The following is a 70,191-nucleotide window of genomic DNA, read 5'->3' on the forward strand; positions in this document are numbered from 1 at the left end:
CAAGGCGAATGCCTCCCCCTCCCAGACACAGAAGAAGCAGATCCCCTGTGAGGCGGTAAGATCCCATTTTTTGAGACCACCGAAAATGTCAAACTTTCAAAGTTGGAGGGACCATGAGTTGGGGAGGAATGAGTGTTATCCAAATTACCTTGTTCAGCTTACCTCAGCGCTGTTGGGTGTATGATCTGCATGATATAAAAACTGCAGCGTCATATTTCATACGTGTGTCGTGGGGGAACATAGTGGTAGCTGTGAAATGATTTCTTTTGAGTTGAGATAGTGATGAGAATTCCACCTTTTTGAAAAATGGCAATTTCAGAACTAACTTCTTCAAATAGCTTTGGATGGCTCCCAGCATAGAGTGTCCTGACATCTTTTATGATTTTTTTTGCTGAAGTCTTAATACTTTTTTGTCCTGCCTGGGTAATAAATTAGAACAAGTAACTGGATTTTACTGGTTGGCAGTTTTTTAATGGTGACTTACATTTCCCTCACATAAAATTAAAATAAAAATTAAATTTTGACTTGAAGTGTTCCTTCTTCACGTTCTTTTAGTAAAAAAAAATAATCTTCAAAGTTTGCTCTCCGATGTTGGAGGTTAACAGTTTTGACAGCATAAGCAATTGTTCTAGTAGCAAAGCTCTGAGTTGCCTTGCAAAGAAAATATTTATTTCTGGCAATGCCAAAATAGTAATTTGTCTTCATAGGAAGAGAATAGATTCTTATCCTTTTCATAGGAAGAGAGTTAAAGTGATGTTTCCTGTGTACTTCCCATGTACAGTAGTTATTCTTTTTTAGGAAGGAACGGTTCTTCCTTTTTATGACTAGGTGATGTCTTTTTTTTTTTTCCTGAGTTTGTAAAGTTGTTCATTTCACACAGTTACTGGGAAAACTGTGAAAAGTACCAAATGTGTGTTACGAGATGTACAAGAGCTCCCTTTCAGCAAATGTTTATCTCACTCAAGGTAGGGTTTCTTTTTTCCAGGTTCTCAGGAATTCTGCAGCCAAAGGTGGATTCTGCAGGTACACAATTGCAACAGAAATTGCCACAAATTTTGCCGCAGAATTCTAGAGGCCCTACCATTTTAAAATTACAAAGTAAAGATGAAAGACTAAAACATAAGAATGGTTAGATTGACTCTGAATTGTTAAGTTGTTGTCTGAAATTTTTACCTCCTGGTATAAAAACTTTTTAGCATACTTGCACACTAAACTCAAAGAGATCTGTTCTGAAGATCATTCAATCACATGTGCTAACATGGAGAATTCTCTTAACCAACCAAAAGTTAAAGTGCCCAGACAGAACTAATTGCTCCCAGGAGAAAAGCTTAGTTGTAGCCTGTAGATGGACAGAAAGAAAGCAAGGGTAACACTAACAACTTTTTGCTCACTATGTAGTTTAAAAGTAACTGTGAAAGATGGGTTGTTGTTCTCCTTTTCTACAAACCAAGTGTTGAAGGCTGTCCACCATGTTTTGGAAGTGCAGTTGTATGTGGCTCTGTATTTGTGCTTGCAAATAAATGCAATTCGGTGTTCACGCTCAAAAATTTCTTAAGCTCGCTAGTCAGAACCTGATGTTATATTTGATTTCCAGGAGAAGACGGTCATCAGCATCCTTATCCGGCAGTAGCTCTTCCTCCTCTTCCTCACGTTCCCGGTCACCACCAAAGAAAGTACCTAAAAGAACTGTATCCAGTCCTCCTCGAAAAACGCGCAGGCTCTCTCCTTCAGCCAGCCCACCTCGGCGGAGGCACAGACCATCCCCACCAGCAAGTCCACCTCCAAAACCACGCAGGTCTCCAACGCCCCAGCAGTCGAATCGTGCAAGAAAAAGCCGTGGCTCTGTTTCACCTAGCAGAGCATCAGGTAATCGAATAAAAATTTGTATTGCGGCAGCTTTATCATATTGTGCTTTTGTTTTCTCAGAGATGGCGTGTACAGCTTGTGTGAGCAGAAAACACGCAAGGATGTAACAAATTGTAACTGAGTTATTTGACTTTGTCTTTTAGCACCCAAACATAAGAGTACTGAAAAAAGAGAATCTCCTTCTCCAGCACCAAAACCCAGGAAAGCAGAACTGTCTGAATCAGGTATGGCTCTCAGTTTTCGACACTGGTTTTGGGTGCGGTTTTTAGTCAAATATGCGTGATAATAAAAGGCAGTGGTAAAATGCTGAGCCCTCTAGATAGGCTGGCATTGAAAGCAAGAGTTTTCGGAAGTATAAAGATGATCACTCATACTGCCTCAAATACTTCATCCAGGCTTTCTTGGGAAAAGCTCAGCCAGAGTGTATTCCAGCCTCAATGTTTTCTTAAAATTTGGGGGGGAAAAAAGGCACGCTTGATGTTCTACGGTAATACTATTTGCTTCTGCCTGAATAAGGCAAATGTGTATCTTCAGTTGAAATATTCTGTCCATGTATGTACCTTTTCAGAAGAAGATAAAGGAGGTAAAATGGCTGCAGCAGACTCTGTTCAACAGAGGCGTCAGTACCGAAGGCAAAATCAACAGTCTTCATCTGGTACGGATGACATAAATTTCCTGAAACTGGATTGCAGTTTGCTTTTGCACAAAGTAGTTAAGTGCAAATTCTGATGAAAATTATTTGTTATGTGCACCGCAGTGCTATTGTAAATTTGGTTCTAGATTTACCACTGGTAATGAAATCACTTTAATTTTTACTCATGAAGAAGAAAGTATAATTTTAAAGGTTACGATATATCTCTTGTTAATCGGTTTACATCTTTAAAATTTGCACTTTTAAACACTTATCATCACACACAAATATTGTTTGCTATGGATTACTTAATCCGTTGTTGCAATAGGTTATTTCCTAATATTTTGGACTCTTGTATGCTTGAGATCAGTAAATTAATCTGAACCTGATGTAGGTTTTTGTCCACTTAATGTTTGTGTGAGTAACTGCAGTTCACTTTTTAAATTACCGGGCTGGTCAAATTTTATGTGGACAGTGAGGTTGCTGCCAATATTCTTATCCAGCTCCAATGGATTTATTTATTGCTTCACTTCGACTGTCATTTTTAATTGAATTGCTCTTAAATCGAGGTTTCTTGTTTTGCGGGAGATGAGGTTAGTACTGCAGTTAAAACTGTCAGTAACTGCGTTAACGGTGTCAGGAGAATCATTTCCCAGAGAGTGATTCTTCTACGTTTGTAGATTCTGGTTCTTCTTCATCATCTGAAGAGGAAAGACCTAAAAGATCCAACGTGAAGAACGGGGAAGTTGGGAGACGCCGGCGCCATTCACATTCACGCAGCCCATCACCGTCGCCACGAAAACGACAGAAGGAATCCTCCCCTCGGTAATTTCTTCTTAAACTCAACATAACTGATGTCTTTTTTTCTAACTATTTAGTTAATGTTGTTTATCTGCCATGCAACTGTCAATAAATACACAACAGAATTATTTTTTGCTTCAGATAAATGGCAGATAGATTTGTCTTGTTTTGTTTTTCTTCCACTGCTATCAGGATGCAGATGGAAAAGAGGTGGCAATCACCAGTGATGAAAAGGTTGGTTAGAAATTGATCTGTTAAATAGGATTTACATATAGAAAATCATTTAGACAGGTTCTCATTTATTTTGTCATGGACAAGTACTTCCATTCTTGGGACTTTGCAGACTTGAAGTAGTAAATTGAGAGAGATTCAGGCTGATGTGTTCCTTAATGTGTTGGATCTGGGACCATTTCACTGGAGAGAAAAAAAAAGAGCAAACTCTTCTCTGTAAAAAGTATAACTCATTGTCTTGGAGAACAACAGCCCAGGGTATTTGAAATCAAATCTCAGTTTATGTAGATGAGCTTCTTTACTTTTTCATTACTCTCATTTTTTGCTTTATCTGGTTATTTTCTTTGAATTGCCTTTTTTTTTCTTTTTTTTTAAAAAAAAAAGGAAAGACAATAGTCCTCTCCTTTAAAACTCTAGGAAAGTATGTTTTTGATTAAAATTTCCCCTCCCAGAAGTCTGCTGTAAACCTTGCAGAGCAGAAAATAGCTCATCTGCTGAGTAACTTTAATCCAGGTAGCTGCAGTTTAGTGCCAGCTCTGATTTTTCTCTGCATTTCAAGAAATAAGTGACTTTGGATTTTAGATCCATAGATAAAAGTTTCACAAGAGTACAGTTTCACACTTTAATCCCATTGGAGTTCCGACCGCTGCTGAACGCGGTTCTGCTCCGCCTGGCACAGCTGGGCATTCCCCGTTCCTCCTTTGTGCTGCCTCTGGCAAGTCTGCCTGACGACAAAGAGCTGGTTTGGGTGGATTAGTCTCCAGTGGATCAGTGAGCTGGGCTGACTCGTATACATTATCACTCGATTCAGTTCAAGGGAAGTGGCAGAAATGAGCTTTCAGGAGAAGGAAACGGGAGAGAATTGGGCGTCCTGTTTGGCTACAAGATTCAAATAGATCAGGTTAAGCAGAATGTGAAATTGCTGCATGACTGCTGCAGTGGGCTTTGAAAATGACAGTAAAATTAAGTGTTGTCTCACACTCTTTAGAAAGATAAGCATATTTTTTTCCATCTTGTGACAGAATTTCATTTTGAAGTGCATGAACGTTATTGTATAGCAAAAGCAGAACACAAAAAGAATTTTGTGGCTCAGTTGCAACTTTTCTGAGCAATCCCTTTCTGTCTTTAGCCGGAGGAGGAGAAGTCCATCACCCCCCCCAGCCAGGCGGCGCCGCTCTCCTTCACCTGCCCCTCCTCCCAGGCGGCGTCGCTCGCCTTCCTTACCCCGTCGAAGGTCAGTATTTGCGGGTTTTTTTGTCGTTAAGTTGTTGCTTTTGGTTTGTTGACTCCCGACTGACGTGTAAAAAGAAATGCCGTGATTGAGGAAACCAGTTCCTTGATTCACAGTTACCGAGGGGGATGTAGTTTTGCAGTGAGATTGTGTGGCCTGGATATCATTTGATTGCTGTATCAAATACTGAGTAACACTCATTAAGGTGATTTTTGAAACATCTTGGTTATTAAGTTTTAAAGAATTTCTGGAGGAATCCTTTTTCCCCTCTTTGGGCAAATTGCAAGACGCTTGTAACTAATTCACATGCCGATGTGACACCTGAACATGTGTTTTCTCTGCAGGTCTCCATCACCACCCCCCCGCAGACGCTCGCCTTCTCCGCGGAGATACTCCCCACCGATCCAGCGACGATATTCTCCTTCTCCACCGCCTAAGAGACGAACGGCTTCTCCTCCTCCCCCGCCTAAACGAAGAGCATCGCCTTCTCCACAGTCAAAACGCAGAGTCTCCCATTCCCCGCCGCCGAAACAAAGGAGCTCGCCAGCTGCTAAGAAGCGTTCGCCCTCCGTATCTTCCAAGCACAGGAAGGGATCTCCTCCCAGCAGGTCCAATCGGGAAACGCGTTCTCCACCACAAAACAAACGGCATTCACCTTCACCACGGCCTAGAGCTTCTCATACCTCCGCGAGCCCAGCGCCGCCACCGCCACGAAGGGGAGCGTCAGCTTCGCCCCAGAGAAGACAGTCTCCATCTCCAAGCACTAGACCCATCAGGAGAGTGTCGAGAACGCCAGAACCTAAGAAGACTAAGTAAAAAAATCCATCTTTGGTGGTTTTGTGAGGGGTTTTGTTTGTCTGGTTTGTTTTAATGCAGTGGGAATAGCTGGGGAATCACATTAAAATGGCTCTTGTATATCTTGAGGCTGCTCAAGTGTTGGTGGTTCCATTGTAACGCTGATTTTTGGAAGTTTATTAGATTGGAAGCCTGTTTAAAGAGGCTTTATATGGAGTTTGAGGGGTCTTTGAATAGCACAACAAAGCACTGGGACTGAGCAGGTAAAAAGCAGTTTGAGAGGAGTTTTTTTGCTAGATTTGTTTAAAGAAAAAAGAACTTTCTGTTATTTTAGAGCTAACTGCAGAAGGGAACCAACACTCCATTAGCTCATGAGTCATTTCATAAGTGGTCACCCAAGAGGAAACAAAAGCATTTAGAGTTTTAGCAGTTCAACATGATGCTACTCTTATGAGCAGATAGTCAAAAGGTGCTGGCTTACTAATTCTTTCATAAACAAAATGTAGCTGAATGTAATGTCTTATTCATTGGATGATAAAATAGTATTGCTGTAATGTGGTTATAATGTGGTCATACCAGAAGAAAGGGACAATCATTCCTGAACAACAATAGTAGTATTGTTGAACAAGCTATTAAGTTGCAATATCCTTTTGCATTTCAGATCCACAGTGGTTTTAGATTGTTTTGCCTTTTGCAACATATGCCAGCAAAGTAACTATTTTTAAGCGGTAGCTTAGCCAAGTTATAAGGATGTATGTTCATCTGGCTTTTTTGTTAATTTTTGCATTCTTGTTTTGGCTCTTTTATCTCTAATTGTGGGCCTTCTGTTTCACAGGGCTTCCACACCAAGTCCACGATCTGCAAGACGAGTATCTTCATCACGCTCTGCATCAGGATCACCTGAGCCGGCACCGAAAAAACATCCGGGCCCCCCATCTCCTGCTCGGTCCCGTTCCCCTTCTGCAAACTGGTCACCTGCAAAAAAGGCTAAAAGCCCAACCCAGAGCCCATCACCTGCAAGGGTACTTGTTTGCTAATAAAAGCAATATTTTGCAGGGTTATATGGCGAGTTATTCTCGTGAAGTTTTAGCTGCTGAAAAGCTCTAAGCTTATTCACATGGAAAAAAAAAATCCTTACTCAGTCCATTCAGATTTCCCAGAATGGTTGTGGGCTGCTTGTAACATTTTATCAAAGCCTTAGGACTGAGTTGTAATTATCTGTTGAATTGTTTGTTACAGAATTCCGATCAAGAAGGGGGTGGAAAGAAGAAGAAGAAAAAGAAGGATAAGAAGCATAAAAAGGATAAAAAGCACAAGAAACACAAAAAACATAAGAAGGAGAAGGCGGTAGCAGCTGCTGCTGTGGCTGCAGCAGATACCACCTCGGCACAGGAAGAGCAGGAAGCAGAGACAGAACCCAAAAAGGTAGGAATTTGATAACTGTGCTTTACTTTTGAATTTTTCCATGAAGGAAAATAGATGGTGATGCATGTACACAGTACTTCTGTTCTAAACGGCAGTCTTGCTTCAGAAATGCAACTCATGAGCGCTTCACTCGATGGTTTGCGACATTGGGAGGGCTGCAGCCTGGCTTAGCTTCAGTGTCTGAAGAAATGCTTGATCTTTGTTTGCAGGAGACAGAAAGTGAACCAGAAGACAACCTTGATGACCTAGAAAAACACCTGCGAGAGAAGGCCCTGAGGTCGATGCGGAAGGCGCAAGTGTCCCCACCATCCTAGGCTAAATCCTTTGATATAATGTACATTTTATTTGGTTTGTACTCAGAATTCAATTTCAAATTGCTAAATGTGTTTGAGCTTTAGAATATAACATTTGTTGTAATAATTGCTAGGTTGAGGTTCACCATGTACAAAGGGCATGGATTTACATTACAAAAGGTGTCCACAGTGTACTAGTGACATTCTTTCATTGGCAGTCAACAGAATTTCATTTAGAGTGAGACTTTTTAGAAGCAGTAGGGGTTTGTTTGGAAGGTTTTGAACATGACTGTCAGTTCCCTGGTTTCCTTGAAATCCAACCAGACCTTTAGCAGAACCCGCAAGGGGTCTCATTTGACTTCTTTTGTATCCACTTACATTATGCTACTAACCTTTGTGGTTTGTAGGCTTGCCCAGAAGTAAAACCACTGCAGAATTACTGAGGAAGGACATATATTTTATTGCTTTCTCCTGTTGCCTGTATAGTCTCCATTAAAGCGAATCAAAAATAGCAACTTAGGATGGTACATAAATGAAAGCATGTTGTTTACCAGGACACTGTGGGTTTATATAGATGTAACATGTTGATTTGGAACACTGGAATTTCATTTGTATTTTTATGTTCTTTTTTTTAAAGGGCAGTTTCCATGATCAGCAGTCCCAGAAAAAAAATTCCTTCAGTTGCATAAATTTTGTTTGTGAGATGTCGTTGGCCCTTTCATAGATCTTGTCTCTTTATGGTTCTTCTGAATGGTATGAGCAACTTTCAGAGATGTGGTCTTTGAAAGTTTGAGGAACCTGAACTTTGGATATTGTCATGTTTTCACTGGTTTTTGTTTTTTTAACTAAAGCTATATAAAGCTTGTGGATTAAACAAAATAAATTTCTAAATTTAAACAGATGTTGGCTATTTTTATATGAACGTTTACATTTGCTAATCGGCTTTCTTTTGGTACAGGGTTAATGAATACACAGATATGAAAAAGTATTTGATCCAATATGCTGGCTTTGGAAGAATTGGGGCTTTTACCTGTCCTGAGGGGCGGCAGAAATAGCCCCTCGTTAGCTCACTGATGCTCCTGGGTGTCTGGATCGGTGTTCTTGCAAAGCAAGAGTAAGAGAGTCTGCCCGCTCAGCCCTCTGTCAGGATGGATAAAGCTTAAACAAAATATTTACTGGTGAAAATTGCTCCTCATGGCAAGTAAAATGTTTTGAGGTCCTGCAGAGAAATTGGTGGCAGGTTTGTGGTGACTTAGTTCCAAGCTTTAGTCCTGTGAACCCTGGGTTGAAGATCATCTGAAGAATCCCGGTGGCTCGCTGCCTTTTGCATAATCAGATTAGAAACTTGCTGGATTTTTTTTTTTAATTCAAGCTCTGGTTCTGAAATCAAGTCAATTCTGAAGTCTGAGGGTCCTCTGGAAGGAGGGATAGAACGTGGTTTTGAAATTTTTTTTTTTTTTTGTCCTGCATCTGAGGTAGATGTGATGTGCACAATTAAGTGTAGATATTTGATTAGTCTTTTTACTTGACATGGTGTAAGGTTTTAAAATCAAGCCGGTATTCTGTAGATACTGGATGGAAGGGGATATCTTCTAAGTAGCTTCCTTCTGCACTTCCTTATATGCTGAACCTTTTGTTTCTTGGCATAAGTCGACATTGTATGCTCAAGCGCTTGTAAAATTAGTTCAACAACACTTGAATGTCAAGTATCATCTGTTATTAAACGTGTATAATAAATTCCAAGAATTTTCTGGACTAACACATTTTTAAAAGTACATCTGAGTGAATTTGATACTTAGGAGACCACAGAACCCGACACTGTATTGTGCTAATGTCATTGCCTTGTTCTTTGTTTTTTTTCCTGGGGTGTCCCTTGGCAGCACAAATGGTTCTGAAATTCAGTCTTTTGAGCCCATATGTGTACAGTCTTCACAAGGGGTTAACACCTCGTTCTTTATCATCTGAACCTTTCATCTGGGTTTGTGACCTCATTGTGCCTTTTAATCTCCTAGAAGTTCTTTAAATATATTCAGTACCTGAGTCACTGGCTGCTTATCTTCCCTCGGAGCGATTTTTCGCCTCCTGCCTCCAGGATCGCTCTTTAAAGGACGTTCCTTCCCAGCTGATCCTGGACAGGTCCTGAAAGACGGACGGACAAACCTTCCCCAGACTCACACGTGTTCCCCCACCTTTTCCTCTCCTTTGGAGTTTGTTAGGGGCTCCCTGCTCATTGACATCTATCCATAAAGAATGGTTTAAGTTGGAAAAAACAAGTAAATGTGCTTTTTAAGAAAACAACTTCTTAAGTTGTGTTTAGTTTAGTATTTTAATTCCTTCCCACTTGGCCATTCGTTCAAATACCAACATCGCGTTTAAACCCCAGTTTAGTGGTTGCAAACCTCTTGTCTTTCGTGAGCAATTCCGCTGTTCTTCCTGCTCTAAGGCCTGTTGCAGAGTTGCTTTTTAGCAGAAATCGGCCCCACTGGGACCGTGGCCCTTGGCGTTTGTGTCTGCACTCTGGTGAGCCGGTGTCTCATCGCTGAATTCCTCTCCTGATCCTCTGGGACTGAGACCCCGTCATCCAAAACCAAACGTGTCTGATCTGTTCACCTCTCCATCTTCTTGCTTAACCTCTTCCCTCTGTTTCTCCTTTTTTTTGTAGTTGTGACAGTAACTGTAGGACGCCTCGTGCAGCACAGCAGAACCTCAGGTACACGATCCCCACTTGTTCTTTTTATTCTGAATCTGCTAATGCCCTGTGTTTGCTCGTTAAGCACGGCTGCCTCCCTGAAATAAGATACGTGGCTTTCGATAAAGGACTTACTGGAATAACTATATCTAACTACAGAAAAAAAAGAATAAATTCAAGTTTAATTGGACTGTATAGTTAGATGAAAACGAGCTCACAGGAGTGAGCGTAAGGATGTGGTGAGTCACTGGCAGGTCAATATCTGTAGTTTGTGACAAAGAAAGATGTATTTGTTATGTCAACAGATGGGACAATAGCAGGTGTGTGTGCAATAGTTCGGAGTTTATAGAAACTCAGTGTTGGATTACTAAAGTTTTCCACTTGTGTGATTGGAAATTTCCCGAGGGAGCTTCCTGAGCTTCACCACCGCAGTTTTACACTCGGAAACTAATTTGTGAATTGCCTTAATGTTCAGGACTGCTGCTGATTTGGAAAATGCCCAGTACTCCTGGTGAGCTGCTGTAACCCGAGTGAGAAATCGCAGCAGGGAGGCAGAGCTCTGCGCTCAGATCTGCTGCTGTGAAGCTTCGCACAGTAAAGCCCACGGTTGCTCAGCCCCGCGTTGTCTGACACGTGAATGTGAGCAGAGCTGGAGCCGGGCTCGGGGAGGCGCAGCCTAAACCTCACGGGCGGTTTTGTGCTCTGCTGGCTTCTTCAAACACCAAACCTACTAACGGGTGTGTGTGGGTACGAAAACCAGAGCTATCTGAGTTTCATTTCAGCTGTTGTGTGTGACAACTTAAGTTTTAGTACAGGATCATCTGCTCATAAAATCGTCTGTTTCAAGTCCGTTGTGCCACATCAGGCATTTGCAGCTCTGACAACACTCGAGTCGCTTCTCAGCTGGGACCCAAAACCGCAGCGGAGGTTTGGCTGGCGAGGCAGAGCTGCTGCTCCTCGCTTCACTGTCCCACGGGCCTTTCCACCTTCCTTGGTTTCCCTCTTGGACATTTTTTTTATTTCCCCTTTGTCATACTCACAGAACTTTCCAGCAAAATTGTTTGTTTCTCAGGTCTCGGTCATTGTAGTAAATTACCGTGAAAGCAGTACGGATTAAGGATAATAAAATATTAAATCTGAGAACAATGACATAGGCGGGTTGTGTATTTCTAAACTTTAGTCAACAGTTTGACCCCCAAGCTGTGCTCCGTCTCTCCCAGAATGAATTCCAAGAGACCGTAACTGCTCGAATCCATTCAGCAAGAAGAGCGAGATGTTTCCACACGCGGGTGGCTGGTGATGTCCTGTAACCGTGACTCTCACCTGAGCTCTTTCTGTCTCCGAAATCAGAGTCAGCTGCTTACAGTGCAGCAAGAACACGGCCTTTTTCCTGCTATATTGCATTTTTGAATGCACAGAAACTGCTGATGCTATCACCCTGTCTTTGTTTCAAGCCAGGTTCTGGTTGAAAGCAGCAGTTTGACTTGTGTTTTCTGTCGTTGGGGTTTAGTCCTGACTTGACTCGGTAGCATTTCCTTCTGAGAGCGAAGCCGAGCTGCCATCCATCATGCCTGAAAATCTTATGATAGTTGGTGTTTGGTTCCTGGGTTGCCTGGAGGCAATCGGTGCAAACACGTGGCCAAGTTCGTTATCCGCCCTGCTCTACGTGTGGATTAAGCCTTGGGAAGATGGCTGGGAGGAGTGAGATTTAATTAAATTGACCTCGAACCAGCAGAACAGCCGACACACAGCTGGAGGTGACCTGTGTTCAGAGGGGCCCTCAATTAGTCACTGTACATTTATTTATTATTAACACATTTGGCTGTTTTGCAGGGCTGGGTGAAGGCAGATGACACAGCCCAAGTTCTGTCGGTAACTCGGGCGCTCTGGGTGCCGGGTGGATTTAGCAGCTGTGGATGCTCGTGAGAAGAGGGATCCAGCTTCGGGGTCCATGTGTTTTTACCTTGAGAGGGAAAGTATTTTGGTTTTTGCCTTAAACACGAGCTGTGGTTATCGCAGGGCTGGGCCTGCGGGGAGTCGCTGAAGATCAGAGACGGGAGCTGCTCCCCCGGCCACGGGAAGAATCGCTGTTTAAAAATACATCTGTTAAAGTCTAATTTATGGTCACCTGTTGAAAAGTTATTTGGTGTAAAAATTTTCAGAAAAGGACACTCAAAGACGGGCGCGAAGCCTCATTTTTAAGAAAATTGGTGCAGAACTTGAGTCCATGACCCGCGCATCCAAAGACTTGGGTGTTTCAATGGGAGAAAAGTCTTAAAATCGGAAAATAATCTTTAAGTAGGGGTGGTTCTTCACCAAGATAAAGTTTAATTTCTTCGCAATGTGAAAAGGAAGCAGCACTGGACCCCCTTGTCCTGTTCACTAAAGCATCAGCTGTTGACGACCCTTAAGGAAGAACAGATGCGCAGCGGGCAAAGCAGAAAACATTTTTTCAAAGAAAAACATAGAAAATATACCAAACTTTACCAAAACTGCTCTAAGTTCCGCGCACATTGAAAGAAGAGCTGTGCTTTGTGCTGTCTTGAGCTTGGAAAGAAGGAAATACAAACAGCAAAATTCCTCTAATGGATTTGATTCCAGACAGCGAAGCAGCAGCCGGGCAGAGCTTGGCCACAACCCTCCCAAAGGAACATGGGATTGTTCAATTGTTCACCTTTCGGAGAGGAAAGTGGCTGTTAAAATCATCAGTCCCTGCAAAACAGCTAAAAAAATGTTCTCATGTTTCTTTTTTTGATTAACTCTCACCTAAAGGCCATTTGGCCAAACAATGAGTAAAAATTGTTGCTGCAGAGGGAAAAAACAAAGCAGCACGCATCGAACAAAATCTGAACACACGTGGTACCGGCTTTAAAGTGCACAGGGTTACAAAAAATAGCCTCCAATTAAGAGTCAAGAGCCCAGCCCATCGGGGTAGGTTCTAAGTCTGGCTTAGCAAAGCCAGCGCCGGCCCAGCTACAGTGGGGCCGGTTAATTCAGTTTTTTATCTTCGCTCCTCATCTGCAAGCGACTTTGTCCGTGTTTGTGCTTTAGCGAACAGGACAAGGGGGTCCAGTGCTGTTTCCTTGTCACGTTGCGAGGAAATTAAACTTTATCTTGGTGAAGAACCACCCCTACTTAAAGATTATTTTCCAATTTTAATAAGACTTTTCTCCCATTGAAACACCCAAGTCTTTGGATGTTCAGGTCATGGACTCAAGTTCTGCACCAATTTTCTTAAAAATGAGGCTTTGTGCCCGTCTTTGAGTGTCTTTTTCTGAAAGTTTTTACACCAAATAATTTTTCAATAGGTAACCATAAATTAGACTTTAACGGATATAATTTTAAACAGCTTCTCCCTCCTTAAGTAGGGAGAAGGACCACAGACAGTTTGTGACGGAGATAAAAGTACTACTGGAAAGGAGATATTTTGATTTTATTTTTTTTCCACAGTCTTTCGTTTAAAACCATGACGTGCCATGCGCTCCCTATGAAGTCTGCGGGTGTCATAGCTGAGAGGGGGCAGCAAACAGGTATCGCACAGAACCAGCCCGAGTGTCCCGGGGAGGGGACACTGAAAATTCTCCCTTAGCTGGGAGTGTTGGATTTTCTAATGGGACGTTGTCGCCTCCCGGGGCAGGTGAGTCAGCGCTCGACACCCTGATCTGCCCGGGTGGAACTGGGATTAGAGGGGATGGGGACACACGGGGACGGCGGCCACCTTGTGCCCTGCGTGCCCGGTGGTTCAGCAACATTTGCTTTGGAAAACCCCAAAAATCGGCGCTGCAGGGGAGAGCTCGTGGGCTCCCAAACTGGGACCAGTGTCAGCACTGGGAGCGCAGCTTGGGGAGAGGATTCGCTGCCGGGGGGGGATGACTTCGAGCCTTTAGCGTAAGGTGTTTTAATCACTAATTAATTACGTTTGGAGTTCATATTGTGGCAGATTCCTCACGAACGGTGTTTTTTCTCATTGAGCATCAACCCCTTGCGGGTCGCACAGGGAATTCCTGCTGTGGGACATGAGCAGGGACCGGGGGAGGCTGCACAGCTCGACTGCGGGGGGACAGGGATAATTTTTAACACCCACATCTCTTCCCCAGCCGGGACATGTCGCGATGCTCCGTGTAACGGAGGACGCGGTTGCCCCTCGGGCAGGTTGTAGCCATCGCTGGCGGGATCGATGCCGCCTTTGTGCTCAGCGTTAAACCACAGCTGCGCGCGTTGGGATCGACGTCCGTCGCCTGCGAGAGGGGACACGAAACGGGAACGAGCAGGAGCCGCCGGCGCGGCCACGGGGGCTGCGGCACCGGCTCCCGACAGCGACGCGGGCGCGGGACGCAACCCCCGTGGAAACAGAGATCGCTGGTGCGTCCGGGGAATAAACCCGGGGCGTGGGAGGCGCTTACGGGGAAACGGAGAAGGACGTTGTGCAGCAGATGCTCGAGGGCTCGGGTTGTTCTTCCCCGCTGGGCCACGGGGCAGGGCGGGCGATGCGGCGACCCCAGCGTGGGAAGCTCCAAATCCTTCTGTTTTACTCAAAGAAAACACGGAAAACGGTTCTCTTGGGAAAGCGACTCTGAGCGGGGAAAGAATTGTTCAATTCCTCCGCAAAAGCTTTGTGTTAAACCCAGGGGCAGGGCTGCAGCTTGTGTAAATTGTTGTGGCTATGCTGGAATAATGGAGTTTTGGCTGCCGACGTCAGCCCGGGGATGGCCCCGGAGAGGAGGTTGGGCTCATGCGGCCAGCCTCACAAAAGCACGTGCATCACTTCTCCACTTATCTGCCCGGCCAGATCTTCCTCTGGTTTTTCTCCCCGCTTGGCCGGTGCCGCTCTGGGCGTCCCCAGGAGCACAAACCTCGGTTTGTGGTGCCGGAGACGCGAATGTCCCCGGTGGGACGTCCTGTGCCCGGGCTCACGGGAGGGGATTTGCCTGGGGGGGGGAAGAGGCTTTTTGTAATTCCTCGTTCAGGTTTTAAAAATCATCGGCTACGTGCTACAACTGTGGAGCAGCCGCAAAAACTTCCAATGCCTTTTGTGAACAACTCCCCACGCTGCCCCCGTCCAGGAGCTCCCGTTACAAACAGACGGTCTCTCCATCCGCTGGGTTTTAATCCAGCGAGTGGATTTGACTACCGGCGTGAAAAAAACTACCTCTGCGACGATATTTTTTTAATGAGACAGAAACGGTTTGGCTCCTTTCCAGCTTATGAAAGTCCTCGTGAGCCGGCGTGCACCGGTGCAAGGGGACGGGAAGGGAAAATTACATTAAGTGCCTGACTGGCAAAACAAAATCGAGCTCTTTCTTATTTATTTTTAATCTCTTGCAAGCGTGTGAATGGATCCTTCTATTATTCATGCGGGAGGATACAGGGAGCTGTTCTCGCAGCTTCGACTCTTCTTTCAGCTTCAACTCTTCTTTCCAGACGAGGAAAGCAGACACCTCGCTGGCCGGGGCTGAGAGAACTGAAGGTAGTTGGTGAAAAGGGAGTAATTCGTATGTTTTGTGGGAGAAAATTACCCCGGAGGAGACCATCTCCACGGGCACGGGGCTCACTGCGTAAAGCCGGGCAGCTCATGAGATCGCTCCTGCCTCAGTTTCCCCGTCTGTACAGCGGGTTTCGCGTTCCCTGGTGGCGTAGCGAAGATTCATATTGATAAAACGCTCGGGGATGCTCACGCAATTAACATCGTTTCCTGATAACTGAGACTCTTTTGGCAGCCGAAGAGCTGACTTTGCGGCGAGCAGCGCCTGTGAGCGCCACGGCAGGAACATCATAGTGAACCTTCAACAGAAAAACCGCCGGGCTAAAGAGGCGATTATTAAAATTGCAAAATCAAATACCCGGTGCTCAGAAATACCAGAATTTCAGCCTGAGCAGGCAGAGCGTGTGCTGCCGATAACGAAGATTTGGGGAATCTTTGCCCTGGTTCTGCCCCGCAGAATTGTTGTTCTCCCCGTCTGCAGGGCAAAAGTGGCTTTGCCGAGAACCGCAGCTGCTGCGCTGAGGTTTTAAGCCGTGACTCAGGAGGTTTAAGCTCAGCTCTGGGCATATCGAGGCTTTGGGACACCGCTCCCTTGGCTCCGCTGTGCTGCCTTGGGCTGCGAGGCTTAAACAAGGCGGAGGAGTTTCTGACACTGTGTTTAGGAGCTGCCAGCGCTATATGCTGCTGCAATGTAAATAAGTTTATCAAAAAGGTTATTTCTAAGTCTGGGTAGAACTGTGAGGTCTTGGCTTCTTGTCCTGACCACGTTTCCTTTTCTGCCTCGGGTCCTTTGAAAAAAAATCTGGCTCCTTCCACCAGGACTCAGATAGGAGGAAATAAAATCCACATTCATCGTGTCACCGCTTGAGTCAGATCGGCATTTACGCCACCAGTCCGGAGCAGGTTGGCTCTATGATGGGCGTTTGCTTTGTTCCTTGTGACGAACGTGATGAATCTTATACAAGGACTTTGCCCAAAGAACCACCTGGAAAACTCGGCGGGACCGGGATGCTGCGCAGCGTCACCCCATCGGCGCGGGCGGAAACCCGCAGAGGACGCGCGTTTCTGCGGGATAACGTGGCGGAACCGCTCGGGGATCCGCGTCTGGTGCTCCCGGCGAGTCCCCGTCCCCCGTGCGGCGCCGCCCCTGCTCCCTTTGCTGGGCTCCCGCCATCCCCAGGCGATACAAAAACCATCAATCAGTCGCATCGGCGTCTCACCGCCCGCCAGGCCTCGAGGGGAAAATGCACCCGGTCCTGCAATAAACGGGGACGGATTATTGGGTGCCTGTGCTGATAGCGTGGTTCGGGGTCGAGGAAGCCGAGGGATGAAGAGGTTTTGGTGTTTGATTTTATTTTTAGCGACGTTAGCTGCGCCCCAGAGAGAAAACGTCCCGGCTGGGTGTCATTAGTTGGGCTGTTGCTCTGCAGCTGCCGTTTGCAGCCGCTGGAAGGTGGGGAAGGGGCTGGAGCTCCTGCACGATGCGCGGGCAGGACCACCCTCAATTCCCCCCGCGTCCTTCGCGGACCCACAAAAAACCCCAGCAAACAGCGTTTCCCCGTTCGAGCTCCCTGACGGAAGCCAGTCCGCCGTGTTGAAACCCAGCTGGGAGCTGCCGGGATTGAACGGAAAGAGTTTGTTATCCCCAGCTCCCGGTGACTTTTGGGCTTTGGGGATGACAGAAATTCAGCGGGAAGCCAAGGGGGTGGCGTTTGATCGCTGTGCTGGGGCTCGTTTGGCTCATTTAACCACTTGCTCAACCAAAGCCAAGCAAACTTGGTATTTTTATTTTGAGAGAAGCAGGTTGCTCAGTGTGGTTTTGGTTATATTTTTTTTTTCTTTAAGCAAATCCCATTATCAGTCCAGCTCTTTGAATCACCTGGAGGCTAACCTAAAAAGAAAACAGCCAATGACCTTTATTTATTTACTTTCAGGCAACTTCTATACATAAGGGTGGGGAAATATAGATTTTATTTAAGCAGGCACAGGAATCAGTGTCTTTTTTTTTTTTTTTCTTCCCCCAATAACTTTAAGAACCAGAACTGCAACAGATTTGGGGTTTTTCTTGAAGGAACGCCCGGTGCCGCTGCGGGGATGTGTCCCGGGAGGTTTCCAGCTCCCTTTGTGCTTGGTTGAGCCTCCAACTTTGCCTCTCCGTCCTTTCCAGGCCTCTTTCTGCAAAAGGGGGAAGCTAAACCTATTTTTCCTGGTGCTCACAGCAAAGGCCAATATCTGAATTTTAAAAGTAGGGCAGCGAGGAGTAAGAGGAGAGGCATGGCAACGGCCTGGCGCTGAACGGGGCGAGCCGGGCGCTCAGTGACTCGCGTCGTACGTGTGGTCCTGCGAGCCAACTTTCCTTGGATGTCGCCTCCGAATGGTTTAACTTTTCCCAGTGTTTCAGCGATGTGAAAAGCAGCGAGGTGACAACTCCGCCTGTGTCAGCGTTCCCAGAAACCTGCCCCGGCGCAGGGGACCCGCGGCAGCCCCGGGGACCCGCAGACAAAGGCGTCTTTGTCCACCTCCCTCCTCCGCGAGACGCCGAGTCCAAACATTTCACCACAAAATGCATTAATCACTGTCCAGCTCCCTGGGGTAAGGACCGTATGCCAGTAAGCAGAAAAAAATAAAACCCCAGCATGTTATTGCATGGAAAGTACATTGATTATTAAATGACTCCAAGGTGCAATTACTGCCACTAAAAGTTCTTGATTAATATTTCCTAGAAACATCGAGTCCCGTGACCTCTGTGCTTGGAGCGGCGTTACCTTGGACCGTGCAAAAGAGACGTGACCTAGAAATCGTGGGATGAAGTGAACTTCCCGCGTAACGACCCGGGATGTGTCATCTGCTCCTGTAATTCTGCCTCGGCCCACAGCACAGAGCTGGTTTCTGCTCTCGTCTGCACCAGTATCAGCTCTCAACTGGGTCCAGTTCCGCGCTGCGTGTTCTCAGCTGCTCACTTGGGCGCCTCGTGGGAGCAGCTCCGCGATCCTGCTAAAATGCTAAAATTTGGCATCCTCCCCGGATGAAAATGAGCCATCGAGGGACAGCTGGTTGGGAGTTACCGCAAACTGCAAACAGTCTGACACAAGCAGAAGTTGGATTTTTTCCCCCGCGCTCCCTGTAAATCTGGCGGGTTAACACCCTCCGATCCGCTCCAAAAGCAAAAACGCTGGTAATAAAATACAAACGAGCGATATCGGCGGAACAAAAGGGCCCGTCCTAAGCGGCGGGGGATGCATGGAGCCCAAAATCTCGCTCGGTGTCTGGATGGGTGAAGGAAATGGGAAGACGACGGGGTTGCTGTGCTGCAGGGACACGGTCACAGCCGAGCAGCTGGGACACGGGGACACGGCGCTGCGGCCACCGCTCCTCCCTCCGGGGAAGGACTTCGCAGCATCCCAGCCCAGGAACCCGAATTAGCCGTGGAATGAGAACGCTGGTATTTTTAAACCAGGGCGTGTCGGCTCTGCCTTTCTTTTAATAGGTGTCCGTGGGCACGTTCTTCTCGCAGCTTCATCCACCATTAATTTAAAGCGTTATAATGACCCTGACTGCCCGGCCGGGCTCTCGCCTCCCATTGCAGCCAGCACCGGGTGGTCTGGCGAGCTGCGTTCCCCTGCCAAACCTTCCCCTTTCTTACCGAAACCATTTCATTGCGCTTAAAACCCAGGATATTCGTGCGGCATGTGGTCCCGCTGAGCTGCAACACGAGCTCCTCCAGCGCCTGAAAATCTCCCCGTGGAAATAAAGAGACGTTTTTGAAGCCTGGGGTTAACGCGGCAGCAAATTCCAGCGGCTGAACGTGCACAGCGAGGGCTTTGATATCTTTAACATCCGATGCCTCCAGTTTCGAAAGCGCTTGGAAAGTTTGAGATGGAAAATTGCCACGTAAAGGCCAGGAGTGCTAGAGAAGTGAAACAATAATATGCTGTTTTACTGCTGTGCCAAATGGAAATAAACCTTCTCAATACAGCCTAAAATAATACCGAGGGAGCGACCTACTGATCTAAGCACAGGTGGGGGCCAGAATTGCTTTGTTCCGACTCCCCGGTTCCGTGCAAATTTAGCTTTGAATAAGTCACTTCACTTTCTGACTCATTCCTCGCGGCTGTAAAAGATGGGTAATACCCACTTTCCTATGGAGGACTGGTTATTTATTTTGTAAAGCCTGGGCAAATTAATTCTGAGTATTATTGTTAAAAACAACCGAAAAAAAAAGTCTTCCGGAATAACATAAGCAGCAATTACAGTGCTAGGAAAGAATGGAGAGCTTTCAACATTCCAAACCGTTCTGAGCATCGTTAGAGGTTTCATTTGAATGGAGAGGATGAGGGGTTCCGTAGGCGGCAGCTGGAAACCAGGAAAATGTCATCTAAAAGTAAAATAACTGAAAAGATATTAAGCAACAGACGAGGCTGGTGCAGCTGGGTAGAAATGAAATAAGCCATTAGCTGCTCTGCAAGACGACAGCGTGCAAACCCTTTTGTTGGGGAAGAAATACAGCGGTGCTGAGGAAAACCAGCCCTGGCAGCTCCTTTGTGCGACTGGTAAAACATGAAAAAGCACCGAGCGCCGCGCAGACCTCGGATTTGTTGCTCTACACCCACCTCGAGCGCCGCCGTGGGAGAGCTGTTCCTTTGTGCTAAACCCACCGCCTTTTCCAAAGCGCTTTGCTCTGGGGAGGCCGATAAAGTATTTCGAGTTTGACCAAACCCTGTGATTTTTGAAGCTTTTGGCAGAGAGGAAGGCGAGGATGAATCTTTCCCCTGCCAGCCTCCTGCAACGGCCTCCCAATAAAAACCCCTCGTCGCCAATTCCTTGAATGTACTGGGGACGTTTGGCCCGACTGGCACAAATTTCTTACTCTGCCCTGTGGAAAAAGCGAACGTAATGCCCCAAATTCGGTGCTTGCGGAAGGTTTCTACGACAATCCCATTTAAGGGAAAGGTTTTTCCCTCCCATCGACACCACCCACATTCTACCGACAGTGCCCTCTGCGGTGCAGGCTGCGATTAATTTGGGGGTGATTATTGAGGGAGGTTCCTGGACTGCGCAGTCCCGGATCGGTTTGGTTACAGTGACACACCGATTTCCCATTCAGACTGTCCCACCCCATGAATCAGCGAGATTCCTTGGACTCTGCGTAAAATAAACAGCAACGAATCTTCCAGCGACTCCCCGGGAGTCGCTGAGCTGGGGAGGGCTGTGCAGAAGTTGTAGGAACGGGAACGAAAAGTACTTTGTCACATCGCTTGCCCAGCCCTGTCAGCACCGGGAGAGGGTCTGACAGCAGTTTTTCCTGCTCTGCCTAAACAATTCAAGGGCATTCAAAGAAGAAATTTGCTTGAAGATATCCGGTTATGCAGAACTGAGGGTAGTAAAATGCCTGGAGAGATACGAGGTTTTGTTATTACCAGTGAATGCTCTGTTGGTAACCATTTAATTCGGAGCCGTTTCTGGTTGCACGGAGGCATTTGGGTACAAATTACAGGGAGGCTGGTCCCAGCGCCGGGGCGCAAACAGCAATAAAGCAGCAGAGGCGAAGAGCCGCGTCTGCGAGTCGTTCGGTGCCACCTCGGGGCATCGCACAGCCCCAGCGCGTCCCGCCTTGGGAACGGCTCTGCCCAGACGCTCAGGTGCAGCTGAACCCAGACTATTAAGAGTCTGAGCTCCCAAAAGGAAAAAAGAAAAAAAAGAAAAGGCAGGACCGGGAGCGAGGGCGGGTGCTGCCGAGGCATAAAAGCCGCTCTGTTCACAAGGGCTCGGGCTCCGCGGGCGCGAAGTCGCATGGGGAAAATGTGATGGCAGGCCGCGCGCTGCCTTGTGCTATTTTGGTGGAAAGGCTGGGAAAAGGGCAAACGGTTTAACTTCATTCCGATGTTTCGCCCAATTTCCCTGCGCATTTTTTCTGTCCAGCTCCTCAGTCCCTGACCTTAATAGCGAGGGAAAAACTAGGCTGGAAACGCTCCTCCCTGCCTCTCGAAATAGATTTTGGCCAAGAAAGACGCTGTTTCTGCTGCTCTGGCGCAGGCGCCCGCGGGCTGGCGGGTCCGTGAGGGGGAAACTTTCTAGTTTTGAAGCTTTTCCCCCCAAGCCAAGCAGCCTGCGGCCCCGGGGCCGAGGCGATGGTGGGGACACGAGGACACCCACCCGACCCGACCCCCTCCCCGGGCCCGGCAGCACCCACAGGGCTGAGGCCTCTGCCAAGGCCCGGCCAGGCCAACGGGACCTGGGGGGGATTGGAAGGGGGTGGTCAGTAGGTCACAGAGGTTCTCCTGCCCCTCTGCTCTGCCCTGGGGAGACCTCATCTGGAATGTTGTGTCCAGTTCTGGGCCCCTCAGTTCCAGAAGGACAGGGAACTGCTGGAGAGAGTCCAGCGCAGCCACGAAGATGCTGCAGGGAGTGGAGCATCTCCCGTGTGAGGAAAGGCTGAGGAGCTGGGGCTCTGAGCTGGAGAAGAGGAGACTGAGGGGTGACTCATTCATGGGGATCAATATGGAAAGGGGGAGTGTCAGGAGGATGGAGCCAGGCTCTTCTGGGTGACAACCAGTGACAGGACAAGGGGCAATGGGTGCAAACTGGAACACAGGAGGTTCCACTGAAAGATGAGAAGAAACTTCTTCCCGGTGAGGGTGGCAGAGCCTGGCCCAGGCTGCCCAGGGAGGTTGTGGAGTCTCCTTCTCTGCAGACATTCCAACCCGCCTGGACACCTTCCTGTGTAACCTCAGCTGGGTGTTCCTGCTCCGGCGGGGGGATTGCACTGGGTGAGCTTTTGAGGTCCCTTCCAATCCCTGACATTCTGGGGTTCTGTGACTCTACGACAACCCCCCACGCCCCGCCATGGAAACCGACACCGCTCCGCGCCGGCCCCGCCCCCTCCGCGCCGGCCCCGCCCCCTCCGCGCCGGCCCCGCCCCCCGCGCCGGCCGCCTGTGCCGCTGGGGCGGGGCCGGGCGCAGTCGCGCTCAGGGCGGGGGAGCGGAGCTGAGCGGAGTCTCCGTCCCGGCTGGCAGCGGCGGGCGAGGCGAGGGGCTGGGCGGAGGCTGAAGCATGGCGCTGTCCGTGCCGGTGAACGGGCTGAAGGAGGGCGACAAGGAGCCCGTCATCGAGCTCTTCGTGAAGGTAAAGGCGGCGCGGGTCGGAGATGGGGGGGGGGGCAGGTCCCGTCCAGCCCCGTCTCGGCGCCGAGCGCGCGCGCCGACCGTTGGGCGCCCCCTCCCCCAACCGCCGCTTTCCCGCCCGCTCCAAGTTTCCCTCAGCGCCTCGCTCGGGGCCGCTCCTCCCCGGCGGACTGAGGGGGGGCCGCCGCCTCTGGCACCCCCTGTCCCTCAGGGAGCCCCGATCCCCTCCGCGCCCCCAGACTCGCCGGGGCCGAGGCGGGGCGGCGGCAGCGCGGGGCTGGCTCCCCTCAGCGCGGCTCCGGGCCCGGCTGGAGGCGACGCCCCGTGGCGGTGCGGGGCTGCCGCGCACAAAAGAGCCCCGGGGCGGGGAGCGGAGGGTGTGTGCCCGGTGCGGGGACCCGGGGCTGAGTCAGTGTGTGCAGATGGAGCGAGCGATAGCGCGGCCCGCAAGTAAGGCACTTGGGGAAAGTGTCTGCGTGCGTTTGCTGGAAAATTCTTTCCCCGAGAGCAAATGTTGCAGCTGGCGCGTAGCAGGACCGTGGGCATCGGAAGCACAGAGGGGTGTCTGGCTCTGAACCGCAAGACATTCAGCTCCCTGCATTGTGTGCCCGAGCGTGCGCAGGAAGGTAGTAAAAAACAAGTTACTTTTCACGCAATCCCCTGCCTAAGAAGTCTGCTTTTGGGGGAGAAATGAAACATGTAAACGCATCACCGCTTTTATTTCTAAACTAGAAGGATGAGCGTGAGTTGTGCTGCCCTTACCTGGCAGAGATACCGTATGGTATCCCCACATGTTCTGCATTCATACATTGCAGTATGATGCAATATTTTGCATCCTCTGGGGCTCTAGCGATGCAGCATCTTCCTTTCACTTCATATCAAAAGTGCAGGGAGTAAACGGTGTTAATCTTCCTGTGCTTAAACTCACTTGGAAGAAAACCTCTCTAGAAATGAAGTATTTTAGTTTTTCAAATGAGGTTTCTTTTTGTTGCAGTGAGAACATAATGGAAAGCCTTCATCTGAGAGCTTGGGATTGCTTAGTGTAAAAGCCACGATGACAAACATGAAAATTTCCAGCAGGCTAAGTAGAGCTTTGCGAATAACTTGTTCAGTATAGATTTATTAAATGATACTTTTAAAACAATGAATTTTCCTTGTTTTGGACGTTTTAGTAGCCTCGGGAGGCAGTAACGAGACCCAGGGAAAGCATCACGGTGGAGGATTCCAGACCTGATTTTGGTTGGAATTTTTAGGTTCTTAGTGTAGAGGTTAGAACTTCACTAGTAGAGCAATTAAGTTACAGATTACTTTGAATTATTTATAGCAATACTTCTCTAATATAACATGCCAACTCATCTTCATCTGTCCTAAAGTTCATTGACCGTTTTTTTCCTATGTTTAAACAAATTAGAGCAGTGATTGATGGCAGAAGGATTTGGGGGCAGGGGGAATAAACTTTGTGGGTCTGTTTTAAGGGGATACTTCATGTTAAAGTATGTGAAGTGGAAAAAGCAGGGAATTTTTCTGTCCCTCTCAATTGAAACTTCTTTATTGGCATGGATTTAAGAAGGTAATGTTCAGGATTATCAGTGAGTACTATCTGCCTCTAGGAAGCCTTTTCCCAGTGTTGTGAATGACTGCTGCAGGCTGTGTGCTGCCCGCCTTCAGGATAGTTCAGGTTAAAGAAGAAGTTATTCTTGTCTGCCTTCGTGATCTTCAGGTAGAGGTTATTTCCCTGTAAAATCCTGCAGAGGAAAAACACCCCCCGCCCCAGCAGACAGACCAAAATAGTTGTTTCACCTGGGTGTTGCAGCCTGTGCCACGCTTTACTGCAGCTGTTGAGTATTATTGGAACAGTGTTTTTGTGAAGCTAATAGGAGTCTTGCTCGATACCTGGCTCATTAAGATCATCACTTCATCAAATGCAAGCAGAATATTTATGGTTATTCAGTAAAACTAACCGTGTCTGTCTAGAAGAGCACTAGACTTTGATTTAGTCATTTTTTTCCCCTGTAAAAGGTAAGCTCAGTTTCTGCTTTTCTCTGTTGTGCAGTTTTCACCTGGTTACTTTTAGAAAAATTCTGAAGTTACTTAGCGAATGTTAAGAGTATTTTGCAATGTAGTCATTTTTCAGCAGTATATGGGGTCTTGGTTCTACCTGTGCACTGTTAGTCAGCAAAGCTCTTAAGACAGAGGTAGTGGAAAGACTTCTTGACCAAAAAAGAAACCCCTGCCAAATGCCTGCGGCTGAAGGGCGGTAACTGTATGACCTGCATACAAAGGATTGTAGCAGCCAGACTAAGATGAAACAAAGGTATGGATTAAAGCTTGAGAAACAAACCTGTGAAGCCGGAGAGACTGTTTGGCTTCATGCCCAAAATGTTGGGGTTGAATCTTATTAAATTGTGATCAGTAACAAAATAGGATGGGCATGGCACAGGGAGGAGTGCGCACTTGGTTGGGTTTCAGTTGTGAATAACTTTATGGGATTGTTTGTCACCAGCAAATTGCTGTGATTTATTCAAGAAGACAGTGTATCAGTCTGCTGTTTTCTTTGTCTGTGATAATTTAAATGCGGCATTAGGATATTGAGGTAAGAAAATGTGTTACAGTGCTGAGACTTGGGTCAATAATCTGTTTCTTGGTCTCATAATGAGTAGCTTGAGCAGCTTTTTCATTACAGTGGTGGTGGGCTGCCTGCGATCTCTTTTAAACTAAGTGTAAATATTTTTTCAATACTTTCCTCTGAGAGCTGATGAGGGGAAACTAGTGCTGGATCTGATTTCCTCATATTTTGGCATGTTTTATTAATGAGGGAGGCTCACTTCCATTGTCTACCAAGAATATTTTTATATGCCCTAGTGGCATTTTAGAGTAGTGAAGACTGCATTGTAATGAATGTGCATGCAGAAACTCAGAGCAGATCTGAATACAGCTCTTATAGGCCACTTGTAACAGCTGCAATTTAGTTGATGTGTGTGGATTTTTATTGTAAATAAAAAGTGTAGTGGACTGACTTGATCAAATAGAACCACTCACCTGCGGAAACCACAGGACAGAGCTTACAAAATTACCAGTGTGGTTTCTTTAGGACAGTGTACGAAGGAGCTGGGGATGGGAGCTGCCCAGAGCTCAGCCCTTGGTGGTGGAGAAGGCAGTTGGTGATTGCATTCTTCTGGTAATAGCAAGGTGAAGACACACATGGTCAACAAGTTTGGTGTTAAAGAAAAAAACAAGAAGAAACTCAACAAACAAGAAATTCGTAGTTGTATATCTGGTGGCGTGAGGTGGGTTATAGTAGATGTAGGTAACCATTAAGGAAGGTGCTCTCTTCTTCAACTCTGTAACGTGTGTGTACTTGCAAATTAATTAGACCTTGAGTTGCTGGCAGCTTTCAAGTAAGATGTCATTGCGAAATTTGGCACCTGTTTTGAAAATCAGATAGTGTCTGCTATCTGTTTACCTGTGAATTGTACTGTCAGGAGAAAAAAAAAAAAGCTGTGACTTCACATTTAATAAATAGCCCACTCTAAAACACTCCCAGTGGTTGTAACAGAAGCTTGTCGACATTTTTGTGTATCTGAATTAAACAGAAAATTGGCAGGTGAACTGTTTGTGTTAGGGATCTAGGTCTGTTTTGTTCAGTTAAATGTTGGAGCCCATGGCAGGAAAGGGATGCATGTGTGTGCATCTCTAGCAGCAGACTTGATATTAGCTCAGGGCTGAGTGAGAGGAGGAGTGTGGTTTGTGTGATTTAAGCGCATCCAGGTCTGCCTTTGTCTTACGGTTCCTCTTTGCCTGTGCGTATCCTTACGTAAGCTCAGACGTGTCATTCTGGAGTCATATAGCTAATGTATATTGGTTTATAACAAGCCATCCCACAATCTTGTGTCTTTTTTTGTTGTTGTTGTAGCTGTGAAATTAAAAGGAACATTGATACAGGGAAATACCAGGACTAGCGACATGCAATGCTGTTTCTCAGGGATAGTCTTGTCAGGGGCAGGCTTGTCACTTGATAATCTTATTAGATAAGTCTCCTCCTGACGTACCAGATCATCCTTTGGAGGTTTTGATGTCATAACCTCAGCACTTGAGAACTTTCTCAGTCTGTCTTTGATATGCGTTTGGCGTAGATAGCAGAATTTCATGGGCGGCTTATTTCTCGTGAGCAAATACCAGAGTATCGTAAAGGATCCCTTTATAAACTGAGGCGTGACCATCTCGGTATAGCCTGTGTTTAGTTGTTATAAATGAGGCCTTTTCCTTCTTTGGCCAGCAAACTATATTCCTTTAAATTCTGCTTGGGAAAGTCCTCATAGCCAGAAACATCCGTGTCTGTTTGATTTGAATCTAGTTGCTAATGCAGAAACTGGTGCACTTGGTACAATATAGTTTAAAAGTACAAAGATGGTCTCAAGTGTAGATGTTAATTCTATTGCCAAGTAAGTTTAAAACTCCTAGCAATCATTTTCAAAGAGATTACACAGATGAGTTAGCTCCTCTTCGGTCCGAAATTGCTTCTGAACACTCTCCAACAGTAATGGCTTTAGTCACTGGCATCTATCCCTCCCTTTCCAATGATTAACATGTAGACAGCTCAGATGAGTTAGAACTGGGGTTTTACTTTGCAGCTGAGAGGTGTCTGACACTCCTGCACTTTTCCTTCTTTCCCCACAAAGTGGTCTGAAAACTGGCTGAGCTGAGGATGGTCTGAGAAGGAAAACCTTCTTAAAAGATGTGTCTTGTCTGTACATAGAGATAGTTGATTGTTGAGAAGTAACACGTAGATATGAAGAACGTTGATGTAAACTGGGTTTCACTGTTGGGAAGTGGGCGGGACGTTCCTATAATCTTTTACTGGGCAGCACTGTGACACTCTTAGCATCCTAAGAAGTTAGTAATCGTTACCCTGGCAGCCTGGAGTGACTCAGTGTCTCTGTCTAGTCTTCCACCGGTTATCCTGACGTGATCTTGTGGAAGGAAAGAGTGAGGAGAGAGAGTTCTTTATTTGAAGAGTGTTACTGTCTTTTTAATATGAATAGGGTGAACAGAGCAGCACTTGGTTCTGGATCTGAGCTTGTGGATTTTTGAAGGCTGTGTAGTCTCTTACAAAAATCTGTGTTTGGAAAAATGTAGCTGGGGAATTCGTTGAACCTCTAGCTAAACAGTAATCCATGTACTTTGGAAAATGACTTTTGTACTCTGAGGTTGCAAGTTTGATTTTTTTAGAAGTATACATTAGTTAAAAGGGACAAAAAAAGCCCATGGATGTTGTTATTTTCTCAGCGGTGTAAGCTTGCTCTGATTCTCTTTTAAATGAGATGTTCATTGTGTTGTGACTAACACAAGGCCTACACTCTTATAACAGTGCCTACATCAATCCCAAGTTCTGGCTGGGCTGCACACAGCATTTAGAAATCCACAAGAACTGCTTTTTAAGACTGGATAACTGCACTTGGCAATTAATTAAGATGGTGCTTGGTGCTTGACCATCCATGGAAAAATAATTTACTTGTTATTAATCTGATTTTTATCTTTAAAGTTCTCTGTAAATAACCTGTAACAAGCAACTTACTGTGCTGATCAAGTTTTTTCCTTTTTTTGCCTTGCATATTCTTCTCTTTGGAATGATATAGTTTCGCTTTTAAAATAGATGCTAGGTACTCTATGCTCATTTGTTGTATTAAGAGTTTGTGAACATTTTAGCAGTTAAATCGCCCAAACCCAAAATCATTATGTTGCCTTGATATGAGTTTAAATACAACTTTTGACTTCAGGAGATTTTTGTTTTGAGGTTTTTTTCAGTTCAGGTCAAACGTGCATTTTTGGCACAATCTGATTTTTAGGGCTCTGAATGCTGTGTTTGTTTATGCTGAAGTGAAAAACATAAGCTGAACTGCTGTTAAGTACAGATGTCTTTGTGTGTGAGTTCTCTGAGAGTTCAAACTTATTCCTTGTATTGTTGGCTAGACAAAGGGCAAGGAACTTGACACGAGGAAAGGAAATTACTTAATTCTGTACACTGAATGTCCATATTAGGTATAAACTAAATATAGGAGTGTAATCCAGGAGTGAAGTCATATCTGTATATTTTCATGAGAAGAGCTGATGAGATCAGTCAGTGCTACTGGATCAGCTTCAGAGTTTTTTTGGCTCTGCTGAAGTATTACTATTTTGGCGAGAGTTTGCTGGTCTGTACTTTGGAGAGCTGCTTTTCTTAAATAAAGGAAATAGTTTTTGCGTGGTTTTGTCTAAAAATAAAATCAAAGCAAGCATAAGTATATTTCTGTAGTCTTTCCAAGGGATGTATTAGCTGCCCCAGTGAGACATGCTGTACTGAAGCTTAATGAGAGAAGGCGAAACGTCCCCACGGAGGAAGTTCGACCCTGCAACTGGAGAACCTGGATACCGTCTCCCAAGGGATGCACAATAAATACATTTGGAGAGGTGCCTGTTAGTGAGTTGCCTATTGCTTGTGTTGAAACCAGAAGCAACAGGGAGCAAACCTTCCTCTCTGCTCGTCTGTCCGACTCATTGCTCATCTCAGCTCTGTAAATTAGGTTATAAAATACCATAAACAGAGTTCTTTGGTTTTGTGTTCTGCAGAAGTGACGCGCGTTCTAATGTTTATTTGAAGAACTCATAAATGCCAAAGATAAAAAGTTTGCTTGGCCTTCTGAGCCCCAGTAACAAGGTTTGCAGTTCTTTCCTATAATTTTTATAGATGTTTGATTATTTGGGGGCAGGATTGGAAATGAGACTCTTGGGCTGTGACCAAAGCACACGCTGTGCTTTGTTAACAAATTTAAGACGTGTGGAGGGAGAGAATCATTGTCATACACAATGCCTGTTCAAGTTCCTATGCTAGGTACCCAAAGGCAAGTTTCAAGCACTATAAAAGAAACCCTTAGTACTGTATAGTTAATTACCTGCTTATAGTTTCCTAATAGGATATCGCAAGAATGCGTCAGGCTGTTACACAGCAAATTTCAGTCACTTTGGCCCTTTTGATCTTACTGAGGTTTGTTACAACTGGATCCCTTTGTGAGAGGTGTTGCCACTGGAGTAAGAGGGACAGAAGAGACAGCAGGCTTCTGCTGTTAATGAATAATTTAATTTTCCTCTGTCCGGCTAGGTGGTGGTCATGTGCATGGCTGGCCACAGTAATCCCACGTCTTTGTATCCATATCATTCAGCTAATTTATTCACTGAAGAAAATTATAGTTAGTATTTAATGCAGGTTTTGATTCTTTGTCTGGTTCTCCCAAAGGATGAACGTGGGATAATTTCTATTCTCCAAAGAACTAGAAGGGCTTAATTACTTTCTTCTGAATTGTGAAGTTTAATACATGCGAAGATCCCATAGCTTTTTACAAAAGCTTTACAGTAGGTAGCAATGAACAAGAGTTACGTGAAAGTGTACGAGACAAGGCTGCTAATTATTTTGTTAGGAATAGCATCACAGAGCTAAAAATAGCATCGTCCTAAATTGGTCATTACTGTTACACTCAAATGTCTAACACAACCGTGGCTTATCAGAAAGGTAATGACTTCAGAGGCTACTGGAATGAGCTGATAAACATTCCTTTCCCTGGTTTAATAGCCAGATCTCAAGTAAATGCAGGGAGTTCAGATAATTTTTTTAAGCTTTTTGAGTTTACAGGCGTTTCAGCTGATGTGGAAGTTGGGTTGATTGCAAATTGCGCAAAGATGGTGCAGCTTGTCAAGAGGCAGTGGTGATCAAGGTTGCTATACGCTCAATCAGCGTATAGAAAATACCAACTAATCATTTTAGACTTTTTGTACTTTCCTTTATGAAAAAAGTTACCTTCTGAGTTCAAAAGCGGTTGAAAGGTATTGGGGAAACTTAGGGTGGAGGTTAGTTTATAATGGCATTTAGAGAAGAAGACGGCAGAAAATGCATGATGGAGGGTTTGTGATGCTGTGGGCTCATCGACTGACAACACACAACACGAGGAACACAGGCGAATTTGAAGTAATAGCTGTATAAGGTGCCAAACTGCTGACCTTTGGGGCGATGAGAGTGACGCTGGATGTTTTATTTAGAATCTTCTTAACATTGTGAAAGAATCGCAGGAGGTTGCTTGCTTGTCAGAGACATTTAATAGTGTGAATAAATCATCTTAATGGTTGCTACAAACTTATTTTGTTCTTGGACTGAGTCTTTAGTGACTTTTTAGTGGTAAATGGGTAGGATAGGTTTAATTTTTTTTTTTAATTAAAAAGCTGTGCTGCAATATTAGCTGGAATACACAGGACCTGCACCCCAACACTTGAGATACCAGCAGCCTGAAGCTGTCTTGAGATTTGCCGTTGCTCCGGTCTCTTTTTGAGAGGTTGACGTGGGTCTTTAAACCTGCAACGGTTTTTTTAATCTATTGAGAAAAAACTTTTAAATGAGAGAGTTGGTTCATAAACACGACAAATATCAGCCGTAGTGAGCACTCAGAACTGAAATGTAGGAAATTAAATAGTATATTCGATATTGAAGAGCTTTGCCAAATGTGTAGTCTAACATAAAGATGAGGTCAAGACAATCGTAATCTCTGAGCCTAGCAGAACTGTCTTAGGGAAGTGTTTTAAATCTTCTTCATTCTGTCCTCTTTGTGAGTGGATTTAAATTTTTTTTTCTTTTATATGAGGTGGTCCAGACTCTGGTTCCATATCATGATTCCTGGACACCTCTGCGTGCGTGTGGGCTGGTAAGATCCTGTAGGGCAAGGTGTGCGTAGTAGATGTTTTCCAGGCCTTTTTCATTTATCTTTCACGTGGATATGTTGATAGCAGGTCTCATGGGCTAATTATTGAAGCAGGCGGATGTTTTTGCAATGTTTATGAAGTGTTTATTGCTTGAACACTCTCATTGGTATGTCTGGCAGAAGGGAACAAACATGCTGCAAGGAGTTATTCACAGTTGCCATTGGTTTTGTGCTGGCATCACTGTTTTGTTGATGTTATGTGAAAAATAAAGAGCCTGAGAGTTAGTTTACTTCCATTAGTTTGCCTGTCCTGATAATACTGTTCTTTACATTTTCTATTTTAATGTTCTTTTTCAGTACTCCTTGTTTTATACTTACCAGCATAGCTGAATTACTATCAGAAGAATGACGAAAAGTATTTCATAGCAGCGTGTGTCAAGTATCTGTAGGCAATCTTTCCATGTTAAGGTTAGAGTAAGATTTACTTGCTCACTTGCAGTGCTGTTAAGAGAATGAAAATGAGTGGTTTAAGTTCTTGCGTGTTGCAAGCAGTGCCTGCTGCTGCCACCACCTATCGGTTCCTGGTAATAGTAATAAAATATTTTATCTATATTGAAACAGGGCGTAAAGGTCCTTCTGTTAATAGTATTCTGAATCTTTTGCAGGACAGAATTGTCTTCCTTGTTGTGGAGTTTATTTTGTTCGGGCTTCCCCGCCCTCCCCCCTAGTTTTGACCTTCTCTGTTTTTTGCTCGTTGTGGCAGGGAACTTCTTTAGGTTATCAGCAATATCAGCCTCATTTATTATGACATGCCGCTCTTGTGCATTGAAGTGTCCTGTTAAGTTTTGGCCTGGCTAGTGGCAGAAGGGCACTGTTGTATTGCGGACAACACTTTTTCAGTCTTGATTTCTGCAGCTTGCTGCCTCGTCACCTGTTTTCTTCTTTTGAATGATGCTTCATTAATATTTGAGACATCGGGCCCCTTTAAGATCTATTTTGCCTTGCAGGGTGGGTGCTCACAGATAACATCCCCGCGGCTCATCCATCTTCTGCCTGAACAAAAACACAAAGCAATCGGTACATTGGCACCATACGGAGGAGGCGTTTGATTGGTGTTACATCAAATACTGTTATAGTCCTTTCATGGATGTAATTCTTTACATCTTATCTGAAAGCACTGCTCACTAAACAGCATGGAATTTTGTTTATCCAGCTTGGTGAGATAAAGGTCTGAGCAGACACCGCAAGGATTTAGACTGATATTACCAGACCATTTTCAATATTTATGTGTGGAATGTTAAACCAGTTTTGAATTGCTGTGTTTTTTTGACTTGAATCGCTTAGTTTACTTTAAACCATTTCCTCTCAAAACAGTAATTCATATAGGATTATTACTAATTTACTCTCTTTTTGAAATGAGTTTACTGTTCACGAAACATGCAGGGGTGATATTTATCTGCTGTTTTGAGGCAGCACGTATGCATCATACTGTTTTTCTCAGGTAGTTTTCCCTGCAGTGAAACAGAAATACATGATGGTGTTCTTGAGTACATGTCCTTCCGTGGATAATGGCAGCTTCATTTGGTGATAACTGAAAATTAGCCCTAATAGCAGGAAGGTTTACATTATCTAGTTATAAAGATTTTTAGACCTGTTTTGGAAAGAATTTTAAATAAAGCTCAAAGCTTGTCGGTATAGAATGAGTATAATCTCGTGTAATAAACAAATAATCTACACTGACATTAGTACAGAGAAGTCAACATTTAATAGTTTCTTCACTCTGATAGTTATTAGGATTAGACACTGAAGATATCCTGGAGTATTATGGCCTGAATTATAAAAACAAGGCAATGACAGATTTCTGGCTAAGAAACAATCGTTACATGATTAACCCCCTGCATGACGAATAATGCAGAATCTCAGAATATTCTTGCAATATTTAAAGGATTATAGATTACTGCCAGTGCAGCTCTATTCCAGTGGAGAAAATCCGAGTCAGAACTGACTCTTGAAGAATCTACCAAACTTATCTCCCTCTAAAAAAGCTCCTGATGTGATGGATGAAGAATGACGTGTTCCATCCAGCGTGACGTTGATCTGCATGCCGGTTGTAACAGGTCTGTGCTGCAGCTCCTGGCGCATCAGATACACCAAGACACAAAACGGGCCTCTCAGGCAAGCAGTTACAGAGCAGAATTCCTTGCACGAGCACGGAAGCCAGAAGTTTCTTGGCATTCTGACTGCATTCCTTTCCCAGTATGTGCTTGGAATAACTTGGGACTTTTTGGAGCAGAAGTGGGACAAACGTTTGAATGTAGACAGAAAAGTCTGTGCTCAGTTTAGCTGTTCAGCTTTGAAAATGCATTAGGTTTTTTTCCAAACACCGTATGTTAGTGGGCTATAATATTTTTTTTGACTCAAATAATCCAAAAAGCCTATCTCACTTAAACAAAAGCAGATGCTATTTGTTGTTTGCTCATTTTGAATGTTACGCTTGTGTTGGGAGAGAAGAAAAGTTTTGGTACAAGCTGGCTTTACAGCGTAAATGCATTTGACCTTTTTTGGTCCTCATTGTTTGCCTTGGTTTTGGTATTGGTTTTGGCTTGGGAAAATGAACCTTAATGAAGGCCACAGCTCTGTGCTATACCTTAAATTTTAAACCATTTTTCATTCCGTTTGTGACTTAGAAGTGGCTTTGCTTTGGGTTCCAGACGGGCTAAGATTTCATTTGTAGTACAATAAACAAAACTGCCTTCTGAATTTGAGTTGGATTTATTTCTGTTGCAATTTTTAAAACTTGCACTAGAAATAATAAAGCTCCGTGGTGGAATTACATCATACGAAAGAAGGCATGGGGTTTAATCCAACACCCTAACTTCCTTTCAAACTGTATTGTTGAAGCTGTTAAATTTCAAAGTCTGTCTGATACAAAAATGTCTGTTCATTATGTTTCAAAGGGAGGTAAGATCTTGTAGCTGAGTACAAATCTACAATGGCATCACTTACCTGCAGGAAACGTCTGTTCCAGTGTAATCACAGGAATGTAACTGTAGTGGAAAATCCTGAGACACGCTGCTGTCTGGAGGGATGGCATCGCGGTTAATGTTAACATCTGTGAGAACATACAGCTGTTAGGTATAGGCTGCAGAGTGGAATCTTCATGGAAGCATCTTGTGATGTAGGAGCACGTGAATCCATATAGGAACAAGAATCCTCAAAGCAGTTACATGCACAATAGAGTATTGTGGATTGAGCCGATGTGAAGCAGAATGCCCAGAGTAACCAAACTGACTCTGTTTTATCCTTTTTGTAGATGCTTTTAGAGTTTAGTCTCCTGAACACCGAGAAGTCACGGGCCAGCTTTTAAAACAATCTAGTATTGTTGGTCTGCTACAAGTTTTACTTCACTTTCCAAAGATAAAGGAGGCAATCTGTAATTTATGGCAGAAAGACAACTTCTTTTTCTTTCAGAACTTCATTAATGACACTAATAAAGGTTTGAAGACAAACAACAAAGTATTCAGAAGGATAGTCAGCTCTGTCGGGAGGGATACTTGTAGAAATGAGACCATAAACTTGAGGCAACATAAATCAGTTTATGAATTCTCGTGCCCTGGTATGGATCGGTAACTATTAAAGGAGTCTCGGCCTTATCAGCAAAGGCACCATGAGGTTTTGTAGCTCTGCTTTTAAGTACCCGGTGCTTAGTGAACATAGTTGTTTTCTGTCATTTCTCTGAGGGGTACAGCTGGCATATCCTACAATATGTTTGAAAATGGCCTAGTTGAGAGGTGATAGTAATGATGAAAGAATTAGCCAGGTTCTGAGAATTGTACTGATTAAAATTATTCTTGGAAGTACTCTAATAATAATAAGCAAAATCCTTTGAAACTCATCTAATGTAAAGTGTGAAGATAATCTGACGTATGTGGCTGTTTTAACTACTGAACCAGCTTTCTTTTCAGAGGGTTGAATTTTATAGCAAGATTCAAGGTTTCAAGTGTCTAATTCTAGCCCATTAAAACCTAAATTTTCCAACTCAGCAGTACGTAGTTCATTGTCAGAGCAATCATGAGATGCATGCCATCACTGGGTGCCCTGGAGTGCCTTACTGTTGCTATGCAATGGACCTTTGTTGTGGTAGGACAAAGACTAATTGATAAATTGCCTATAAAAAGTGGCTTTGGAATATGACTTTATTGTCAGTGAAGTCTCTATGTACTTAGTTATGTCTTTCCTTACAACACCTGCAGTACAATAAAGATCCAGAGTTCCTGGTTGCACTTGGCTCGCTGTAGCATTACACAGGGAGAGATATAAGCAATACACTGGAAGATTACTACAATTAATTAGCTGTGCCTTGTAGGAGAAGGAAAAAAGAATAATAAAGAACAATACTGACATTGGAAAACTGCCATCAAAAGGTGTGGCTGCCCAGATGAGTATGATTAGCTGCCCTTTCTTGACTCTTAAGAGCAGTTGGATCATTTTCAGTGTGAAAGATAACTTATTTTGTGATCTGAAATCTTGTTTGGATACATTTTGTGAGCAGCTGTTAGAGGACATGTCAAATAGATTAGTTGACTTCATAAATGTGCAAATTTCATCATAATAAAGTCCTTGTTATGTCTACAGCAAAAAAAAAAAAAAAATTGGAAGGTGCAAGTATTTAGAAAACAAAAAAGAAATAGAATGATGCAGAAGTCCGTGCGTACCTTCCCAGCATATGAAGTGTATTTAAATATTCTGCGGATGCTCGTTTTTGTGTGTTTTGCACGATGCCGTGAGGGTTGGCTGGGAGCTGCTTAGGTCGGTGGCAGAGTCAGTGATCTGAAGACTGTACAGACAATAAAACCCATGGTCTGTTATCATTTGTCTTTATTTAAGATCTTTCCGTAATTGTGAGCACGTGTGGGTGGCACAGTCCTACCTGCTAATGAATAATGTGTTTTCCTGCAGGCTGGCAGCGATGGTGAGAGCATAGGAAACTGTCCCTTTTCTCAGAGGCTGTTCATGATTCTGTGGCTGAAGGGAGTGGTGTTCAGCGTCACAACAGTTGACCTGAAGAGGTAAGAAATTCTAAATTATGCCTCATTTTCTGACAATAAAAAGAAAATCTGTCCTCAGAAAATACTCCATGTAAATGGTGCATTCATTGATGGTTATTTGTAAGTATCTGTAATGAAAACCAACTGGTCTGATAAATTCTCTTAAATTTTGTAAATGATCCTCTTATGTGAAGTGTGTACCTTAGTGGCTAAGAAGGGTGAGTCTTAATTTTCTAAGGCTGGGTGTACTTCTGTTAGAAGTGGTAATGCTAAATTCAGCAGAAGCCTTGTATTTGTTTTTGGTGTGAAGTCATGTTTTCACAGCACTATTGTAACCTTAGTCACTGAGCTCTCTGGAGAGAGGAGAAACTGCCAGTGCTTACAAACCTTATTTTCAGAAATAAAGCCAATAGAAATACACAGTGTTCTCCAATGAATCAAGTGTAAAATGTGTAAGAAAGAAATCACCCTGTTAGACTTAAACCTGTTCTGGTAATTTTTTTGAAGGCAATGACTTGTTTTAATTTTTCAAAATCACTGGAGTTGCTTGTGTACTGTGTGGAGTTTGGGGCTTCCTTTCCTTTTAGTGATGGTGTTGTTTAACCTCTTGCAGTTATTGGGGCGGTAGGGGAGGAGAAGAAGGTTAAAAGAGAGATTTTATATTTGGAAGCGTTTTCACTGCCGAACCAGTCTGAGAAATATCTTTAAGATGCCTGATGAATTGGCTTTATTTGTGTGCCTTTGGCAGCTTTGAGTTAATTGGATGGGGGGATGGGATGTAAAACTAACTTTTAGACTATAAATTGGTTGCAGATGTTTAAAATCGTCCTTTCTTACACAAGGAAAGCTTTCAGGTTTTTTATGTTGGGGAGGGGAAAGCACTAAGCGCAAAATTAAAAAAAACCGCACAGGAATAGGCCAAATGAACTCTATGTTTTTGTTGTACACCGAATTTATTTTCTGGTAAAGGCAAAGAAGGACCATTGAAGCTAATTCAGATTTGAATTGATGTTGATACAAACTTAATTCCTTTCAGACTTAAAATAAAGCCTCGTAAATACAAATTCGACATTCTGGATTGTCTAGTAGGTAGTTGCAGAGTAGGATAGCTTGCAAAATGTCAAATTCAATTAACTGCTTAAATGGAAATGTTTTATACCAGATGGTGTTTTTTCCCATTAGCATTACCAGAATGATAATAGGTCCTAGATGTTGCCTTAATACTTGTAATATTGTCACAAGAAATTGCTTTTACAAGTACATTATTTAAGCCAATTGCCTTCTCTTTTGTTCTCTTGAAAGAGACAAACTCATTGAAGAGCTGAGTAGTAATGATTCTAAGCATCTGAATTTATATTATTAGGCGAAAAAAAGAAAAAGGTTTACTTGCAAACCATGGTTCTGCCTGAGAGCCTGATTTCTGCACAGCGGTCAGGCAAACTCTGTCTGTTTGTGAGGCTTAAAAGGTCATGGTTGGGTACAAAAGTTCACAAGGGAGTAAGTTGGGACAGAGGAAAATCTGAGTCTGATGTGACTGACTCTGGTGTGTATTTTCCCTTCCATAATTGCATCGGACATCATACTGCGCTAACAAAAGAACATTTTGCAGTTCTACTCGTAAGACACAAAAATATGCACATAGGCAAACAAAGTGGGACATACTGCCCTTTCAAAGAAATGATACATTTCTTGCTCCTATTTAGTCAGACAGAAGCTTTATTCTTTCCCTTTTCAGAAGCAGCGTTTCAGTGCTCAGAGATCTGGCTCGTGGTGAGTGGAGCAGAGCTGCAGTGCACAAACCATTCCTTGGGCTTGGAACAACATTCAGTGCATTTCTGAAATCCCATTTCAAACATCTTGATTGTGTGGTTTTGCAATTATGTTGACAGACAAATATTAAATAAAGAGATTGGTAAATATTAAAGACTGCGCAGAGGTGAATGCAACTTGAGCAGTGTAAAATACTGCTTAGGAACAGGAGACAGGGCTTCTTTACTGCTGGCATTTTTTCGTGTTACTCTTCAGACAGTCATTGTAGCAGTTGTGTAATTTATAAATCACTGTAGAGTGTATTACATTGGGTGGCTGGCTTTTGTCTGGTCTTAAAGAAGTTATTTGAACTCTAATTGCTACTCTAGTTTGTGGCAAAGCGGTAAAATATTTATACTTGAACTCTGGTGTTAAAAAGCCTTAATTAGCTAGTGATAGCCAGATTTTTAAGGGTGCGGTCCTGCGTCCAAATATCCCCGTAAACTGTGGGGCAGGTACTGGCTATTGTGGAATTGGTTTGAATGGTTATGGGAGTGGTTTTTTTTAAAGCCATCCAGTTTTATCTCTGAAGTAAACTTCACTATAACATTTTTAATTGCCTTCTTGCTTGACTGTTAAGGGAAGTTGCCCTCTTAGCCTTGTAGGGATATTCCTGTGTACTCGTGATGCTCTAAGGGCTGTGGCTTGTATGTGGTAAACCAGGGTTTGTTAATGATCCCCTGGCAAGAGCAGCAAACTGGAAGTCAAACCCTGTATTACGTTTGGGCTTTGGCTGTGGGATGTTGATCTGCTTTCATTTTCTCTAAAAAGATACAAATTGTCTGACTGGAGTGGCAAGAGGGGTTAGTAAAATGTTCTGAGATCCTTGAGATGCACTCGGATTCTTTGGAAAACTTTTTTGGTTGGCTCATTAGACTAGTCTGTTTCTGAAATAAAATCTTGCCTTTAATATTACTGCAAATCTGGTGGTCTCGCCTGTGTTTGTTTTTAAAATAACATTCCTTTTGAGGAATTTTATCTAGCCAACATGTGAAATTGGAAGTGAGCCACAATGACTTCCTGTAATTGTTGTGGGTTACAAAGCTCTATTTAAATGAAGTGTTAAGCTACTTAAAGCATTAACCAATAACAGACTTTAAATCCTAAAAGTAAGAGGCTGATGGCAACTCTTGGTGAGAATAACTTATTGGAAACTTAAAAACTGGAAACTGAGTCCTTGGATTAACAAGACTTTTGTCACCTGGCTGAAAGCAAGGTGCTTAATGTTCTTCAGTGTAAAATCAGATTTCTCATTTAGTTTTACATTTAGTGCTGAGTGCTCGTATCTGCCATACGCACTTTGACACTCTCTACCATTGCTGTTTGCACTTTTTGAAAGGTTCAGCAGTGGGCAGGACATGAAATTCCTGCAGGGGTTCTTAATTTTGTAAGAAATGGAAAGCGACGTTTCCACAGGATGCTTTGTGGTATCCCTGAGGGCACCGCTCTCTCGAGCTGCCCCAGTGGCCGTGGTTGCGTGTATTCCTGATCCAGTTCCCCTGCCCAGCGCACTCAGGTTTTCTTAACCTGTGCTTCCAGTCTTCAGTAAATCCGGTTCGGAGTGCCTGCTGCTGGCTCAGAGACGCGGCCACGTCACACAAAGCACAAACCCCGTCCAAGGGTTACAGTCTGGTTTGGATTTGTTCAAACAGTAACGAAGGGACAACTTTATCTTGGCGAGTTTTCTGCTGGGTCAGGTATCGTTTGTTGTTCCTCGTCCAGCACAGCACGAACAGGAGGTGATGGTCATTCTGTGACACGTCAGCCTGACAGAAATGGAACTGTGCGGTTGTGTCTCATCTGGACCACGTGTGCTGTCGGCTCTCGGGACACGGGGATGGTCTGAGGAACGAGGAATTGCCGTTTCTCCTCTAAAATGTGGAGAGGTTCTTAGAGAAGATGGACCGTGTCCTTCTGAGCCATCATCCTGGGCTGGAGTCAGCAGCTCCATCAGAGAAAAGCTTGAAGTGCAGCTACTGAAGCAGTGCCAGGCAGTGCTGTCGTTGGAGTTCTGCTCGCACTGAGACAGTTGCGCTAGCATGGGACTAGCTAATACCGCCGTGATCTATTGGGGAAAATCGTCTACAGCTTTTTAGATGGTGCTTTGGATTTTATAGCTTGTAATGAATCCACATCTCATATTGACTTCAGCTTTGCATCTGGATCTGCTCTTTACGTTATCTCTCTACGTTAAAGAGGGAGGCGTTTGGGGTGAATGGGTAGGTAGGTGAATGTGTGCAGCTGACGTACAGGCTTTGAAATAAATGCCTGCAGAGTTGTCCCTTGTCCCTACAGCATCAAAGCACAACTTGAGGAGAGAGAAGCCAATTGCTTGGAAAATAAACTTACTTAGCTTGATAAGGATTAGTGTGAAAGGAAATGGTGTGAATAGCAAGAGGTACCATCTAAACGGACTTAAGGTTTAGAAATGTCTGAGTATTTTAGCTTAATTCTGTTTCACTTATGTCTAGTCATACTGATGTTGGGGATTCCCCTCCTTTTGCCCAAGTGTGCTGCTCTTATTTGTAAATAGTTTTTTCACTGGAGGAAGCTTTGAGCATAATTTTTAAACATGATGTTTAAGCATCTGCCAGCTTGTCTAGAACCAGATCCTGTGTGCACATAATAAATGGTTTGTACATACTGCTCTATCTCTGAGTTGCTTCTTTCCAGAGAAGCTCTGTTTAAAGGGGAGGATTATCACTGATCACAGATTACGCTATATATAAACTCCGTATTGCAGATGTTGGAAGAATGTTTATGGTGTATATATATCCACCCTGCTAGTCAACGTTATATTGACTTGAGAAAAAACATAGCCAGAGATAGGAGGAGTTTTTAGTATTTGAAATTGATTGTTACCAAGTATATATTCAAAATGCTAATCAAGCTGCAAATTCACTTTTTAAAAGGAAAACTGGGGATATCTTTTTAAAACGGCAAGGGTGTGGAAACCTCAGGCAGTGCTTTTGTGATTGTAGCAATGAAAGCTGGGGTCAGGGATGTCCCATGCTTACTTGTGTATTGGTTTGTATTTCACCCTAGAAAACCAGCAGACCTTCAAAATTTGGCTCCAGGCACTCACCCGCCCTTCATCACTTACAATGGTGAAGTGAAAACAGACGTCAATAAGATTGAAGAGTTCCTGGAAGATGTTTTGGCTCCACCCAAGTAAGTGTTAAAATGATGATTTGTCACCTTAGATTAGATGGAGTGTTCCCAAAAGGGTTTTCTGTACTAATTAAGATGTTCTTCAGCATCAAGAAACTGAAGATCAGACGTTGAACACAGCTTGGAGTTCTTGTTTGTCATACGTTTCCTCCCTCTTGCTCCCTCATCTTTATATTAAAAAATGTTTTCAGGATTATTTTATGATTGTGTTGGCTTTAAAAATTTTGAACTTAAATGGAAGTGTGTGGTGTTATTTCATGGAAGAAGCGAGTCCTCCACATGAATCTGAAAATGGATAAATTGGTAAATGTACGTGATGTAAAATATTTTTTTAAGGGCCATTTTGTGCTAGTTAATATATGATGAGCATCATTCTGCTAAACGTGCTGTAGATCTTCTCCTTTGTACTTTTTAGGTACTTAAAACTTTCACCAAAGCATCCAGAATCAAACACTGCTGGAATGGATATATTTGCCAAATTTTCTGCATTTATCAAAAATTCTAGACCAGAAGCTAATGAAGGTAGGTTCCCTGCGGGCTCACAGCTCTGCACACAGTGTTTCGGTGTCTTGTGTTTTTCAGAGCAAATTTACTATGAAGTGTCTCACTGACATTTTACTGCATGTTGAGTGAAACCTGTGGTTTAAAATTAATGGCCAGAGACAAAAGATTTCAACACTTCCAAAGAAAACTTCAATTAGACAGTGTTGGTTCAGAATTTTAGTAAGGGACACGTAGTTTGGAAATATCCCTGGCGTTGAAACTCCTCTATGCGACAACCACTCAAAACTCCTGAACGAAGTAGAAATGATTTTAACAGCCAGAAAGAAATCCCTGCAGAGTTTGCGTCATGCCTCAGCGGTTGAGTTTCCATGTGTTTGCTGCGAGGCCTTTCTGCTCGCTTGGTATCTGACCCTTCTGGGCTTGAGGGCTCCAGTCTGGGCTAAGCTTAGTTCCCGTCACTATCTTTAAAGGATTAAGACCTTTTTGTGTGGAGAGAACATAGTAGATGGAAGGTGGGAGATCAATAAGAGGTTAAAAAAAAGCACAATTAGAGCTTTAAATAGCTTAATACAAATTGGGAAGCCCTTCTGCTGTATTTTAAATGAAGAACTTGAAAATATTTGTAAACAGCTGAGAAATACTTGGTGATTTTGTGGGGTGTGCTGCCCTCTGCTGCTGCATTCCCTGAACCTCCTCGGCAGTGTGCGCGCTCAGTTGTGGCTGTTCATGAGCATGTGACATTAAACAGATTACTTTTAAATGAATATAAACCCCAGCATAGCTTAATTCTAATTAGTTTAAGCCTGTTAGGAACAGTCTTAAGAAACTGACATAAGCCACTTTTTAAACCAAAAATAAACACTTGTGGAGAGTCTTAGAGTATTTTAAATTAATGCAAACTCATGTATAAACCAGCTTTTAAATAACCTGCTTCTGTGTGATATTTCAAGGGATTTCTGTTCAGTTGCAGTGTCACTAGTGATCACAAAGGCGGCTCCAGCAGTAGCGTTGCCACAAAAATTGTACAGTGGTTAAAAATCCTTCAGTATATGGCCTGTTCTGGGTAGTATGGTGATGTGGATTTTGTTTTTCAGATCTGGTACTGATATCAATATTCTAAATGATACTTTGCTTTTACATTTATGTGCTGCGGTTTGGCTTTCTTTTTTGTTCTTAAGACTCTTTGTTCCTCTGTAGCCTTAGAACGTGGCCTCTTGAAAACCCTCCAGAAACTGGACGAGTATCTGAACTCTCCTCTTCCTGATGAGATAGATGAAAATAGCATGGAGGACATTACAGTTTCTACCCGCAAGTTTTTGGATGGCAATGAGATGACATTAGCAGACTGCAACCTGCTACCCAAACTACACATCGTCAAGGTAAACGACGTGTATATTGTTACGCGATAATGAAGGACAAGATGCTTATGGTTTACGACATTCTAGAGTCCAACTAATTTCAACCATTTGTAAGCTCCCATGTAAGTTTAACTACAGTATTAATAGTACCTGAAATTGCATAAAATTTGGGTGATTCACAAGGGCTTTGCGTTCAGTGGATCAGCAGACAAGCCGAGCCACAGATGATAAAATGGCACAAGCCAAACCCCATTTTACTGCGCTGACCAATGTGGTCGCAGGAAGAAGTTGCAACGCTTAAGAGAATGAGGCAGGAGGGGGAAAGTGAACATCCTCTGACCAGTCAGTGCTTGAAGTGGATGTCTTTTCACATCTGTGGAGAAAACTGCTCCGTTAGCAACAAAGTAAATGACACAATGTGAAACACAAAGATTTTATTTAAAGAAAAGTCTGAAGTCTAGGAAGAGATAGCCTAGGATAACTACAAGAGTGAAGTTGTGCCTAGATTATCGTGGTTTGATTTCTGTTCGCTGTCTCCAGTGATCTTTGTCAGTTTTGTACTGCAGATGGAGCCACAGATTAAGTTTTTCCCTGGCTGCAGAAGGATTTACTCTGGTGAGGACAGTAGCACAAAGCAAGCGAGGCAGCGCTGACAGGCCCGGGCACGTCCCGGAGGGACAGGTTCTGCTCACTTCACAAGTGACTCCCAGTGTACGCCTTGGAAAGTTATCAAGAGAGGGGCAAGGGATGGAAAAGTGGTTTAAACTGAAGGATGTAAATTCATAGTCGGATTATTTTCTTCTAGGTGGTGGCCAAAAAATACCGCAACTTTGAGATTCCCAAGGAAATGACGGGTATTTGGAGATACCTGACAAATGCTTACAGCAGGGATGAATTCACCAACACCTGTCCTGGAGACAAAGAAATTGAAATCGCTTACAGCGACGTAGCCAAGAGACTCACCAAGTAAACAGCACTTGCAAAAGAGATGACTTCTTGCATATTCCATAACAACGCTTCTAACAGACTGCTCTTTTCATATAAGATAGCAATTTTTTTGCATGAACTTGCAGTTATTCAAAGTTATGTTGGATAGACCAGGTACAGTAATTACCTAAAGTTTGCAGACTTAATTATAGGCTTGTGTTTTCTTACCTCCTTTCACAGCAAGTTTGAATATCATTAATGCAGTTATGTTAATATTGCACTGGGGTAACTCTAGATTCTTCACTATGAAGGGTTATCTTGCCCCTACTACTTTTCTTCACAAACATTTGGTCCCTCTCTACGAATTGGTTTAGGATACTGTCTTGCTATATGGTACAAGGAATATTTATGTATTTTGGAATTTATTGCTTTTCCAGAAGATCTATACACAACTGTCAAACCTGTGACACATTGAACTGTACTTGCTTGTCTATCCTATTTACATATAGAAGGGAAACTATTACCCAAAAGAGCCATTTGCAGAATATTTGGCAACATTAAAAAAAAACAAAACCAATCTCTTAGATTTGAAATCACAGTAATGGTTGAGAATGGACTAAGATGTGAAACTTGGTTTTGAATGACCTCAGACATCAGGGAAGTTTTTGAATCTAGGCTTGGCTGCTCTAGCAGGAAGCTCACAGTTCAGAGTTAGTATTTAGTTGTGTCTTGGTGAGATAAAGCTTTTTTTTTTAAATTGGCAACTTACACTTGTCTCGAATTCTGAGTTGCAGCAAATGAGTAATTGTCAGGATGCCCTTTACCGTCATGAAACCAGACGAATTGGATGCTTGCTATCTGTTCAGCTGAAAACTTGCAAGTGGCTTTCTTTTTGGTAGTTAAGAGCCTTTATTTTGTATAGGTCTTTCTGGTGATATTTACTTACAAAATCTGTGCTGTCATAAACGAAGTACCTGTCAACATTAGTGTCCTAGTTGATAAATAGCTACTGTGTATGGTGAATAGCAGTGCAATGATTAGTGATGCAAGACAACACCGAGAGCTGTTAAACGGGGAGTCTGTCTGGGAATTTTTTTAAGCTGTTTCTTTCCTGAAGAAAGCTAAAAGTGACCTTTACAGATAACATTTGCCTTAAATTATAGTATGCATTTGTTTTCCTGAAAGGAAATCTATTAATTACTCTGGTAAAGAAATGGTGTGTGAAATCCAGTCCTTTACATCGAATTTATCCTAATTGCTTGTCCATGCACCTGGACTGCAATTTTTTGTAATCATAATCATTGCACTACTATACATAATCTTTTTACAGCAACACTAAGGAATAGCACTATGATTTTTTTAGAAGCAATTTTCAAATATTTCTAAACCAGGGAATAGTTTTCTTGTTTAAAATTAATGATTTTGATGCATGAAATAAACTGCTAGGTTATTTTTAAAAGACCATCATAAACAACTCCAAAGAATGCTAGACTTATATGCCTATTTTTTTGTAAAGATACTTTTATATTTAACTGATTTTTAGAAGCTGGAAAGTGCTATTCCTGGTAGGTTGTTCTTGGAATATTTAACGTTCTGCAATAACGTGGAAATGCTCACATAAACACTTTTATACACTAATTTTTTTGGTAAGCACTGGCTTTATGAAAATCAGCCTGACTTTTCTAAGCATCCTGCTTTTGCTACTTTCTATACCCACGAAGTTAGTTTGACGTAGAAGAGGTAGAGTGCAGGATCCATGTTAGTACACGTGGCTCGTGGTGCCTTGTCTTGCCTTCCTAGAGCTACAATTCCTGTACAAAGGCAGTTCGCAATCCTGTTACGTGTCTTTTGAACACAACCCTAGATACAATTAAACCCTACTAGGATTTATTACGGGGTGTTTAGGCACGGAAAGAAAATTCTGCAGAGAGACCTGGTTAGGAAAAACTTAACTGTAGCCTTTGAATAATTACTGTATTCTAATGTCACGTTCTCATCCTGAATAAAGGTTCTCAGCCATAATAATCCTCTGTAGGGGTTCAGTCTTTGCTACAACGTGGCATCAAGAAAAAGGAATGACTTCCTTTTTGTTAGATAACGTTTTAATGACACATAGGGTAAAAAAAACCCCAACTACCCAGCCCTCATTGGTTTGGTGCTCTTTGCCATTGTATAATTAACCTTAAAAAACAAAAATATAGGAAGCAATGTGATTGTGGGCGTAGCTTTGATAAATTTTTAACTCTGCTTTAAAACCTAGATCAGGATGGCCCTTGGAGGTTGTCTGAGGTTGTAGTAATCAGGCTTCAACTCCTTTTAAAAGCAAATTAGCCCTTGCGTGCACACTTTAGTACATCAGGCAATTATGTGCATATGAGCATGAAAACACTTTCATGCTGTTTTCTAGTGTGTGCTGCCTGCATATCAATGCACACAAATCCTTGTTAAAGTACCAGGCTTGTTGTCTTTTATAGCTAATATATTCTCTCTACTTTTTAGGCAATCTTCAGACAATTGTAATATATTATATTCAGCATTAAGTATTTTAATGATCGTGTCTGAAAGCTTGTAAACAAAGTTAAACCTCTTGCTGTAACTAATGCGTTTCTTATCTCAGTACAATGAAGTATTGAGCCTCGGAGCCTTTCCCTTATAGGTGTAATTAAAACGAGGACCAGGTTAGCGATTTCTAAGGCGGTTCCTTTAGGATGTTGTTAACTGTCCTGTCTGAAAGGAGTTTTTTAGGTTTCCTCTTGCCCCATTGTGTGGCGGCAGAAGCTGCCCAGCCCCTCGCTGCCTTCAAGAACGTCCCGGAGCAGCCAGGAGCTCTCGGTGATCCCTCCAGAGCAGCAGAGCCGAGCCAGGGAGGTGTGGAACAGCCTGCGCGTCTGCTGTGGGTAGAGCACTTTCATCTGGCCCCAATCACCAGCTCTACATTAATTAAAAAAGCCCTTTCATAACTATGTAAATTCTTGACTTCTGTCAACTTGTTTACAATCTGATCTTTAAATGCATTTTTAATTTCATCAAACGGCAATTAATCTACCCCCCTGTTTAAATTTAAAATGATGCTTCTAGCCCCTTCTACGATTTAAAAACAGCAGTTACCCTTTCAAGTAGGCATTCCAGTTTGCAAGTTGGCTGCATGTATTAGCATGCTGAATAACTTACTTTATTCTCAACCTGAAATATGCTTAAATTCCCATTAAAACAGGTGACTTGTGTCTTTCCTGAACATAAAGGGAAAATCCATCATCTTCACCCTGTCTTTGTGTGGGAGAACAGATTATACTATATGCACGATTTTTTTTGTTTTGCCTCTTAACAAAGCTTTTGTTCTTGAAGAGGTTCCTTATGTGTAAGAGCTGCCTGCTGAACGAGAGGCATGTGAATTCTGAAGCGATTTTGTGCACTCCAAAGCTTTCCTGTCCATCCAGTGTTCACTGCTACTCTGTGTAACTGTCCCACAGGGACGGTCACAGCCACGTAGCTTGTCCGCTCCCATTTTCCCATAAAATCGGGGTTTTTTTCCGCAACGGGCATGTCTAAACTGGTTGAGAGTTGCGTGCAGTTCCATGATAAAGAGAGATGTAATCAAGTTTTTTATGCTAAAGTAGCAAATTAGCGTTTCGTATCAAAGGAGCACAGACATGAATACATTGACGATGCTTGAGCCAAACCCACTGATGCCTATCTCAACGGAGAACAAAAAGTGGCAAAGTACAGTCAACTTTTTCTTACTCCTTGCCGCTCAAGAGTGCTATCTGAACACAACCAATCAATATTTTCAGAAGAAGGCTTTATCCCAAGTGAAAAATATTTAATCTGCCTCAGAACCTGTGCCACCAACTATTACATTTTGTTTCTGGAGGGGGTGGGAGGGATAGGAGAATAGTGGAGCAGAATAGGAGATTGAGACTCCCGAGACAGGACACGGAGAATCAGAGCATTGTTTGCAGAAATACTTGAAGAGTTGATACAATTTATTGTAGTTTGCTTATGTCTTTCACTCTCTGGAACATCTTTTACAGATATACCAGTATACTGCTGGCAGCTATTGTTAAAAATAAAATTATATTTTCACTACCAAGCAGATCTTTCTCTTATTTCTGAAGACTACAGTTCTCTCGTGTGTAAGCTGTGACTTGAATGCAGTTGCGCTAAACTACAGAACAAAACTTTGTAGTAATTATATTCTCAATATTTAGCCTTTTTTTTCAGTGGTGGTGTGATTTAAGGCAGAATAAGTGCTGTTTCTAACATTATATCTAGATATCATGCCCCTTAAAGAACTAAACTTTCTCAAAGTTGAAGATGAGTTGAGAAATAATGACTTCTCCCACAGAAATTAAGAAAAGCAGGGGTTTTTTTCAGATTTTAAGTGGAAACTCTAAAGAACATACATGTTGGTAGCTGGGTGTGAGATCTTCAGAGCAAAGACCACCAGCCACTAGTGGAAGTTTTCTTCAAAACTTCCGAAGTGTTATCATGTCCATCTCTTGTATGTCTTGTAAGTGTTTGAGGTGTATCTGGGGTGTGATTTTTATTTTTGAAAGGAAATTTGTGGAATCTAGAAGATGTTCCTGGAGCCTGTAATCTGGGATGCCACCATCTGAGTTTGAGCATGCGCAGGAAAGTAACAGACGTGCTTGAAATAGTAGGAAATCCAGCAATTAAACCCTTGGTGGGATTATTTTTACCGACTGCAAGGTTTGTGATCGGAGGTGGGTTTTGCAATAAGATTTGCAGTTGCCTTGTTTCAGTTTGGTCACATACATCTGTGAAATACAACAGAGTCGACCAGAAGGTAACATAACACCTTTTTCGTGTGAAAAGCATGCTGAAAAGGAGCATTGTCAAGCTGCAATATGAGTATTTTGTATAGTAATGATTTGCTGCAAAAGCTACTTTGATTAGCTGATAACCTTTACATTTTTTGCTAGATTTTGTTTTTAAGACACCTCAGGTGGCTGCACAGTCTGGTGTGGAAGGTTCCTTCTGGATGTCCTAGCAAGAAACAACTGGATTTTGGCTTCGGTGGCAGCCGTGGAGCCCAGTCTCAACCCCTTCGGTCTGTGAGCAATGGACAGAATTTCAGAGCTTGAGGGGCACTGGGTGAGGCCGAATCGTTTCCTACGTGTTTCCGACCGCTGTGTTCTCCCTGTTCTCAGGGACAGCTCTGATCCAAGGAACTTTGAATTTGGTTTGAATCCAGGTTTCGTAGCTCTGGCTTAGCTCTCCAAAAATGCCGCCGTGTTCCCAAGGACAACTAGTCTAGAGATTTGTAGTGAACGCCGGTGGTTTAGGATCTGGATTAACTAAACTGTGATCAGTAGCCTTTGTGAGAGCACTTGGTGACTCTTCTCAGTTGTACGGACAGAGAGCAGCGCAGTCTGAGAATTGCGATGATTGCTCTCAAGTGCGTCACCCTCTTCTTAACATGCTTTAGCTAAACCCCCGTTATATTTAATCGATCATTTTGTTTCCATTTGTACTCTGCCCTATTCTAAGTTGTACTGGAAGTTGCTGTCAGTCTCTGATTTCGAGCACTGGTTCACCTTGAGAAGTGTTTTCAATGGTGTGAGCCTTGAAGTGTTGGCATCTTGTTTGGAAATACTATTTTAGGTCCTCATCAACGGCTTTTTTGGTGACATTTCACTGAGAAGTTCATTTTATTAGCATTGTTCCATTTCTTACATAGGGTGTTGCACACATTTCAGAGGATTGATCTGATTTGCCTTGGTTCGTTCCTTTAGCAATTAGCGCACTTTATCAGAGCTCCCGTTTTCTTATTGCAGAGAGGCTAAAACACACTGCTTGCCAAAAGCTTCAGTAGTATTAATTGTGCTGTGGAAATTCCAGAAACAGTTTTCTAATTACTTCCTCAACTCAGTTTTCTTATAAACAGCAATAAAATACAGTAGCTGAAGAGACCCTGGAAGTCTCTGAGTAGTTGCTGGTGTAGCAATAAATCAGTTTGTCAGATGGTAGTCAGGATTTTTATGGGAGGAAAAAAACCTGGACAAACCTTTGTATTCAGCAGGATGGAGAGGAACTCAGATGACGTGGTTGCCTGAGGGCTTTTGGACACTCACGTCAATAAAAGCCAAGTCTGAGCTGAATGTCTGAACATTTTTGCTGCCTCTGAACATCTCCAGGAGAAAGGGTGGATGTAGTGACTCATGAATCAAGAATATGTTTCACTGTAGTGGTTCCTAAACTCCTTGTGGTGGATCACAGCTGGTCCAGGAGGCCAAGGTGAGCCTTTGATGGGCTTATATGAAGCAGGTGATGGTATTAACAGAGGGTGAGTGGTCCTTGAGCAGTTGATTGACCTTTTAATCACAGATGTTTTGGAACTGCTGCTCGAGGGCTTTACTTTCTTCATTGAATTCAAGATTCGCCTTGAACAGTTCACACCCAAATCTTGGGTTTGCGCTGGTCTCCTGAAGTCAGTAGGCACAGCGGTGAGACTTAAAGCAGTTTAGTCTCTAATAAAGTAAAGAAAAAAAGGCAGCAACAGTGGCAATAACAAAGCTCTTTAGTCTGGGTTAGTATTTTTCCAAGACTGCCAAAAGTGTGTGGTGCTGGAGATTGAGGGAGGCAGATGAGTCAAGTGTCATGAGAGAATTTCTGAAAAGTATTAACTTCGGCAACTAAAAGAGCCCAGCTTTTAACTGTGTGTGAGAAATGATAAGTCTGGAGGCAAGTGACCCTTCTCCCTGCAGATCCCGCTGTACTTGGTCTTGCTAAATTTCTGATGAGCTCTCAAAGCTGCTGCTGGATGGTTTCCAGAGCTGGAAAAAGAGAACTCATGATTCTTTGACTGAAGAGAGAGCTGCTGTGTTCTTACCACTGGACAGACACATGAAAACAGTTGCTAAACTAAGATCAAACATGTGAACTTTATAAATAAACAAACAAAATTGATGCTAAGGGACGTCTCAGCTCCTTTGCCTGCGGCAAAGGGCTTGGCAGGACCTAGGAGAATGACTTTGTCAGTTTGCACATGGAATTCTTATTTTAAAGAGTCTGATTGAAGCGATACTGCTCCTCTTAATGAGTTTGAAGGTTATGCTCGTTCAAACGGCCTTGACTCTTGTCCGTGGTGGGCAAGCTGTTTCCATTTGTCGTGTCTCAGCTCTGCTTTCTGGAATAATTACCTTTAAAAGATTTTGGTAGTGTTTCCCATCTGCAGCTACCAAAGAAGAATCTTTAAGAAGAAAGTATCATGGCCGATCATTTCCCTTTGTGATCGAAATGAAGGCCCTTTGGAGGGTGTGTGCCATAAGGAAATGGGCTTTTATTAACTCTGCCGGTCACAATGACTTTTGTTTATCTGCCTTGCTGGGAATAAAGTTATATCAGTGGAACAAAGCTGCGTTAATGTTCCTACAATTCCGTGGCTTGTAGCTGGATTTTTTCATTTGATCTGGATGGGTTGATCTCTATCTATGGGCTCCGGCTGTGGGTATGTTTGAAACAAAATTGAATTATGAAAATGATGAAGCTTGTGCTTTTTTTTCTTGTCGTTCAGGGCACTCGGACAACTTAACCTGCCGTTTGCGTGCGGGTGGCCTTACCTGTGACAAACGAGCCTGTGAAGCCAGGATATGCTGTGCAAGGACATAGGGTAGGAAAATAATGGGAGTTTTCAGCTCCTGCTTGTGTATGTGGGTTTAAGGTGTGGGCAGGCATATGCTGCTTCAGCTACTTCTGAGTTTTGATTTCCTCAGGTAATATTTCTTATAGGGACTGGGAGTTCCTGTAGTTTGTGTTTTTTTTAAGGCAGCGGTTGGCTCTTTGTCTCGCTGCACCCACTCACCCAAGAATCAGATCTACCACAGCACACGCACATTTAATGCGGGAATCGTGCAAGGGGTTGGCAGATTTGAAGAGATTTCTTCAAGGGGGTCTAACTAATTTCACAGTGTTTTGTGGACTTGGAGACAGAATCAGTGATGCAGTAAAACTTGTCGTGGGAAGGAGTGTGAAATAATGCTGCTCTGACCAGTGGCTGAATTCTGCTCTGCTGGATTCCTTGAGGAGAGAAATATTGCACATTTGCAGGCAACTCGCAGGGCTGGGGGTTATCCCTGGGTCCCAGCTACCTGCCCTCCAGGCATACAGTGTGTGACAGACCAGTCCAGTTAGTCTGAGATCCTTTTGTACCAGTGGGCAGCAGAAAATACACACGAGCAAACTTTCTCACAGTGTGATGAGCCTGCAGGGCAATGAAACCCATAGATATTAGTGTGCGAAATCCCTTCTCAGGCTCGCTCCTTCCTTCCCCTCCAGATGAGACTTTCCTTATGGCCAGTTACTTGTTATGGCACAGCTTGCTCAGCTTTCCCATGAAACTTCCCGCTGCAAACTGGATTTTGCAGTGGCTACTGCATTGGTCTGAGCCAGTTCATAGTGTCTTTGGGAGGGAAGGGTTTGGGGAAATCTGGGCTAAGGAGAAAGGTGATGTGCTGTAGGCGATGAGAAACTTGCTGGGAGCAGCTGAACGGGGGCTCCTCAGGGCAGAATCCTGAGCTGGGACGCAGGTGCTTGACTGTGGATCCAAATGGTTAAGGCTCTGCTTAAGGAGGGAGAGGCTCCTGAAAGTGTTGGATGGTTGTAAGAGAAGGATCCCGAGTATCATAATGCGACTCAACGTATTGGAAGTCTTTGAAGTCTTCTCCTGACATCCATCCCGTACCAGCATCTTTCATCCTTCGCCAGCGCTTCCCCAGCTGAAGCTATTAAAGGGAAACTACAGAAGCCATAAATCCTGGCTGTTAACATCTCCAGTGGTGAGATTTCACAATGAGCCCGGGTTGCTGCAAAAGATAAGAGACGGCCTTGAAACGCAGGCAAGTTGTGACTGGTTCCCGAGAAGAGCTGAGCTTTACAGCTTCGTTGGGGGTCCCTCCAGGTTACTCGCTCTTGGGCGCAGTAGCTGGTTCTGCTGCCGACTCTCGGGGTGCCCTTGTGTGAGTCACCGGGTGCGTGTCTGCAGCGTGCGGCACAACCGGGAGGAGGGATCCCCGCTTCTGACCCGACCCGAAGGGGTGAAGCTGTGTCCGGGGTGCTGTGCAGACGTTAAACAACCCAGCTGCAGCGCTGTCCTGCTGCGGTTACGCCGCTTCCAAGGATGGATCTTATCACGTCCGCAGGGAGCTGAGCTTATAAACGCGCCCGTTTCAGTGGAGTGTGGGCGCATATCGGGGCCCCTGCTTTGCATGCGGAGGGTGGAGAGCCTTTCCCAGAGCTGGAAAGGGCCAGGAAGGAATCCGGGAGTTCTGATTCCCCAGGATCCCTGCTTCGGTCACGCTGGTTAGAACAGGCAATGAAAGGCGAGGTCTCTTTGTGTGTTTAGGTTGGGATAGTGGCTGGAAGGCTCCCCGTGTTATCAGGAGCGTTGGTTCAACAGAGGAGAAAAGCGCAGCCTGAATTGCCAGACAGTAAATAGCAGCGATTCCTGGGAATGTTTCCTTGAGTGAATGGGAACATTGTTAGTGGGCAAACTGGAATTGATGTTACACTCATTATTTTATTTACACCCTTGCTGTGATCCTGATCTCTGCCCAGCCTAGAGTGAGTATCTGTACAGAGTTCACTTCAGTATAAACACTTGGCTCTGCAGAATGTGTTGGTACATCAAATTGTCTGCCAGGCGCCTTCCTGTATGATCCTTTTCATGGGAGGCTTTTTTTTTTTCCTCACGTCTTTTTCACAGCACTGGTCTAGCAAGTCTGTTTGTAGCAGCAGCCCAGGAAGAACTGATGGGTCCGCAGGGCAAAAAGTCCAGTTGCCCACATGAGAGGACCAGTGCCATCGTGGCAGAACGATCAGAAAGTCTTTGCCCTCTCCTGTTTCAGGCTCTTGTTTTCCCACCCGTAGTGGCACCGGGGGAGAGGAAACCCGCCTCGGCGTGCGAGTGTTGTGCTGTGGACACTGCAGCTCCTCAGCCCTCCAAGGAAGGAGGTTTTCACCATCTCGGTGAAACAACTTTGGCTGGGTAGTTGTGAGGGAACCTGTCAGAGCATCAGGGCTGGAACATGGGGCTCAGCAGGACCCCAAGGTCTTGGTCAGAACCTGGGCTGGGCTCAGGGCAAGCGGTGGGGTGGGCTGGAGGGACACGGAGCAGCTCGCGTTACGTCTTAGACCTGCAAACCACTCGCTTGGTCCTGCCGCTTGCGTTTGCTTTGCTTTGCTCACTCTCCTCCTCCAGGCAATAAAATGAGTCTCTGAATAATCCTCCTTTTGATTTTTTCCCGCTCTGAAGTCCTCCCCAGCACCACCAGCATACAACTGCCGTTCTGCGGGGAGATCGCCCGCCGCTCCGGCCACATGCGGCTCCTTCTCCATCCCCATCACATGCTGCCTATGCACGGAGGGCAAAGCAGATCTGCTTGGATGCTGGAGCGCTCTGGGATTTGGCACTAACACCCAGACAAACCTGAGGCTTTGAGGAGGCAAACGCTGCGTCTAGGAATTCAGATCAGCAGCTGTTAGTGAAAACCTCAGCAAGGCAAGAAGCTTTGGAGCTGCTGTTGCCCTCCAGGGATGACTTCACTCTTTGCCAGGGCATACGCGTCGCTCACTCAGACTGTCTTGAAAAAGGAAACCTCAGTATCAGCTATGCCGATGAGTTATATATATATATATATTTTTTTTTTATATATATATATTTTTTTTTTAGCTGAGAGCCAAATCCTCAGTGTTTGCCGCCCTACTGATTAACTGCAGATATAGGATAAGCCCTGGACACTGTGTTAGTCCAAAGGTGATTGCTTGTTGTGAACAGATGATGCGGATCCTGGGGAACTGGGATTCCTGGGGCTGCTTCTGGCCCTGAGCTCCCGCTTTATATTTGTGCAAAAGGTGCCCTGTTAGACCAACAGCTAAATGAATTGCTGTGAAGCTTCCATTTCTCTGTAGCATCCATGTCTCTCATAACCTCTTAATTTCTGGAGCAAGCGAAGGCAGCAGCAGGGGAGATGCACAGGAAGGAGCCCAGGATGAGCGGGGAAGATGGAGAGGAGAAACGGAGCCGTCCTTGCCGGGACACGAGGTGGACGCTCCCAGATCCTATCAGTTCCTGCTGCTTTGGTAACACCTGGTTGGTTTGGGCGAGGAAAGAGCCCTGTTTGCACAGTCTGGAAATATTTTCCTGGTGCTCCCAGCTGTGAGGAGGCGGCGAGCAGGGCTGTTATGAGGCAGCTGGCCTGTGGAGGTCAGGCTCTGCTCAGGAACCTCCTGGGAGCAGCCCCGGCCCCGCTCCTGCCCCTCAGCACCCTCCCCAAGTGTGGGGAGGGCCAGCTCTGTCCCCCCACCCAGGGTTTGGTGGCTCTCACTGCCCTCCTTTGACATCCCGCTGCTTTTTCTTTGTGGTCCGGAGAGGAGAATACAGAGACACTGGGGCACGTTCGACTTCATCATAGAATCATTTTGGTTGGAATAGATCCTCAAGATTGAGTCCAACCATTAACACCCACTAAATCATGTCCCTAAGAACCTCATCTACTTCTGGAGGGGTAGAGAACAAAGGAAATGAAACTGCCGTAATGCTTGGTTCTGACCCCACTTTAGCAGCGTGGGTATATTTGGGCTTTGGTCAGAGAAACGCTTGTCCCCGTATTTTAGGATCTGTGCCACATCTCCAATGTGCTGACCTGTGTCTCGCAGCTCAGAGACGAGCACAGATGGACATCGGGACTCTCCTTGGTGCTTTTGGTGTTTTTTCAGATCCCATCATATCCAACAAGTGAAGAACACTGGGAATCGATGGGGATTTGTTTGCCGTTGTAGGAGTCCCCGTTCTCAAAATGCCACAGACCGCTAAGGCAGCTCTGCAGCCTGGACAGAGCGCAGCTCTAGATGTGGGGCAGTTTTTGAAGGACCTCAGGGAGCTGCTGTTCGTGTGACGCTTCTCTCCAAAGCCCACCAAGCAGGCTGGTGGGACAAACATCTCTTATCACAGCACTTTAAGACCATCTCTTTCCCACAAGGCGTTTACTTGGCTCGTCCCTAATAGATCCTCACTGAGGATCCCGAAACCATCTGCCCGGTGATAATTAGCAGAGCTGAGTTGAGGCTCCTGAAATGACCTTTGCTGCTGGGCTCCTGTCCTGCCCACGAATTGTGGCTTTTATGCCACTTCAGTCACTAATGACAAGGATCGTGGTGGTTCTGGGCCGCTGGAGCTCTGGAGCAGAGAAGGTCCTCAGCACAGTCAACGGAGAACGGACGGAGAAGAAAAGTACCTCTCGCTCCTGGATGTCTCCCGTAACACTTGGAAGACTGTAACAGTGAGCAATAATTCTTCCCATTTCCCACCTCATCAAGCAAGAAGTGCTTTAGGATGCTGTCGGTAACCACAGCAGATGCTCCAAGACCCGTCGCTGCGCTCCAGCAGGGTAACTGTCCTCACTTCGTGCTCCCCGAGCTCCATCACAGCCATTAACATGCAGAGAAGCTGGATGAATGTTTTAGACAAGCTCATATTCTTCTCTATTAGCAGGTTTCTATAGATGCCACAAAAAGCATGTTATTAAGGCAGATGAAAGGCCAAGGAACGAGTTTGCTGTGCTCGTGCATGCCCATGGGGGAAGCTTTCTGCCCCTCCCCCAGTTTTTTAAGTGGATCCATCCTGCATCAAAGTTGCTTCGAGAAGCGAGCGAGCTCCCCAGAACGGCCCTGCCACGGTGGTGATGGAGCAAAACCACAAAGTGTTTCACTGCTTGTGAAGTGCCAGACTGACGGCTGGGCTGAGCCAAGCCGACAGGTTGATCTTTTGCTCTATGCAGCCTGTTGCGCTACCAAAAATAAAAAAAGGCAGCCCCCCAGCTTCCTGGAGACTCCTCCACCTGCCCCGCTCGCTTGCTGACTTGTGCATTCCTCCTTCCCCATGTTATAAAGATTAATCGCTCCGGTTGGAGCTTGGTGCGACTGGGCAAGGCGAGACATTCCTCTGTTGACGTTGCTGCTTTTGACTAAGGGAGGCCAGAGGTTTTGGGCTCGCCCTGGCCGGTCGCTGCGTGGGCAAGTTCCTCGGGGAGTTTGGCGCGAAGGGGATCGAGCCCCCCGGCAGCGGGCAGGCCCTGGCCCAGGGGGTTCTCTTTGCACGGCTGCCTGTTGCTGTCGCAGATCCCGTGGTTTTGCTTTGGGGACCAAAGGGACAAGCAGGGTCCTGAAGCTTTGCAGGTCAAACACGACCCTTTGCTTCCCACTTGAGGAGCGGGAAGGTGTTTGCTGTGCCGTGGGGCAGGAGAGGCTGCGTTTGCATAGGGGATAAAGCGACGTCTCTGTAGGACAGCGGGGAGTGGTGGAACCGTGGTCGGGGGTCCTGTTGCTTGGGGCCGCTTTCTGCTGCCTTTGCAAGCAGCTGAGTCTTTGCGCACCCTTGGCATCGCTGCTGGAGCTCTCGAGCACCTCGGGGAGCTTTTGGCTGGATGCACGTACCCTCTCTCCAGACCCAAACCAATCTCACGGCCATCCCCGATCTCCCTGTGGATCCATCCGTTACAATCTCCAGCCCCAAAGAGAGGAATGTGGCTCCTGCCTTGCCCAGCTCAAGCCGAGGGTGGGGAGAGGCTGTGCCAGGGATTGGGGAGAGCAGAGTCTTTCCCCAGGGATTTCTCGGGGTGTTTCTGCACCACCTCGTGCTGTCCTGTCCTGTGCACGTCTGCCCCGAGCTGGGAAGTCGGGGCTGGAGGCTACAAGGTCAAACCTCAGCGGTAAGTGGCTATTTCTGGAATTTTCATAGGAGAGGAGCAGACCAGAGCCTGGAGCGGGATGCACAAAGGGAATCGGAGCATCGTCTAGAGAAATGAGCACCGGGAAGAGCCACAAATCTCCACCATGCAGATGGGAGCCGCGGAGGGGGACTGCTCTGCGGGAGAGGAAAGAAAAGGTGCAGATTCAGGTTAGATGCCAGGAAAAAATCGCCCGTCATCTCGGCAGGCCGGGGAACCGCCACCACGGGTGTGAAGGACGCGTTGGAGCGCTCCAGACAGATGTTTGTCTGTGTAAACACCCGCGAGCCTCGGGCGAGGGAACAGGTTCGGCAGCTCCTGGGGCTCCAGCCCTGCTTCTCCGTGATTTGTATGCACAGAACTCGCCTGCGAGCGCGTTCACTCACCCATGCGCTTGTCCCACCGTAAACACGCGTTTTGGATCTGGAACAAAAGTTTCAAATACATACTGCTTTTGTTGCGTTTTCTCATCTATTTCTAGTCTCGTTGAGCGCTGCTAAACAGCTTCGAGCTATGAGAAGGATTATACAAATGAAGCTGTTGTTAGACTGTAATTTCAGATATTTTTTTCTTACCATTAGCTTTTTTCTTTCCCTTTTCCTTTACTAAAAAAACCCTTTCTTTTGTGCACTTTGGACCAAGCTTGCCATATTTCTTTTAGTCTCCAGTGACTCCTTCATACTACAGACTTTCTGGAGTCCTCCTTGTTAGACCAAGAACTGCATGATTCATTGTGTGCTGGAGATTTAATACTGCACGTAAAACATTCCCGGTTCAAATTTGTTTTTTCTTTCCCCCCTCCCCTCTTTTTTTTTTTTTTTCTTTCTTGGCTTCTCACTTACATCCTGGAATTTTTTTCACGAGATATAAAATAAATACATTCCCAAATATGTCCAGGAGGAAACGATACGCTTGGATTTTTCAGCTGCTGTTTTGAGGCCTTAAAACAATTTGGTGGTGTTGGGTTTTCTGCAGGGATGGCTGTGTCGGGACGACCATCTCCCGTGGTCCTTTGAGGATGCCCGTCACATCGTGAGCAGCTCAGCCTCCGCGTGCAGCCGCTCTCCTGCCTTTGGAGGCACATATCGCTTCCTCGGGACTTCTGGGGTTGCTTTTCCGAATAAAGATGCAGATCTTTAGTGCCAAAAGGGACATTTTTGGTTATTCGACCTGCTCAAATCCCGTCCTTTAAGGCCACCAGCCCTGCGGTGACACGTCCCATCCCAGCGTTGACCGGCAGGTGGTTCACCGGGGCCGTCCGATGTCACCTGCGGCTGAACAGCCATTCGGGAGCAGTGGTGGGGTCGGCTCCTTCCGAGGACCGAGTCCTCCTGTGGGCAGTGAAGTGATGACCTGAACTTGGGAAGAATTAGTCAAACCCTTTAATTACAGCTTGCCTGTAGCCAGGTGTACCTGTCCTGCCCAGGCTCCTCTTCATCTGCATTTTTAAAATATATGGTAACAAATTAAAGTCCCTCTCAGCCATGACCTGAGAATCGTTTTTTTCCCAAGGAGCCCAAGGCCGGGTTTCCTGGGACTGGCTCCTGGCAATGGGCTCTTACAGCAGCTCCCGGCCCTTCCCAAGCGTTTCCAAGGGCACATGGAGACACTTTGGCTTCTTGCAGAGCAGGAGCACCTCTGGTCCTGCACCGTGCCCTGGGGACGCGTTCGCCCGCTGGGCGCTGCCGCTCTGCTGCTGTTTGCCGTAGGCGCTCGCCTCCATCCCGCTCGCTCCCGATGGAAAGCGAGTTCTCATCAGAGCTTGACCTCAAGATGCAAATCCCAAGACTCTTCTCATTAATGTGGCGATTTGGGCCCATGGCGGAGCTGTTATCTCTGTGCTCCAGTGTCTTGAGCAGCTCCTGTGTGCGTGCGAAGATATTTTTACGGCCAGGCAGCGTTCCTCGTGTAAACACCTCAGGTAATGCAATTCCTGGCTGCCATCGCTTCTCTGCTCCGCTCGAGGAACTGCCTGCAAAGGTGGTGATAGTTGTCTGGGTTTTCGTTTGACTGATGTGTGCTGGGACGGGGGCTGTGCTGTGCTCAGCTTGGGGGCGATCCCACAGCGGGACCACGGGAGCTGCTGCCATCGGCCCCGCATCCAACACCGTCCCGGGACACTCAGCTGGTCCCCAAACCCGCCCCTGCAGAGCGGGTGTATTTTGGGAGCTCTGCTCCTGGCTCTCCTTCTCCAGGTCACCCCACACAAGACCCGCGCAGCACCTGAGCCGTGGAGAAGCGGGTTTGCCGTCCCTCTCCGAAGGACTTTCAGCCACCCTGTGTGACCCCTGAGACCCCCGTGCTGGGCCGCCCCAGCTCCAGGTCCCACACCAGGTGACACCCAGGGAAAGGGGGTCCTGCCCCGCGGTGCCATCCAAACCTGCAAAAACTGGGGACGGGGCGGGAAGGCGGCGAGTGGGGATGCGGTTTGTACCATCGGTGATGGACCAGAGGCCGTAGGTTCCGTCTCGTGGCTTTTTCCTTTAGCTGTAGCTTTTCGGCTTCTTGTCCAAGCAAAAAGCGATCTCAGGGCTGCGCCCACCCATCGTACAATAACCAAGAGCTCTTTTCCAAGCGCGGTTCTCCCGCAGGTGCATCAGCCGCGTTCCCCACGGCCTCGCTCCTTCCTCCCGCAGCGGCGGGCCCGGGGGCCGCTGCCGTCGCCAGCCATCGCGGCGTGCAGCCGGCGGGGCCCGCGCTTCCCCGGGAACCCAGCGCCGCTTTCATTCCCCAGCCCGTAAACACGGCGGGTTCAGGCGTCGCTTCAAGTGCGGTTCAACCACGGCCGGTGTGGGGGCTGCAGCTTCCCGGCTGGGGTGGGGCAGCCGGGGGCTGTAATTGCTTCAGCCACCCCGACTTTAAGACTTTAATCCACCTCTGTTTGTGAGTCAGTGCCCCCGGGGGCTTAAGTTAAGAGCTTGGGCTCAACTATATATAGTCAGTGGGGCTGCCAGGAGGCAATTGAGGAACCTGCCCCTCCCCGGGTACCAGAGGTGGGGAGAAATACCCCGAGATGGGGAGTTAAGCAAACCTGTTTTACTTAATGCTGGGCCCAGACACGGGGCCCATCTGTGGTCAGTCGTTGCAGTTCATCCCCGGCTGAGGCAATTTCTCAAACCACTTGAATTTGCTCTGCAGACGCGTCTGACGCGCTGGCTCGTGGGTGGATGGGCCCCGCGAGCCGGGGTTTGTCCCCCCGCCCCAGAGCTTCACCCTCTGCTGCTATTTTGGGGGGGGCTGCCTGTGTCTCCCCTGGACCTGCAGCCACACGGGCTGTTCCCGTGGCCCCCCAGCAGTGCTGGTGTGGGGGACCAGGTGTCCCCGTCACCCCACGGCATCTCCCCTGGCATTGCAGCTGCTCTTCATCGACTCCCATTTCTGCTTGCAGAGGGCAAGTATTGAGCTCGTCCTCCAGCCCTGTCTCCGGCAGAGCCACCGCTCTTTAGCTGCTCTTTAGGACTGAAGCTCCTGAGGACCCAAATCTCCCTCCCCACCAAAGCGATGGAGGCGACGGCTTTAAACTGGGCCTTCCTTTGTGCCCGGCTTTGCTGCGTCGGCTTGCGCTCTTGGCTGATCGCACTGATGTAGCAACTCCCCAGCACACGTTAGTAGTTTTGAGGGCTAAAATGGACTTTGAGAATTAGCAGCCTTGTAAGTCAATAACAACATGTCCTAATGAATGCAAGATGTCCCTTGGAAGTGAAGGCTCCTTCGCTCGACTGGGATCCTGGGACGGGGAGAGGACCAGTAAACAAGAAGGAATGCTCCAACTGGAGATAAGCAGGAGATACAAAGTCGATATCTAGATATCCCAAGCACACCCCGAATGTGGGTGGCGGAGTGGGGAGCACGAGCCGTTTGGGGTTGCGAAACACGGCAGCGTTTGCTGTCCCACTGTCCCCTGTGTCTCCCTTGGGCAGCGAGGGCTCCAAAACCTGGAGTGCCCCCCCTGCCACGAGCAGGGACATCTGCACCAGCTCAGGTTGCTCAGAGCCCCGTCCAGCCTGGCCTGGGATGTCTCCAGGGATGGTTCAGCCACCACCTCTCTGGCCAACCTGGGCCAGGCTCTCACCACCCTCAGGGCCAACAATTTCGTCTTCATGTCCAGCCTGAATCTCCCTCCTTTAGTTTAAAACCATCACCCCTTGTCCTATCGCAACAGGCCCTGCTCATAAATCTGTCCCCCTTTTAAGACCTGGTCGTCCGCAGTGTCCCCGTGAGCTTGTCTGGCCGCTCGCTGGCCCTTCCCACCCTTGGCCCTGCTGCTGCTTTCACTGTTCAACTGCTCTGCATGGAAAATCTCCCGTTCCTGGGTTTGCAGACTCTTTGCCAGAGCCTCACGAGCGTTAGCGCTGCTCTGGATTAGGAGTTTAATCCTTCCACTGCCTCACCACGTGTTTGATCGTCCCCCTAATTGCACATGACACGTACACGGGGCTTCGCCGTGTCAAGAAGCGGCAGGAATGTCTGTGTCCGCGGTTCCAAGCCTTGAAGCGTTCACTGCCGCTGACACCCCCCGCTGTAATGCATCCCAAATGCGTCCTGTGCGGCGATGTCCTTGTGGTGCGACGACGGCTCCAGGCGCAGCAGCCGGCTGGGATTGAAGCCCTGCTTGCAGGCATGGGCGATGCTCAGGGAACGCATGGAACGGGGGTCTGCACCCGCCGGGGGCAGCGGGATTTTGGGGTGCGGGTGTCCCCAGCTCCTCGGCATTGCTGGGAGGGCTGAGGTTCGTGCTCTGCGCGCGTGGCCGGGGCGAGCGGGTTGTGACATCCCGGCCGCGCTGCCTCCTCGTGCCTTGTCCCGGCTCGGCCGCCCCGTCCTGCCCGTCCAGTCGTGGGGCTCTGCCGGTCAAACCGCTCCAGGAGCAGCTCTAGGAAAAGACCAGGACGGTTTCACCACCGTGCCCTCCTCCTCGCTCTGAAGTCGCAGCAATCTCAAGTAAGTCTAGCAGGTGATTTATATTCACCGCCCGTTAAAGGCAGCGGTCGCCGCGCTGTCCTGCGGGCTGGCTGCCTCCTGACCCGCTGTGGGTGACAGCACACGTGGGGAATCGCTCCTTGGCCCCAAATTATCCGTGTTTGCTTGCAAGCAGGGAGCAGGTCGCATGGAGGGGCTCGTCCTCCTCCGCTCCTGCCACCCTCGCGGTCGGCTCTGGGAAACGGGACCTCTTGGGTCTTGTCCCTCAAACCATTTTCCCCAAACCTGCAGGATTCTGGCACCTTCAGAACCTCACCCAGCTCCACCAACCCTGGAAACGGCCTGAAATGGTCCCTTCGCTCTGTGTTTCCCATCCAGACGCCCTGAGATGGACGTGGGGATGAAACCCAAGGGCTGGTGACAGGTCAGGATGGTGCCACCAGGTGCCTTTGGCAGGAGCAGGGCAGGGGACACGGGAACGGCAGCGTTGCCCAATCCACGCACATGGAAACGAGCTGCTTTGTGCGCAAAAAAACCCCAAAAATCAAGCCGTCATTTTGCAGAGGTGCTGGGCGTGTGTGTGTGGGTGTTCAGACTCTGCCGAAGCAACCTTGGATGCCTGGAAAAATCTTCTTTGTGCATTTAATTAGCGGTAAATCCGATTTGCATGCGAGATGCCTCTTGGTCTGAACCTGCTGGTTGATTAGCAATTGCAGCCAGTTTATATTGTGCACTTTGTTTGCCTCAGACCACAGCGGCACTACCTGAGCGTAACAGATCTTTCTGCCTTTGCATTTCAAAGCCGGGCTGGTACCGGGAGGTTATTGCACAACCCGCTCACGCTGCCCTTGGACGGGGGGGTTTGTGCCGGGGGTTTGGCCCGTGTTCCCCTCCGCCAGCCCCGGCTCCCACCTCCCGCTGTCCCCACAAGCTGGGGACGGTGCAGCCGCTCGGTGACTCGGATCAGATCCCTGGTGTGACGGGTGGTGGGTCCGGCCAAGGAAAAGCAGGTTGTGGGGCTGAGCTGGGCTGCAGAGCAGCGACAGGGGCCAGATGGGGGCCGGGTGGGGACCACACCGCTCCCCATCCGCCAGCCGATGCGTCCAGCAGGCGCGATGCTGCTCCACGGCTCTGTCTTTGCTGTGAGCAGGGGCACTGGGTATGGGCAGAGGTTTCTCCGAGTAGAAAAACTCCTGCTGAGTTTTGGTGCGTGCAGAAGGGACCCCAAAGCATCTCGGCAGCTCTGCTGGTGTTTTTGGAGAGTGAAGGGGAAGGGGGATGCTCCACAGCCGGGTGTGTGTGGGTGGTGCTGGGGTCAGCGTGACCCTCCTGCCTTGGAGAATCACAGGATCCTTCTGGTTGGAAAAGCCCCTCAAGATCATCGAGTCCAGCTGTTCCCCCAGCCCTGGCACTGCCCCATGTCCTGAGAACCTCATGTCCGTCTGTCCAACCCCTCCAGGGATGGTGACTCCACCACTGCCCTGGGCAGCCTGTTCCAACGCCCCACAGCCCTTTGGGGAAGAAATTGTTCCCCAGATCCAGCCTCAACAATTCAAAACATCCTTCCCACTGCCTTTCCTTTACGGTGCCCACGGTGCCGTGTCCCCAGCCGTGGGCTGGGCTGTGACCCCGCTGGCTTCTGCCCGTCCCGCCTGTCCCGGCGCTGCCCGCGCAGCAGCCCTGGCCCCGCAGAGGTGCCTGGACGTGTGTGTTGTTTCCTGTGGTCGATGCAAACCCTTCCCATAAACCAGCAGCGTGTGGTTTTGGGCTCAGATTCCTTTTTTTCCTTCTCTCTCCCCTCCAGTGCCTGCACTAATAAGCCGGGTCCCCTCCCCGGGGTGTGGGGTGAGACAAGCCGAGCTTTTCTCTTGTCCCGGCACGTCCCAGGGGGTGTCGGGGGCAGCTGGGTCCATCCTGGCTGTTCTCCAGCCACCCCGTCCCCATCTGGCGGCTGGGGTGGGTCCCCGCGCCGAGGGATGGGGATGGGGGAAGCATGGCTGGCGCGGAGCTGGGGGGCAAATGTGACCCCCCAGGTGTAAGTCCCTGAGGTTTGGGGCACAAAGGGACCCGCTCCTGCCCCCAGCACCTTGTCCTGCTCCCGGAGGGCTCTGCGGCATCTCGTCCATCCCTTGGAGATGGAGTGAGGAGGGGCTGATGGGGAGGAAAGAGAACAGGAGCTCCCCACTCTGATAGCCAGGTTTCGCTCCCCTTGTTGAAAAGCCAGGGGCAGAATCGGCTCTATTAATATATTTCTACTCTCTTTTAGAGGAAGCAGGTTTTTTTGCAATGTTCCCGTTGCCGTGCAGCGAGCGGATACGGTGTGTTGGGATGCCCGAGCCTGGTGGCTACCGGCTCAAATGGGACCAGGAGGTGGCAGCTGCCCTGCGAGGACCTGGGTGACAACTGCTCCAGCCCACCCGCCATCTCCACAAACACAGAGAGAAGACCGGAGCGTTTCACCCAGTTCTGCAGAAGTGGAGCGAGATGAAAGCGTTTGCCCGAGGTCATTCCACAAACGTGGGGCAGAGCTCAGAGCCGAGCGCGCGCCTTCCCCGTCCTCACGCACCGCGGATGATCCGGCGCAGGGCTGCGGCTGCTCATCCTCTCCCTTTCTCTCGTCCGTGGCTTCAAGTCGCTCCCGGGCTCTCTCACGTGCGCCGGGCCGGCTCTTGCTGCTCGGCGCCGGCGTCTCCTCCGCTCCCAGCCTGGTGGGCACGAGCCCTGAGCACCCCAGGAAGGTCCCACCAGCTTTTTCCAGCCCTTGCCTGACCCAGATCCCACGATGCTCTTTTGGAGAAAGCCACGTCCTCGTCACCCCAATTCAAGAGGTGCCCGAGGTGGGGGGGACGCAGCCGAGGTCCTTTGGCTGAGCCGTGGAGCAGCGGGGCTTTTTCTGGCCCGCGTGCCCATGTGCTTTAGGTTCTCTTTGGGGAAACGGGGGTGAGTCAGGAGCTTCGTTTGCCTCCTGTTAATTGCCTCCGCGAGGCTGGAGGGGGTGAGGGCGCCCTGGCAGCGTGTGCCCCCTCTTTGCCCCGTCTCCTCGTTGTGGTGCAGAAGAAAACCAGAGACCCCTCGGATTTGCAGCTCCCAGGGTCTCCTTTACGCAAAAGGCCTGGCTGGAACACTAATAATTTTTTAAATGATTATTTTTTTATTTGCATTTCTTTTGCTTTCCAGACAACCTTCAGCCAGCGGGGTCACTGCTGTTCGTAGGCTGCTCTGGTGGAAATTAAACCGGGCTTTCCATGCCCAGCTTATCTTCACCAAAGCGCCGTCTCCGGGCAGCGCAGGTTCCCCGGACACCTCACCTGGGGCTCTGGGCTGCGTTTCCTTCCAGCTGCTCATTTTTCATCTCCAGAGCTGAACCTCTTAATACTTTCATTGGCAAACGCAAAAAAAAAAAAAAATTATCCTGGAAAAACAGCTGATTCAGATCCGTAGTATCTTGATGTGGCAGAAAGAAATTAGTTCTTGCATGTGGGCTGAGAAAGGCTGTTTGTCCAGGAGAACGGGGGCGGGGAACGGCTTCCTTGATTCCTTTTTTTTAGTTTATTTAAATGATTGAAGTCTCTCTGCTCACTGTACGGGCAAGGGTTGTTTGTTTTAGCAGCAAGATGATGCTGGGGAAACATGTCAGACAACCGCACCGTCAGTGCCTCCTTCGCGGAGCATTGCTCGCCCTGACCGTCCCCTCCGTCCCCGGGGTTTCTGCAGCGGGAACCTGGTGTTGAGCCTGATTTCCAGCCCTTCCCTTTGGGGCCAATTCCTGTTTTCCCCTAAACCCATCCTAAGCATCTCCCCGTGCTCCCAGAGCGGAGATTTTGTCCCCAGCCGGGAACATCGGTCCCTTGGGACCAGCCCGGAGCTCCGTGTTGGAGCAGCAGTTTTCTCAATCGGAGGGCGAGGCTGGGGAGCAAAGAGTCAAAGTTTATTCCATCCACCTGTATATTTTCACAAGCCTGCAGATAGCAATCAAGAATGCAGGAAACAGTGTATTTAAGAGGTTTGAATTTGCCAAAACTGTGCCACAGGTCCAATTTTTAAAGCGAAGTTTATTTGTAGAGTTGCAGAAGGCTGGAGTGTCTCCCGTGAAGGGGTAAGGCTCTTTAAAGCTTTCCTTTTTTTCTTTTTTTTTTTTTCCCACCTCTGCTTTTTAGAAAGAGGGAGAGGATTCATAAAGAGGGGCTTGGTTTTAATGTAATATGTTGTTTAGTTGGTTTTTTTTTTTCCTATAGGCAAGTGCTGGAGCTCCTCAAGACACAGATCAGCCCAGCGCCGGGTTATGGAGGGGCTTTCGATGTTCGCCTTGAATAATTTCAGCTTGTTTGGAGCCCTGTGAGGGACCCGACGGGGCTCAGAGATGCCCCAGCTCCGGGGGGGTCAGTGCTGCCCGAATCAGCGCCCAGGGTCTTTGGTGATTAATCCTGCTCACTCCTATGTGCTAATTAATGTGATCCTAACACCTGTAAAGACTCCACGAGGGCGTTTTATAACCTCTTTACGCATAGTGTTAAAGTGACAGCTGCAGAGGTGGTAACTGTACTCCTAGCGCAAGGGGAACGCATTAGAAGTTGATTATATATTAAAAAAAAAAATCATTATGTTTGTATTTCTTGTGGCAGGTCGGAGCTGGGGAGCTTTTCTTCGGCCACTTGTTGCTCCCGGGGGGCAGCGAGGGGCTGTCGGCTTTCACATCTTCACAGCTCAGGTTGCGCCAGGGGAGGCTGAGGTTGGATTTAGGAACAATTTCTTCCCCAAAGGGCTGTGGGGCATTGAACAGGCTGCCCAGGGCAGTGCTGGAGTCACCGTCCCTGGAGGGGTTGGACAGACGGACATGAGGTTCTCAGGACATGGGGCAGTGCCAGGGCTGGGGAACGGGTGGACTCGATGAGCTTGCGGGTCTCCTATGATTCTATAATCTTAAAACAAGGACCAGCCACATCTCCATTGGACAACACCTTTGGCGCTCGGTTGCTGCTCGTCCATCCTGCAAAGGGAATTCCTCCCGTCCTCTCCCGTGCTGGAGAGGAGGCGGCCGAGCTCGGCGGCACCTCCTGCCTGCGTGAGCCCCGGCAGGCGCCGCAGCGCGGCTCCCCCAGCCCCCCGGCCCGGGGCAGGCGCTGGGACGGGCCGGGGCCACCAAGGCCTGTGCTGGGGGAGCGCGGGGACACCGCGGGGGAGGGCGAAGGCGAAGACTTAACTCCAAGATGCTTCTTCCCAGCCCTTTGATACACTGCAGCCCGGCAGCTGCCTGCAGGCAGAGCAGGCTTGTCCCTGCCTGCACAAGGGAATCACAGAATCACTTCGGTTGGAAAAGACCCTCACGCTCATGGACTCCAACCGTTCCCCAGCCCTGGCACTGCCCCATGTCCTGAGAACCTCATGTCCGTCTGTCCAACCCCTCCAGGGACGGTGACTCCAGCACTGCCCTGGGCAGCCTGTTCCAATGCCCCACAGCCCTTTGGGGAAGAAATTGTTCCCGAGATCCAAAATAAACCTCTGACTCCACCAGGTCCCTCAGCCGCTCCCATCACACTTGTGCTCCAGCCCGTTCACCGTCGCCCTTCTGAAGATCAGGCAGTCGAGCCGCGTGCCCCGGCGTCAGACTCCGCCGGCGTGTGGGGACACCGATTTGGGGGAACAGCTACAAAACCAGCCAGAGGCTGCTTTTCCAAAGGTGTCAGGTCAACACGGCGGGGCTGGAGCGACGGCATCCTCGGGCTCTGGCATCGGTCGCCTCCGCGCCTCCGCGATGGATGCCAAACCCCGAGGATGCCGTCGCTCTGCGGCGGCGTGTGCGCAGCTCCCTCGGGTTTATTCAAATCCCTCGTCTCCCTCGAATCCCTCTGGAATAACCGCGGGCTGGGAGCGCTGCAGGTGATCCCGCGGCGCGGGGCAGCCGGGCACCCGCGGTGGCACCGTGCCACCGCAGCCTGGGTGGCCCTTCCTTGGGCGGTGACTAATGACTCCTGTAATTGGGATGAGGCTTTAATCTCCACGGGCAGGTAAGCTGACATAAGGTGTAGGGGGAAAAGGAGCAGAGATACGGGGCGAACGCGGCGTGTCTGGGTGCAGCGGGCGCTGCTCAGCCAGCCTGACCGGTTGCACCGGCTCGTGCCGGGTGCTGCGTTTCGGCACAAGCCGCACAGGGCTGGGCTCCCACCTCCTGCCCTCCGCCGCGTGCCCTGGTGCTGCACCGAGTGCCCAAGTGCATGAAAGATTTATTGTGTTGTATTGTATTGTGTGATTTTATTTTATTTATTTTTTTATTTGATTTTATTTATGTATTTTATTGTATTGTATTTTCTTGTATTGTATTGTATATTTTATTTTATTCTATTTTTCTTTATTTCACTTTCTTTTCTTTTACTCTTCTCTTCCTCTTCTTTCTCTTCTCCTCTCTTCTCTTCTTTCTCTTCTCTTCTTTTCTCTCTTCTCTTCTCTTTTCTCTTCTCTTCTCTTCTCTTCTCTTCTCTTCTCTTTTCTTCCTCTTCTTTCTCTTCTCTCTTCTCTTCTCTTCTCTTCTTTTCTCTCTTCTCTTCTCTTCTCTTCTCTTCTCTTCTCTTCTCTTCTCTTCTCTTCCTCTTCTTTCTCTTCTCCTCTCTTCTCTTCTTTCTCTTTTCTCTCTTCTCTTCTCTTCTCTTCTCTTCTCTTCTCTTCTCTTCTCTTCTCTTCTCTTCTCTTCTCTTCTCTTCTCTTCTCTTCTCTTCTCTTCTCTTCTCTTCTCTTCTCTTCTCTTCTCTTCTCTTCTTTTCTCTCTTCTCTTCTCCTCTCTTCTTTCTCTTCTCTTCTTTTCTCTCTTCTCCTCTCCTCTCTTCTCTTCTCCTCTCTTCTCTTCTCTTCTCTTCTCTTCTCTTCTCTTCTCTTCTCTTCTCTTCTCTTCTCTTCTCTTCTCTTCTCTTCTCTTCTCTCTTTCTCCCCTCTTCCCTCTCCTCTCCTCCATTTTATTTCATTTCTTTCATTTTATCTCTTTCACTTTATTTCATTTGTTTTCCTGCGAGGGAAAGCACAAAGCCACCCGAAACGCCAGCGGGTTTGGGGCTTGCGTGAGGTCTGGAGGTGATGCCGGTGCAGCGACACGGGTACAGCCAGCACGGGGCACGGCCCTCAGCAAAAAAGCTCTTTGCAGAGAATAACGTGGGCAGCTGGGCCCTGGGGACACCCCGGTGGGGACAAGCCCTGGCTGCGGAGGGGACACGACGCGCCCCGGGGCTCCTCAAGCATCGCCGGCTCCGGGCACAGGTGGGTGTGATGGGAAGGGGCATTTTCCTCCCATTTGATTCCAGCCCTTTAAACCTCACCTTCAAACATGCAAAGGCCAAGAACCTGCTCTTAGGGTGAGCAAAAATAAAAAATAAATAAAAGGCTGGTGTAAAGGGGCATTTCGCAAAGCCACCAGCTGGTGCAGCCAGGAGCGGGGAT

At 46.7% G+C, this 70,191-nt stretch overlaps 2 protein-coding genes across 7 annotated transcripts in view; both read left to right on the top strand.

The window, feature by feature from the left end:
• Positions 1–8,170, top strand: part of SRRM1 (serine and arginine repetitive matrix 1) — a 16,138-nt gene extending 7,968 nt beyond the window's left edge. For 4 of the 6 annotated variants that reach the window (XM_065650482.1, XM_065650484.1, XM_065650485.1 and 1 more), the window contains 10 exons: positions 1–55; positions 1,595–1,866; positions 2,010–2,090; positions 2,435–2,521; positions 3,178–3,322; positions 4,659–4,763; positions 5,105–5,572; positions 6,391–6,577; positions 6,795–6,980; positions 7,190–8,170. The exon at positions 1–55 is cut by the window's left edge. In XM_065650482.1, the coding sequence (XP_065506554.1) occupies positions 1–55; positions 1,595–1,866; positions 2,010–2,090; positions 2,435–2,521; positions 3,178–3,322; positions 4,659–4,763; positions 5,105–5,572; positions 6,391–6,577; positions 6,795–6,980; positions 7,190–7,294 (1,691 nt within the window). In that variant the 3' untranslated portion in view covers positions 7,295–8,170. The remainder of the gene's footprint in view (positions 56–1,594; positions 1,867–2,009; positions 2,091–2,434; positions 2,522–3,177; positions 3,323–4,658; positions 4,764–5,104; positions 5,573–6,390; positions 6,578–6,794; positions 6,981–7,189) is intronic. The other 2 variants (XM_065650483.1, XM_065650486.1) reach the window with 2 other exon arrangements.
• A 14,188-nt stretch (positions 8,171–22,358) lies between these two features.
• Positions 22,359–48,194, top strand: CLIC4 (chloride intracellular channel 4). The gene is made up of 6 exons (XM_065650571.1): positions 22,359–22,568; positions 36,247–36,356; positions 41,190–41,315; positions 41,731–41,837; positions 43,017–43,198; positions 43,983–48,194. Exons 1-6 carry the CDS (start codon positions 22,497–22,499, stop codon positions 44,145–44,147), a joined length of 762 nt encoding a protein of 253 aa, XP_065506643.1. The 5' UTR covers positions 22,359–22,496; the 3' UTR covers positions 44,148–48,194.
• Positions 48,195–70,191: the final 21,997 nt, after the last annotated feature.

Source organism: Caloenas nicobarica, chromosome 23 (genome assembly GCF_036013445.1).
Source record: "Caloenas nicobarica isolate bCalNic1 chromosome 23, bCalNic1.hap1, whole genome shotgun sequence".
Taxonomy (NCBI): domain Eukaryota; kingdom Metazoa; phylum Chordata; class Aves; order Columbiformes; family Columbidae; genus Caloenas; species Caloenas nicobarica.

What these genes read in the sequence shown, in the direction of transcription:
- CLIC4 (XM_065650571.1), top strand. Translation starts at nt 22,497, where the DNA reads ATGGCGCTGTCCGTGCCGGTGAACGGGCTGAAGGAGGGCGACAAGGAG. An exon ending in ACAACAGTTGACCTGAAGAG is followed by an intron (nt 36,357 to 41,189) that starts GTAAGAAATTCT and finishes ATTTCACCCTAG; the next exon opens with AAAACCAGCAGACCTTCAAA. An exon ending in TAGACCAGAAGCTAATGAAG is followed by an intron (nt 41,838 to 43,016) that starts GTAGGTTCCCTG and finishes GTTCCTCTGTAG; the next exon opens with CCTTAGAACGTGGCCTCTTG.